This window comes from Solanum lycopersicum, chromosome 11 (genome assembly GCF_036512215.1).
Source record: "Solanum lycopersicum chromosome 11, SLM_r2.1".
Classification (NCBI taxonomy): Eukaryota; Viridiplantae; Streptophyta; class Magnoliopsida; order Solanales; family Solanaceae; genus Solanum; species Solanum lycopersicum.
This window is the reverse complement of record NC_090810.1, coordinates 9,577,842-9,638,789: the sequence shown is the minus strand read 5'-3', so window position 1 is coordinate 9,638,789 and position 60,948 is coordinate 9,577,842. Positions and strand designations below refer to the sequence as shown.

Here is a 60,948-nt window from a genome sequence, read left to right as displayed (position 1 = left end):
CAACCATAAACTCCAAATCACGAACCTTCCTATCTGCGTAACTCTTTTGCCTGCTTTGAGCCATGAGAAGTCTATCTTGGATCAACTTGACCTTGTCCAAAGACTCCCTCAACAAATCTGTACCCCATGGTCTAACCTCAAATGCATCAAACCAGCCAATTGGAGATCGACATTTCCTACCATACAGAGCCTCAAATGGTGCCATCTCGATGCTCCAATGATAACTATTATTGTAAGAAAATTCCGCTAATGGCAAGAACTGAACCCAGTAACCACCAAAGTCAATCACACATGCTCGCAACATGTCCTCAAGAACCTGAATAGTTCGCTCAAACTGACCATCAGTCTGAGGGTGGAAGGTTGTACTAAGATCCACCCGAGTACCCAACTCTTTCTACATAGACCACCAGAAATGAGATGTAAATTGGGTGCCACGATCTGAAATAATAGATATAGGAACCCCATGCAACCAAACTATCTCCCAAATATAGATCTTGGCTAACTTCTCTGAGTTATAGGTAGTCTGAACTGGTACAAAGTGCGCAGACTTAGTCAGTCGATCCACGATGACCCATATAGCATCAAACTTACCCAAGATACGTGGCAACCCTACCACAAAGTCCATAGCAATGCGCTCCCACTTCCACTCAGGTATGGCATCCTCTGAGTCATACCTCCAGGTTTTGGTGTTCATACTTCACTTGCTGACAATTCAAACATCGAGATACAAAATCTACTATGTCCCTCTTCATACGACACCACCAATAGTGTTGCTTCAAGTCACGATACATCTTAGTAGCCCCCGGATGAATAGAGTACCTCGAACTATGAGCCTCCTCCATAATTAATCTAGTCAAATCACTTGTACGAGGAACACAGATACGACCTTTAATTCTCAAAACTCCTTCACTATCAAGAATTGCAGCCTTGACTTCTCCTTTTAACACCTTGTCCCTAATCTTACATAAATCACCATCATTAAACTGTTGAGCCCGAATCTGCTCCAACAAGGATGACCTAGCCTCCATATAAGCCAACACCTTCCCAGATTCTGTAATATCAAGTCTCACAAAACTATTGGCCAAGGATTGGACATCCCTAGCTAAAGGACGCTCGCCAACCTGTAACATGGCTAAACTACCCATACTCACCGCCTTCCGACTCAAGGCATCTGCTACAACATTTGCCTTGCCTGGATGATAAAGAATAGTCATATCGTAGTCTTTGAGCAACTCCAACCATCTCCGCTGCCTCAAATTTAGATCCCTCTGATTGAATATATATTGGAGACTACGATGATCCGTGAACACCTCGCAATGCACGCCATAAAGGTAATGCCTCCAAATCTTCAATGCAAACACAATAGCCGCCAACTCTAAATCATGAATAGGATAATTCTTCTCATGAACCTTCAACTGTCTCGAAGTATAAGCTATAACTTTTCCCTTCTGCATTAATACACAACCAAGACCAATCCGAGAAGCATCACAATATACAACAAAACACTCTCCCTCCATGGGTAGGGTCAAAATCGGAGCAGTAGTTAATAAAGTCTTGAGCTTTTGGAAACTAACCTCACATTCATCAGACCACTGAAAAGTCACCTCCTTCTGTGTCAGTCTAGTTAATGGAGATGCAATGGATGAGAAACCCTCAACAAACCATCGATAATAACCTGCAAGGCCCAAGAAACTCCGAATCTCAGTAACTGAAGCAAGTCTGACCCAATCTCTAACCGCCTCAATCTTCTTAGGATCCACCATGATACCCTCCTTGGAGACTACATGTCCCAATAATGCTACCGAACTAAGCCAAAACTCACACTTTGAAAACTTTGCATAAAGCTTCTTCTCCTTTAGAATCCCAAGAACAATCCTCAAATGATGCTCATGTTCCTCCTTAGTACGTGAGTATATCAATATAGCATCTATGAAGACAATAACAAAGGAATCTAAATACAGTCTGAACACTCCATTAATCAAGTCTATAAAAGCTGCTGGGGCATTAGTCAATCCGAAAGACATCACCAAGAACTCGTAATGACCATAACGTGTTTGAAAAGCCGTCTTAGGGATATCCTCCGCCCTAACCTTCAGCTGATGATAGCCAGATCTCAAGTCAATTTTGGAGAAAACTGAAGCACCCTGTAACTGATCAAATAAATCATCAATACGAGGTGTCAGATACTTATTTCTGATGATTACCTTGTTCAACTGCCGATAGTCAATACATATACACATAGATCCATCTTTCTTCTTCACAAATAACACTAGATCAACCCAAGGAGATACACTTGGTCTAATAAAACCTTTGCTCAACAAATCCTGCAACTGCTCCTTCAACTCTTTCAATTCAGCCGGTGTCATACGATAAGAAGGAATGGAAATAGGTCGAGTGCCTGCTCCACATCAATACAAAAATCAATATCACGGTCTGGTGGAAGACCTGGCAAATCGATTGGGAATACCTCTGAAAATTCACTCACCACTGGAATAGACTCAAGCATAGGAGTCTCAACACCAGTATCTCAAATGTGTGCCAAGTAAGCTAAACATCCTCTCTGTACCAACTGATGAGCCTTAAGGAATGATATCACACCCTTAGAAAGGTGACTAAGAGAACCTCTCCATTCTGCTATAGGAATTCCAAGCATATCTAAAGTGATGGTCTTGGCATGACAATTTAAAATTGCGTGGTAAGAAGATAACCAGTCCATACCGAGAATCACATCAAAATCTATCATATTTAAGACCCTTAAATCTGCATGAGTGTTATACCCCATCAAGGTAACAGTACATAATCGATACACCCGATCTACAACTACGGAATCCCTGACAAGAGTAGAAACACTTATCGGCAAATCAAGAGACTCACATAATATATCCAGACTAGGAGCAAAATACGTAGACACATAAGAATAAATAGAGCCTGGATCAAATAATACAGTAGCTGGTCGATGACAAACCAGAACAATACCTGTGATAACAACATCTGAAGCCTCAGCTTCTGGCCTACCCGAAAAAGCATAACAGTGAGAACGACCTCCATCAGATTGTGAACCTCGACGACCTCCATCTCGAACAGAAGGAGAACCACCTCTACCTGAATGAATACCACCTCTACCATTTTGTGCACCACCCCTAGCTGGAGGTTGTGCAGCCTTGGAAGTCGAAGCCTGAGAACCCTGATGTAAGCCACCACGTCTGGTCCTGGGGCAGTCTCTCACAAAGTGTCCCATATCACCACACTTAAAGCAGCCCCTACGAGACGCAGGCTAATGAGAGGAACCTGAATGACCCGAATGCCCTCCACCAACTACAGGTCTCGAAGATAAACCCTATGAAGTATGCACCGAGCTCGAAGAGTTATGCCCAGCGTAACCAGCCTCAGATGCTGGTAAAGCAGCATGAATGGGTATGCTGGACTGAGGGCGACAACCTCTGTCCAAGTAACCCCGACTCCTAGGCGGAGCACCACCATAATCACCTGAATAACGAGCCCTCTTGCCCTCTCGCTGTTCAAATCCCTCACGCAGAATCATCTCCAACTCCTTAGCAGCATCTACCACTTTCTGGAATGGAACACCAGAAGCAGCAACCTGAGAAACTCCTAGACGGATCGGAATAATCAACCCCTTAATAAACCTCCTCACTCTCTCAGCCTCTATGGGAAGTATCATCGAAGCATGCCTAGCCAAGGCATGAAATTTACCCTCATACTCTGCATCTGACATACCATTTTGCTGCAAACCCCAAACTCGACCCTCTTACGCTCCCTCTCACTGCGTGGAACAAATTTGGATAGAAATACCTGAGTAAATTGAGTCCAGGATAGTGGATGGGATCCAGCTGGCCTACTACTAATATAATCCCTCCACCACTGCTTAGCAGAGCCGGTCATCTGAACGTTGTGTAGTCAACTCCATGAGACTCCACTAATCCAAGATTATGCAACCTCTCATGGCAACTAACTATAAACTCATATGCATCCTCAGCTAAGTCACCAATATAAGTAGGAGGATTCATTAGTCTGAACCTCCCAAACATCTTTTGCTCATCAATGGTCATAGAAGGCCTGTTCACCAAATGTGATGTCATATCTGGAAACTCCATACTATCCAAACGAGGAGCTACAGCGGCAGCTGGCTGAGTCCTGTGAGTCTGAGAATCTGGAGCAACTATCGGATCTAGAGTTTGACCTCCAACACGGGTTTGTGAGCCATCAGAAGTGACAGGCAAGGCTCCTGTCTGGGCCATCCCCTCTAGGATTCCTAACATACGAGCCAAGGAATCTTGAAGCACTGGGGGGAAAACAGTACTGGGTGGAGCCAGACCTGGCCCATCCCCCTCGACACGATCTTGCACATCCCTATGAATAACCTTTGCATCAGGAGGTACGGTCCTATCACGACCCTGAGTAGCTATTGGTACTTGACCATCCACAGGTGCTGCAATGCGGCCCCTACCCCGACCTCGAGCTCGTCCCCTACCTCTACCTCGGATAGTGTTCCCAGAAGCAGGAATATGATCCTGGACACCACTAGCCGATGTACGATTCCTCGCCATCTGAGAGAGAATGAGATATCAAGATTAGAATTTCTACAAGGTCAAGTGTGCACGATAGTGAATGAAAGGACAGAATATTTCCTATATGTCCTATAGCCTCTCGAAGATAGGCATGGACGTCTTCATACCGATCCTCAAGACTCTACTAGACATTGCTCTTGTACTCGGGAGACCGATGAACCTAGGGCTCTGATACCAAATTTGTCACGACCCAAATTTGCAAGTCGTGATGGCACCTATGTTCCCAACCAATAGGTAAGCCAACCCAACATATTAACCCAACTAAACCAACAAATGAGTAAAAAGACTAACACTTAGCAAGAATCTCCAAACATTGAGTCCATATAAGTACGAAATGCGGAAGATAAAAATATATCACCCCAAGAATTGGTGTCTTAAGTGCAAGAGCTTCTAAAATTCGATGCAAGTCTGAACTAAATCACTAATCTAACATAAGGGCTATCTTGTCTGAATACTAATAACAGAATAAATAAAAGATAGAGGGAGGTGTAGGCCACGGAACAGCCAAGCAGCTCACCACAACTCCAAGAACTTCAAGCTCGGACTTAATTTTCTCCACGAGATGTGCTCCAACTCGGAATCGAATCTGCACCACAAAGAGTTCAACAAGTGTAGTATGAGTACGAAACCATGTGTACCCAATATGTCTCATTGACCGACAACGAAGAAGTAGTGACAGGAGTTTTAAAAAAAATAAATTCTTAAATTATATAAGTATATATATATATATATTACACTCACTATTTAAGTTTCATCAATGAGGGTAATCAAACATCAATACTTTCCAAACATCAAAAAAAACACATAATCATCAAAAATAAATGATGTGATGAAATGCAATGCAATATGATACCATGAAATGAATCGTCTCAGAATACCCCGTACTCACTCAACCGTATATAAATGATACTCCTCGGAAATACATCGAGATCTCATGACCCATGGGGGACTCGCGAAGTCCATATACCGACACGGACGATCTCCACGTGTCTGTGCAGATGATCTCAACGCACCATCATAATATCAAACAATTTCTGCACGGACAGTCTCCACGTGTCCAAATTACAATCTTAACATCTTACCATCCCCAGCACGGACGATCTCCACGTGCCCATCTTATACTCAATCTCATGTCAATGCATGTACACAATATTAATTCAAAATAAGGGGATGATGATGCATCTCACTCAATCAATATCAACATAATACACAACCACCTCAATATTCACAACTATACGGGTGTAAAAAAAATAAAACACAATCACACAAAATTTCAAGTCAATAATATATCATCTAATGCCCATATGTTTTGGCAAAATCTCAAATTAAAATCCACATTCTATAGTAGTAACTTTCCGTTTATAAATATCGGTACTCGTACCAATGCCCGTCACACCATTGATACGAAACCTTTATCTTTCGCCTTACCTCTTTGTCTATTTCATTTTTAATCTTTAATTAGGAAAACGTCCTTCAACAAGTCTAAAAAGTCTTAACATACCTTAAATGCCGAACTTGTTTCACCAATCTTCAAGACTTTTCCTTTCCTTTTCGCAAAGCTTCGGAACGTTCCCAATCTACCAATTGTGCAATATTCGTAAGTAAGTGAGTTTGTAGACTCTAAAACCCACTCATATCTCTAATCAAGCTCCAAATCTTGATATAATTTATATGTCAAAATTATCATATTTGCTAAATTTCAAGTCAAGAATTTGAACCTTAATCTCTCAAAAAAAAAATCATAATTTTAATGGTATTCATACAACACTATTCAAATAATATTTAATTATCTACCTCAATATATTTAACTCAAATCTTTATTCGGTATTTGACTGAAGCAGGTCAATGTTATATCTGCACTACGGGCAGGCAACGTGACAATCTGTAAAACAAAAAAAGGACTACCAAATCCCAAAAATTTTATAACAAATGCCAATCATTGGCACTTGCCAAATGATTGGCTTATAAATCTGATTGTCAATGATTAGCTCATGATTTTCTCATGATTTCTCACCTCCATTGTTTCTTATATTAAATAACCTAAAGTGCACCTATTTGGCCTTAATTCCTTTCCTATAAAATTGAATAACGTCTTTAACATTAAGAAGGAATAATTTTAATGTCAGTTGCCAACATATACACCACTGAACAATATTCTTAGTTCTTAATTTCGACCAGACGAGAACATTCACTTCCCGCACATTGTTTTAATCCCTTGCACCAAAATTTATAATCAAGTTCATAAATCTTAGTGTTAACTATACGTGTCAAGTCTCGTATTCCTAAATTTTAAATATAGGTTAAGTCTAACCTTACCAAGATTCATAAATCTCATAGTATTCCATCCAATATAATACAATACAATAAAATATAATGCAATATCTCTAGATCTAAGTACCTAATATATTAATAACTAAATCTATACTATAATAAATCATTGATATAAATTGATAGGAGAAACCACTGGTTACAAACCAGTGGTGACCTCAGGGACGACCAAAACATGTTTCCCTTCCCATTGATAAAATCCCATAACCCAAATATTCTTCCTCAACTTCATTACGTACAACAACTACACTTCTAATAATAATAGGAACAAAAACAACATACTCCAACTAGCAACCACGAAGAAAAACTATATATATCGTTCCCTGCCAATTTTCCTATCAAAACCCTCATTATAATAAATAGACGAATAAGGGATCAACTTTCTATCTACCTTACATTCACTATGATCCATATAAAAATCAAGAAAATCTCCAAATTGCTTCTTACCTGAAGATTTTGCTGGTTTCCTCACGTTCTGTATTCACACCGCCCAGGTAGTTTTCTAACCCCCTTTTATTTTTTGTCTTTCTAATGTTGATTAAGTAAAATAAATAAACTAATCCCACTAACCTAAATCAATTAATGGGTCAAGTAAAAAGGTATTAAATGAATTATGGATATGACCCACTAACTATTAACTATATTAATTCTTCACTAAAATTTTTATCAGCTAAATACTCTTAGTCTTCGAATAGTTTTAAAAAAACCCCTTTAAATTTTCAAAAGAAGTCGAAATAGTCCTAGTTCTCAAAACGACCTAGCGGATCGTTACACTTTATTTGCTGTCCAGGTTTTGTTTGTCTGTTTGGTGGGCATCGCCCTTGGACAATTGGCACCCAAGTAACATTGACACCTGTTTTTTCAATGTGTCAATGTCATGTGCCTAATCATTTGTAAGTTCATCCATCACCCCTTCTCACCAACTTAATTCCCTCATTTTAAATACTCTATGCATCATCTTTTTAAAAAGAACGAATTTTCGCATATAGCTATTTAAAAATAATTTAATTATATTTTATATTTATATTTTTTAATTTATAATTTATAGCAACATATTAGAAGGAGAATGGAGGAGAGCAAGAGTGAGAAAGAGAGAGGAGAGATGCGAGCGAGAGAGGATAGAGTGTAGAGCGGCAAATCGTATATGTATATATGTCGAATTATATATGCATATCTGCTAAATAATTATATATATGTAACTGGTATACATATGTTTTGGTATATCTGACGAGCGAGATCAGGAGAGGGATCGGAGGAGGGAGGCGAGCGATATTTAGAGAGGGAGGAGAGAGGTTAGCGAGAGTGAAAAAATGAACTTGTATATGTATAGTTGTCAGATATTTGTACATATTTAATTAACTAGTATATATATATATATATATATATATATATATATGTATGTATATATATATATATATATATATATGTAATTATATATCTGACGAGCGAGATTAGGAGAGGGAGAAGCGAGATGAGCGAGATCGGGAGAAGGAGGAGAGAGGCGAGCGAGAGTGGACAGAGAATGCAAAAAAGCTAATTGTATCTGCATATATGTCATACAATCATAGTATATATAATTTGTATCTGTATATGCATAAGCAACATATTTACAACTAAAATTAAATTGTAAATCATAATTAATTTAAACTATAGCTATGTTAGCTAATTAATTAGTATATATTTACTTATTCACATAATTTTTCATTTAATCAACAAATTAAATTATATTAGAACTTTTTCATATTCTAAAAAATCATTTTTACATAAATAGGTTGAAATTCTCAAAATAACTAAGTTGGTTAGAAGTATGATTTTGGTGTTTAATGGCTTGAGCCTTGATGTAATGAAATTGAAGTATTAAAGTTTGAACTTTCACAAGAAAAGAAAGTACCCCCTAAATCAATTTATTTGTTCTATTTTCTTGCATTAGTTAGTTATTTTTTTTTTCAAAAAAAGAAGAAGTCTAGTTATTGATAACTTATTAATTTTAATTTTTTTTATAGCATATTTAAGTTGGAAAATTTTAAAATAACTTTTTGATACATTTAACATAAATACATTTACAGTCATGATTTTATTTCTTTTTCACTTTTTTAAATTTCCCAAGTCAAAGTTGAACAATGCATTTGAAAGAGAGGGACACATCCTCAAATATTTTCTCTGTTCGAATTTATTTGACTTATTTTTTTTTAGTCCGTTCAAAAAAGAGTAACATATTTTTATATTAATAACAAAACTTTAAAATGTTCATTATAATTTTAGTGATTTAATTTATAGCTACATACATTTTTATCATTCATTCCAAATCACAAATTTTATAAGTCTTCTTTTCATTTTTATACTCAATTATATAACTTATATAAAATGGAAAGGAAAAAATAACTTCTTTCCTTTTGTTCTTACTCGAAAAAAAGTTTGATTTCAGTGAGAATAACATTCTCACTAGTTACTGATCTGAACCACCGACTTTTTAACATACAGATATGCGATGGAAAACAATTAATTAACGATAGAAAAATAATTTATTGATTGACATTAACTTGGGCAGGGTTCACTTGCAATGGATTGTTATTAAAGAGTTTTCAACTTAAATACAACAATATATCTAGTAGAAAATTAACTAATTAGTCATCAATTTTTAAAAAATATAATATATAAATATGTCATTTAACTTGATTTTTAATATGTATTTATGTTCTTAAATTTTCAACTATTTTTGGCAAATCATATTTGGGTGAAGTTTTTAGTAAAGTTTCACCATGTGTTTGGCCCAAAGTTTTCCCAAAAATCTTTAACTATTTCAAAAATTATAATTTATATCTATATGTTTTAAAAATTACTAAAAATACTGATAAATTTATATTATTATTTTATAATGAATATGTTTTTATTAAATAATAACCTTATAATATAATTAATAGCAATCAACAATAACAAAACAACAATATATGCAAGACAATACAACGCATACTCAAACTTATTACAGATTCAATTATAATTACAACGGAAAATGCTCAAAAATATCCCTAAACTATTCGAAATAGCTCATATATACCCTTAAACTTTATTTTGGCTCAAAACTACCCTTCTCGTCATATTATTGGATCAAAAATACCCTTCTTATTAACGGAAGTTGTTAAATGTCATGTGGATGTCATATGAATGCCACATTGCATGCCAATAGAATTCCACTTCCACGTAGACAAAAATAGAAAGAGTCAAAGATACTCTTTAACTATCCGAAATAGCTCATATTTACCCTTAAACTATATTTCGGCTCAAAACTATCCTTCCCGTCAAACTATTGAATCAAAAGTATCATTCTTATCAACAGAAGTTGTAAAATGTCATGTGGATATCACATTGCATGCGAATAAGGTTCCACTGCCACATAGACTAAATTCCTAAATCCTAATTACTTCTCCCCTTATTTCATTATTTCAGAAATGATATATTCACCCGTTCTCCCTCATTTCGCGGCTAGATTTCATATTTTTTCTTCGTGGCTGGGTTTCAAAGTAGATACTCATGCTTGTATGCTAGTAAATTTTTTTTCTCATTTTACTATATTTACGATTTCAAAGCATGATAGTTAGAATTTTACAACTTTTCCCTAATTTCGCAGCTAAGACTTCGTAACTTTCTTCGGGGTTGAGTTTCAAAGTGGATATTTTTTGTTGTAGGTTAGTAAATATTTTTTCTTATTTTATTACGTTTACGATTTCAAAGTATGGTAGTTAGAATTTGACAATTTTCCCCTCATTTCGCGGCCAAGATTTCATAACTATTTTTAGAGCTGAGTTTCAAAGTGGATTTTCGTGGTTGTAAACACAATAAAATAAGAAAAAAATTTACTAACCTATAACCACGAATGTCCACTTTGAAACCCAGCGAAAAAGAAAACTGTAAAATCTTAGCTGCAAAATGAGGGAGAAGGGGTAAAATCGTTTCTGGAAGATAATGAAATAAGGGAAAAATGAGTAATTAATTTAGAAATTTAGTCAATGTAGAATATGTGGATTTTAACAACTTCAGCCAATAAGAAACTCACTTTTGACCCAATAGTTTGACGGAAAGGGTAGTTTTGAGCTGAAATATAGTTTAAGGGTAAATATGAGCTATTTCGAATAGTTTAAGGGTATTTTTGACCCTTTTCCTTTTTGTCTATGTGGCAGTGGAAATCTATTGGGGTGCCATGTGACATTCATATGGCATCCACATGACATTTAACAATTTCTGTTAATTAGAAGGACACTTTTGACCCAATAGTTTGACGAGAAGGATAGTTTTGAGCTAAAATATAGTTTTAGGATATTTTTGACCTTTTTCCGTAATTATAATCTATTAAACACAAATTATTATTTTTTCTCAATTTCATCAATCAAATCAGTACTCAAACCTCTTGGATGGAGGCAGTAACAAATATTAGTTGAAATTACTAAATAATGAGTATTTCTTTTTATAAAATATAAAAATTTGAGTAATTTTTGAATTTTTTTTAAAAAAATTCCAAATCAAAACTTGGCCTAAATACTACTAGTTTTTTCTTTTATTATTAGGAAACATGAGATACTTGACAAATATATTCCCCAACTTATATGACCAAATATCCCTTTTCAAGTTTTTCACAAATTTTCCCTAAATATTCTTTGGATACAGATACTTAAACTTGTATTGAATTGAACAAACATATACCTTATTTAAAAATTACATCCTGAATAAAAAACTTATGTCCTATCTTACATTCGATATGTATTATACCACATAGAATAAATATTTCTAAATATTCAAACTTATACCTACAAACTTAAATTACTATTGATGTCAGTTGATTAAAATTTTTATTTGTGAACAACAAGAGGACAAAAAGAAGAAAAAGTAGTTGTTTGGTCAGACAGGCATATGTATATATAGTTGTCATATTGGGAGATTCATCTGAACCAAAATTGTTATATGTCATCTCTATGGACAGCATATCTGTCTGATCTAAACACCCACAAGTTTGTCTGTTTTCAGCTTTTACATATATACTCTACTATTAATTCTTCTTTACAACCAGGATAAACTTGTGGTTGACTCATAACATATCACATTTCATTTGGTGAATTTTTGACCACACAAATAGAAAATACAACAACTAATGGAAAAAAAAGTTGTAAGCCAAGCATGGGAATACATATGGAGTAACACTTTGTGTTGTTTCGAGTTTAGTCTGGTTTTAATAAACTCTTGATTTAATAAAAAATAATATATAATAATAGAAGTACAAGAATAAAAGTATATAATAATGAAAATAGCAGACAGTAACAGAACAGTGCCACAACAAAAATAATACAAGTTTCTGAAATACAAGAAATAACATATAATATTAAAAATTGAAGGAGAAGAAACTACGAGATTACTATATCAAGTTTTCGAAATACAAGAAATATCATTCACATATAAACATACACCATGATACATCATCCAACTATATCACTCACGGTGATAACATACACCATGACACCTCATCCTAGGTAGCTTCAACACATTCATTTATAATTTGATTTTGAAAAGAATTAATATAAATATAAAAAATTAAGTTTTTGAAATTAGATATGTAATCAAATTTTGACAAGAAAGTTTTAGATGCATCATGGCTGCATAATACTTTCTCAGTCCAACAATAGTTGCTCATTATATTTCCTTCGTTCGGTATTATTTGTCATAGTTTTTATTTTTATAGTCAAATTATAAAATTTTTGATTAACATTTTAAGATGTACTTTCATCATATTAATATGTAAAAAATTGTAGTTTAAAGTACTTTTCATATAGTTTTAGAATATCTAATTTTTTTGTTTAAAATATTGAATTAATGTGATCTAATTAACCTTTGAAAATTAGTCAAACTGACTTTCGACAAGCGCAACATGACAAACAATTTCGGACAGAGGGAGTACTAGAAATGGTTATTCAATAATATTTCTTTAATCTAGAGAATCAAGAGATAATTTACCTTTTGTGTCTATTTTACCCTTATAATTAAATATTATTTATCATCTAATACATTTCTCGAAGCATTAAATTTAATAAAATCAAAGGATAATATAATAATATTACCCCTATTATTTATTGTTTCTCAACGAATATAACAAGTTAATAATCGATAACCAATTTCTCAAAAATACATGCTGAGGATCAGATTTTTCTGTAATATTTGTTACATAACTCATATTTAGCTCAGCCCAATATTTCATCTAAATATTAAAAGATTTCTAACAACTTAACGACTAGTTAATGTTGGATGTGTTATACAAATAAGAAGTTACAGGATATAATTTGATTAATATACCACCATTAAGAAGATGACAAGTTGACATCTTTTCCTACATGTCCTAATCACAAATGGATAATAGTTGGTTAATTTACTTTATCTTTTTGGACCACCCAACTATTAGTCTATTAACTTTCAAATAAGTTAACTCTAAACCTAATGGAAGTAAAAGCTCTAAGTGCATATTATATTAAACTTTAACATAAAATATAACAGATTCTCTTTTTTAAAAAAAAAAAAACAAAACGAACAAACAAAACCTTGTAAGTGAAGAAAGACACACCTTGTAAGTGAAGAAAGACACTTTAAAACCAATATTGAGAAGATAGTGGTAGATAACTTATACATATGCGAAATAAAGAAACTCAGTGTTCCATTAAGACATCAAATATTATTTCAAATTTAAGTTAAGATTCTATGTTAACACTTCCTCAAACAAAGACTAATTATCATATAATTTCAATCTCGGCTCTTAGAATGAGTAGTCATTCACCGTGTTTTAAAAGGCGGGCGTGAGACGAGACGTTTTATACCGTGCAAAATTAGATATAAGTTCCGAGACACAAGACGTAAGTCTTATGGATCTACGGACATAGTCTCATGTATATTTATTTTTATAATTTTATTACGAAAAAATATAAGTAGAATTTCCAATTATTTGCAAATAAAATTTATTAAATAACCAAAAAAAATATATAAATATATATTATTATTTTTATTTTAGAAAGGTTTTAATCACCAATAATGAAGAGAAAAATATTACAATTACTGCTTGAGAAATATCATTACACCAATAATTAAAATATAATTTAAAGCAAAAAAATAGTAAAAAAAAAATTGCCCAGACAGATGTTATTACGCTTAGAGCGTACGCCCCAAATGCTAGGACTTACGCCCTATGGACCTACGATTTACATTTGCACTCCGTTGTGTTTTTAATGCACCCTGCCCCGAGACTCAGTTGGGACTCGCCCCAAAAAATATTTTTGAAAACACCGGTCATCCATATAATATATTAAACAAAGTTATGAAAAAAAGTGACTAAACTCGAGATCACGAGGATCAAATTTGTTAAGAATATACTTAAGTGATAAAAGTATAGTTTCTCTGACAACTTAAACTCTTAGATGAGATAACTACATACTTCAATGAAATATCTAAACAGACAAAACTTGCAAATTTAAACTTTTAGATGATATGATTACACGCTTCAGCAAATTTAATTAAATAACTTAAAAGAAAATGAAGTTTCCAAAAGATAAAAATAATAAAAAGGTGGACCCAACCATCCAACCAATAGTTGCTAAGTACCATCCAACCCAATCTTAGAAAATCATTACAATCTTATATGATCTACCGACTTCTCTCATCTTTGTTTTTAAAAATAATTTATTCTTTTTCAACAAACTACTACAATAATAAATTATTCCATTCTTAAAAGGAATAAAGGGCATTTTTATCTTTACTTAGACTTTGATTAAATGAAGTAAGAAAGATAAGATATATTAAACTATTAATTGTTTCTCTTTTAAAAGTACATATACTTTAGTGGCAGCAGATATAAGGTTACCATCATTATGGAAAAAAATAAAAAAATAAAGCTGTAAAAAAGGACCTAAATATCTAGCTAGATATTTTGAAATGTGTATGCTTTTAAATCCTCCTACAAACTAATTAATTTCAACGATTTTTGACACTCCTAAATAACTTTTTTTAATAAATGAGTCTGAAAGATTAGTAGTCAACTATGCAAACTAACGGCAAGAATGATTTTTTGTTCAAGATTTAAGAGGAATCATCGCTCAATGATGTTTTTACGATAATATGATCGATCGATCAACTCTATTAAGAATCAAAAGTTATTGTTTCGTAGACCTAATGACTTAATCGTAATCTATAAATGAGTTAATAATTTGTAGCGAAATTATTGAACATGAGAGAGATATGAGTGTCAATTTGATACATGATATTATGACATAATTTACATAAATTTGATTTATGAATAATGACTTATGAAACAAATGTATAATTTTTTAACATAATGCACACAAAACGAATAATGACTTAGATCTTTTGCTAGCAAAAAATGTTATGCATGTTTCACACCCCAATAAGATTAGTATGGCTTAGCTGATCAGACTGAGATCGGAAATTGTGTGTTCATATGTTTAATTTACAACTATTAGACAAAAATTCACAGTGCTTTATGTGTTGGTTAGTATTAGGTAACTCTATTCTGAAAAATAAACATTTTTTCCCCTCCAAAGCTTGAAGGCTTGTTCAAATGCATTTTAATTAGTCCACAAATTAGAGTCAGTTGATGTGTTCTTTTTCATAATTATTAAAGAAAAAAGACTAATGGGTCAAGAATAGATTTGACCTTGTTAATTTAATTACTACTACAATCTATCATGCGTGTCAGAAGAGGCTATACACATAGGATCATGTCTTATATAATACTCTTCCCGTTTCATTTTATGTGATACTTTATGCATTTTGAGATTTAGACAAATTTATTTTAATTATAAACTTTTTATAAATTCTTTTGACATTTTGAATTATTAATTATTGTGACTTATAAATACTCTTTACGTAGTTTATAATATATAAATTTTATTTCAAAATTTAAAAATTTCATACACAAATATTCAATTAAAATTAAATAATTTCACTTTCAAAAAATTAAAAGTATCACATAAAATATAGAATCGATGGAATATATATATTATCATCAACTAACTGTTAACTTTATATTGAAGAGTGAAATTTCTAGACCCTTTATAGAAAAAGTGTCAATAGTTTATTCACTTTATATATTTTTATTAACCATATTTACATTACAAGTACAGTAGTATGTTACAAGATTGTTTGTGTGTGTCATTATCACCACTGCAGAATGCCAAACTTTTCCACACACACACACACACACACACACATATATATATATATATATATATATATATATATATATATATATATATATATTATTATTATTATTATTTATTTAATTGACATTATATATCATGAGATATTTAATTGATAAAACATGATCAATTATTATATTAGTTACGTCATTAAACGATTGACTATATATTTGACCAAAAAAAAATCGATGAGTGAACCGAACCCATCAATCATTTTTTTTAATAAAAATAATAGCAGACTATTTTATTCTGTTTATTCTTTTTTTTTTTAAATAAAATTAATTTTAAAATACGTTGTTCCTCGATTTTCCAAAATTATTATTTCTTATTTGTAAAAACAGACTTTAATTATTGATTTATCTAATTTCACCACAAAATATATATATTCCGTGCAAAAATAAACTAGTGATTGAGTCAATATTATACAAAAATCATTAAACAATAATTGAAATAAAGAGAAACCGAGGCATAGGGTTGGTTTCATTGATCAACTCAGTACGTCAATTTTTCTGAGTCCTTTTTTTTTATTTGTTTTTAATAGCATAATAAGATATATGATTTATAGCTATATAAATATTTAAAGCTTATTTTGGATCATAATTCTCAAAAGTTTTTGTTTCGATACTCTTGAAATTTGTATCCGAATAACTAAATATTTTTATATATAAATTGAGTCAGATAAAATAATTAATGCAATTCATAATTTTGTAGTAGCTAGCTGCTAGATAGTGTCCATTTTTGTGCAATTGAAAGTTTCATACTCGAGATATTCATTCAAAACACTACAATAATATAAATGAGTTAGCATGCAAACGTTATTGACTATTGAATTGTGATAAAATTAAAGTTGATGCATGTAAAGTCAAATTACTAAGTGATATTGCGCATGCAATGCGTGACTTTTGAAATTAATTAATTTTTTTAAAGATCTTATGAGAAAGTTGAAAATCTCAAAAGTATTATCTCTACGAGAGTATAGTTGAATTTATTTGAATTGTATGACACTTGAAATTAGAGTCGAACATATTGAATTTAATTGTATGTATCTGTATATAAAGGGCAAGCCTTAAAGCGTGGGAAGAGTGCTTGATGTAATTAAATTAAGGTTTTATTTTGAACAAATTGATTATAAAGTTTCTCTATTGATTAAGTTTCGTATAATTTTATACAAAGGTCTATGTGTCCTAAAGTTTATACAAAGGTCTATGTGTCCTAGAATATGAAGAGTTTCATGGTCCATTACCTATGGAATTAAAGATTTTCAAGCCTAGCTTCCGAGGTATGAAATGAAACTGGTCGTCATTTGGACTTTTCTACGAGAAGATATGATTATTTAATATTAGGATCTCCCCAATCCTGGATTTTGTGTTTTACGGGAAGACGATGATGAATTGCTTCAAATTTGCATTTCAAATCTATCAGCAATTTTTAATTTTTCAGAAAAAACAATAATGAACATATGCAATTTTCATTTTCAACAATGATTAACGATAAATAGAATTTTGATGATCGATATATGTGTGTATTTTTTGAGAAAGAAAGGATAATGAACTGACTATTTGAGAGTTTTGTATGTAAATGAAAAATATAGAGAGTAATTTTAGCTCTTTTACCAAAGTTAAAAAAGATCTAATTTCTTCCACAATTTATTCGAATTAATTGGTTTGTATTTATATTTTTAATCTGAAACATGCAAGAAATACACTAAAATAATGCACGACAATTCAAAGTATAATTAACTATTTTTTTGTGAATAACTAAAAATACTACTATAATAAAGCTAAGAAGACAAAAGGCTAATTTCTTTTTCCATGTGTTGTCTCATAAATTGTAGAAGACACAATAGCTTTAATTATTTTTTTTGTTTGATCATTTTGAACCAATTAAGGCATGAAACATATTTTCCCTATTCATTTCATAGGAATTTGGCGTGGAGTGTGAACTGTTTTATAGCCGCCAATTTGCATAATAAAGTACAACAACATAATCAAACAAACAAATAAAACATTAATCATGGTTAATAATGACAAAAAAATTTGGAACTTGTCGTGTATTGTAGGTCCTATACTTAACACAATATACATTAGAAAATAAAAACATTCTCTTAAAAAGAAAAACGATTTTTTGTAATCTTATAATTCTAAATTAAAATTACACCAAATGTATAAAAATATTCTTTAATTTTATGGTCTTAAACATGTCACACGTGAAAAGTTGAAGTTAAAGTGTTTAAAAAATAAATAAATAAAATTTTCAAATATAACCACTCAAAAATGACCTAATTACTCCCATAGCTATAGTTTAATAATTACAATTCGTAACTACATGTTATAAGGAGAAGAGAGGCGAGTGAGATTGGGAGAGAAGAGAGAGACGAGAGAGAGGGCGAAGAGTGGGAGAAAGATGAACTGTATATATATATATATATATATATATATATATATATATATATATATATATCAGTTAGATAAGTGGTATATTATACACATGTATTTGTATATATGACAAATGAGATTGGGAGAGGGAGGAGAGAGGCAAGCGAGAATGAGAGAGGAAAGAGAAAGGCGAGCAAGAGAGGGCAAAGAGTAGAGAAAGGTGAATTGTATATGTATATCAATTAGATAGTTATATATTTACATATGTATTTGTATATTATGACGAATTATACATATACAAACGTGATTAAATATACAAACTCGAAGTTAGCCCATATAATTAATGTGCAATGTTAGTCGCAAGTGATAATTATAGTAAACTATAGATGTGATAAGTAATTCAATAGTACAAATTTATTTAATTGCGTAGTTTTTTGAGGAGTCATTCTTTTTTAAATAGACTAAAACAACTTTTTTAAATAGACTAAAACAAAAAATATATATATATTTTTTTTTACACAGATAGAATTTTTTCTTTTTGTTTTTCAAAGGGGTTTTGTGTGGTGTGTGTGGGGCGGGGGCGGGGGGGCGGGGGGGGGGGGGGGGTTTGCTTTAGGTTATTAAACAAGTAATAGCGTAAATTAAGTAAGGGGTATTGTTAGGGCGGTTTGTGGGACTGCGGACGTTGTGGTGGCCTTCCCCACACACTAACATGCCCAAAACTCCAAACTTTTCAACTTTCTTAGTTGAAAGAATTACTGAGAACACTTTTTAAATTGACACGAATTATTTGTTATGTCAATAATTATTATTTTTAAAAATATTTTTTATTTAATTAATTAAATTTATATGCATAACAAGTGGTCTCAAACTAATGCAGCAGTATGAAACTCTTAATAAAATAACCGATTGAAGTGTTGAAAGTATTGGTGGAGCCACCTTATTGCTACAAAATTATATTATTTATACATGATCAAATTTACTTTTTAGGTATATATAGTAAATGTTGAACTTCTTTCGGCTACTTTGTGTGTCTATATCTTCATATTTTGAACCCTTATTGAAAAACTTTGCTCTGTCACTGGTTGAAAGCACCTCTAATTTGACGAGAACTTAGAGGTATATTTACTCATGTTACAAGATTGGAGGTGTATTTAAATTCAATTAGCCAAGTTAAGAGTTGTTTTTTAAACTATAAATATTCAAATTAAAATAATAAATCGTATTGAACTTATGATTATTTTTGATATTTCTCTCGTGTATAATACATATTTAAACCTATTATATCCACATCAAGAACAACTAGGATACACCCCCCCCCCCCCACAAACAAAATCCCTTCCTCCCACAACCAAAAAATACAAAGATATCCACAACCCTAAGAATATCAATAGTTTGAAAACAAAAATAATAAATCATATCGAATTTATGATTATTTTCAATATTTTTCTCTTATATAACACATACATTAAACCTATTATATCAACATTAAGAACAACTAGCATAACCCCCCCCCCCTCCTCCTCCCCCCGATCCCCAACCATAGGATTAACATTTAAAGCAAAATTTTAATTGTTTGGGTGAATTAATCAAGTTTTATCGAGTCATTAAATGTTGAGCCACATATATAATTTAGTCAATGGCAAACACCACATTATATATTTATTATAAGCCCTTTCTGGAAGAGTAATTTTGATTGTACTTGTAGATGATAGTAGCCTTATTCAACCGATAGATTGGGATTCTAACATTGCCCCTCAAAATAAAACGAAGAGAAAACATAGAATAGTATTTTAATATAGTAGTCGAATTGACACTCATTTGGAGACATATCCACTATAATAAAAACGATTTTATTTTTAATATAATAAATTGACAATTTTTTGTTGATATTATTAATTAATTAATGCTAAAAATAATTTTAATTTAATTAGGGGGTGGGGGGTGGGGTGGGGGGTGGGGGGGTTACTGAACTTGAAAATGACTTACAAGGTTCTAGAGAATTAAGGACTGCGGGAAAATACTTTTAGTAGGCTATCTTGATAATGAATACTACAACTAACTCTTATTGCACTTTTCTTGTTCCAATTTTTTTTAAATATTAGAGTAACCATTTTAGGACATTGTCATTTTCCAGAGCCATGAAGAAAACTTAAGCTATTCACTAATGCTATATATTTTTTTTATAATAGTTATTCACTATTACCTTGACACATAAATTAAGAAGAAATAAATAAAATAAATAATTTTATCAAATCACCTTTATCAAATATAGGTCATCTAAATATTAAAATAAATAATATTTAATAGTAAAAATAAAATAAATAGAACATAATAAATTACTCATTAATTTATAAACTAGATAGTATTTTTGAATATTCCAAAATTGTGAATTACTTTTCTGCACTTTTTCAGTACTAGTAATTTGTTTGTACTTTTAGAATCACCTTTTTATCACACTTTATAATTATGCTATTGGTTGTTGCTTGCATTGGAAGTGGGAAGAAGATAGACTATGAGTATGGTCATCTCAGCCCAAAGTAATATTTCCTTATATCATTATCTCATTAAATTCATCAATTCACTCTCCGAGAGATACTTTATTTATTCAACTTTTAAATAAATGAGTATTGCTAAATGATATAAAACCTTTTTTTTTTTGCACCCAGATGTTCGCCTTTCTAAGTCAAGTAATGGTGATCCACCGAAGACTGGAGCTTCGTAACATGTTGACGAAGGCCCCCGAACTGAGGGTTCGGTCAGTAGAAGGGACGGAGATAAATGACCAAATAACCCTTTATCTTCAATATTACTTATTTTTTCCATCCAAAAAGAAAATCACTCTTCATTTTTGCTTTCTTATTTACTCTCTCTTACTTTATTGTTTTTTATTCTTTACTCACTCATTAACTTTATTTTATTTTGTTGATTAATTTGTTGTTGACGATTTTATTTTCTTATTAGATTTATACAATTTTAACAAGATGAATCCAAATAGTCAAGTAAACAAAGTATTGAATGATGTTTTGAGGTTAGATAAGAATGACAGTTTGCTGTACCAAAATCAAGAGGATTCTAATGGTGCATACGATGGGCCTGAAACATATTTGCACAGTAATGATGAAGATATGATTAACATATTTTTTGAAGAAATGAATCAACCGGAGCAAGAAGTATCAATAAGTGTTAGTGATGTGGAGGAACGAATTTGAAGAAGAAAGCGATGAAAGAGAAGATTCAACCAACGATGATAATTTTCCAGACCAACAATATATAGAAGCCCTATTGTAGGTATGGTCTTTTCTAGTGTTGAATCCGCTTTTGCATTGAATAAAGAACATAGTCGTTTAAATGATTTTGGAGTTGTTAAAAAGTCTTAAAAAAAGAGAGGTTGTGAATACGCTAGGTATGTCTCATTTTCTTGTGATAAGAGTAGAAAATCCACTCCTAAAAATTCTAGTAAAAGAGTTGATTGCGAATACAGAGTTAATTATATTGTGCTGCCTGATGGTTCGTGTTGGGTCACTACAGTTACGATCGAGCACAACCACGACTTGCAACCATTTTTGTCACGTTTTTTTGTTTTCCACATGAAAATAAGTAAGGTATTAAAACAAAATCGTAAAGCCCATGACATCGCAGGAATTAAACCTGCCAAAAGCATTAGACTTTTGGAAGTACAAGCAGGTGGTCCTGATAGAATGGGATGCACCCCGAAAGATTATTGAAACTACATTTTCAACAATGTAGGTTGAGGACATTGTCATGCGATACTGCTGTAATACAAAATTCTTCATATCAATGCAGATGAAGGACGATGAATTTTTTTTATGTAATTGACACGGATAATGTTGTAGCCTTCTCATGTAGAGATGGGTTCATACACATTGCAAATATGTGTATCAGGAGTTTAGTGTTGTTGTTTGTTTCGATTCAACATACTTGTGAAACAATGGAGCATGCTGTTTGCATCTTTTGTGGGTGTGAATCAACATAAACAGTCTATTCTTTTGGGCTGCGCTTTGCTTACAAGTGAGGATATTGAGACGTACAAATTTGTTTTCTCGACTTGGCTGACAGCAATGAGCAATGCACCTCCAACCACTATGCTCAGCAATCAATGTGAGAGTATAAAGGCTGTAATTGCAGAGTTACTTTCAAACACCATCCATAGATACTGTATTTGACACATCATGAAAAAGCTTCCTGCAAAGCTTAAGTGTTTGGTACTTTAACATTGGCAAGTATGAATTTAATTCAATAATCTTTAACAACATCACTATCAACAAATTTGAGGCAAAATAAGCAACCTTCATTCAAAATTACGACCTTTAGGATAGACTATGGTTTCATAATCTATACTTGAAAAAGGAAAAACGGGCCCCTGTTTTCATGAAGCACTACGTTTGGGCTGACATGATGTCCACCCAGAGAAGTGAGTCAATGCATGCATTTTTTGATAGTTATATATCCGGACAAAACTCTCTGAATAAGTTCATCGAGCAGTATAAGATAGCCTTGCAGTTTAAATATGAGAAGGAACTTCAAGAAGAAACTGAGTCACAGAAAAAACATGCATGGCGTTGTAGTGGTTTTGAGTGGGATTCGCAGCTTCAAATCCGTTATACTCGACCTATTTACGTTGCCTTTGTAACAGAGCATATGAATTGACTGTATCACCGTGAAATTGAAAAATACCATGACTTCAATACCATGGAGGGAGTTGAGAAGTATACTGTAACAGATTATTCCACTAGTAGTGATTTTCGTGGAAATTGACTTGTTTACACTGTGGAATATCGCCATGCAATCAATATCTGGATTGCAATTGCAAGAATTTGCAAAGTGAAGGTGTTGTCTGCTGCCACATTCTAAAGACTATGTCTCATTTTAAAATTAAATTGCTTCATGACAAATATATTTTACGTTGGTGGAGAAGAGACGTAATTCGTCCACACATAAGTAAATTTTTTCAAGGAGGCTATCCAACAATGACGGAAGAGTACAAGAAGTACAGTTCCTTGAAGAGTTGGTTTGATAGGAATTGTGATGTTGTGTTGGACAACAACGCTAAATATCTGGATTTCAAAAATATTTTGAAAGGTCGTTTGAATGCATATTGTAATTGGAATGACGAAATTGATAGTACCTAGCATTGGTGATCCAGGATCAGACGAAGATGCAACATTCATTAGGAATCCGAGGGAAGTCCGAACATGTGGAAGGTCACCGACTAATAGATTTAGGAGAAGTGATGGAAGGTGGACTAGAAAATATTATCATGCATATCAAGAGTGTAAGTCTAGTCAAGGTCGGGTGGCCGGGAAGTCAGAGCATGGTGGAGGTAGCAGGACTGATAGAGGTGGTCGAGGTGTTTGTATAAATACGTAGAATAATCATTTACTTTGTAATTCCATATTATTTTAATAGATTTTTCAAAGTAATTTCTAGTCATTAGGGAATTGAATATTGGAAATTTTTATTATAGTATCAAATTGACTAACACATGTAATCTTCCGTATCAGCTGACGAAATTCATTTAAACTCTACTCAACCTTGATCCGGATCAAGTTTTGTATTATTCATTGGGTCGTCCAATCGTTAGGTCTCTTTGTGGTTTAGTCACAGGCCCAATAACTCAACTATACTTTATGATATCCGCGTTCACCACAAGTCCCCACCACTTTGCGTCCTAACATGTTATAACAAGAAAATTACCCTGAAGTTAATGATATGAAGAGTATATGTTGTTATTTTGAATCATTTGACAATGATCTCCTTGATAAAATTGTACAAAAGGTGAATTCCAAGTCATTTGAAGATTCAATAAATTTCAGTCTGAGGTATGTAAATTTGTAATATAAATCAATTGTTTACATTCATGTCTAACAATCTAAGTATTTTTTCAGCTGCAAGTTATTTAATGAATTAGGAAGTGAACGTTGCATTTATAAGAAACTTTCCCTGGACGATGTTCCACATAAGTTATTACTGCGGCGAACATCAACAAAGTTCAAAATATATGATTCTTTCATGAACATGTGGATCGAATGTGAAAATATAAAAGTCATGTATATAAAAGGAGTGGTAATATCATTAATTAAAATATTTTCTGATGTATTCGATTCATTAAATTTCGTCTAAACTAATGGATATGTTTTTGTATTTTAAAAGATATTTTCAGCTATGAAGATTCATATGGCGCAATGCCATTACTAGAGAAAGCATCAAGAACAGGTCACATCGCTGCATCATACGCGATTGTCATATTCTCAATATTCTTAGGCGATGAATATAGGTATCAGTGCATATGGTCCAATGATCATATGGTTTAATGATCCAATGGTTCAATAAGATTGAAGAAAGATTCAAGTGGTTTCGAATCAATTTGCAACAAAATTGATGATAATGAAGATTCTTGTGCTACTACAAATAAAAAATATTTCAAATATCTTTTCAATAATATGTTGTTTCTCCATCCTTTAAAACAAAACCAATTTTCAACAAATTCATCCCATGCAAACTTTTAATGCTCGGGCTTCAATTTTAATTCATGCATCATACTTTTAATACATGAGCTTCTTTTTTAACTCATGCATCTTACTTTTAACGCATGAGCTCCACTTTCAACTCATGCATATTATTTTTAATGCGTGAGCTTCACTTTTCAACCCTGATCATAAATTTTAATACATGGCTTCAATTTTTAAGTTTATATCAATTTTTAAATCACGTTAACCAGCAATAATACATGAAGATTATATGAAGAAAGGGTTTAAGATTATACTACTAGAAAATTCAATCCCAAATGGAGAGATTTGTTAAGGTTTTGCTATGATTTTCTTACCTTATTTGAATTTTATTTTTTCTTAAAAGAAAATACAAAATATTACCATAAATGTTTTTACTTTTCCTGAAGGAAAATATAATATTCTTTCATATTTTGTTATTCCTTCGTTGGAGAAATTTAAAACTTTATAAATTGAAGACCTCTTTTTTCATATCAATAACAATGGAATCCACAATGTAGTAATTTAGAGACTTTTATTGATGGGGAAATTTTACTTTCTACAGTTTTAATGTTTTTCTTTATAATAATTTTGATATAAGATTTTTAGTATATGTTTTTGTTATCTCATTTATAAACCATATGATTTGCAAATTTTAAGTTTCTGCATGACGCCCTTATCATCCCTTCATAACCCAAAAAGTTGTATCAAATCATATGATTCAACTATCTTATAGTTCAACAAGTGGTATGAGAGTATATTGTCCAACGATCATATGATTCAATGATCCAATGGTTCAACAAGATTAAGAAAGGTTCAAACGGTTTCAAATCAATTAGCATCAAAATTGATGATAAAGAAGATTTTTGTGTTACTACATATGGAGAAAAATTTCAAATATGTTTTCAATAATATCCTGCTGCTCCATCCTTTAAAATATAATCAATTGTAAACATTTTCAACCTCTACAAACTTTTAATGCTCGGGCTCTACTTTTAACTCACGCGTCTTACTTTTAACCTATGAGCACTACTTTTAACTCACGCATCTTACTTTTAACGCATAAGCTCCACTTTCAACTTATGCATCTTACTTTTAACGTATGAGCTTCACTTATTAACCCTGATCATAACTTTTAACGAGTATGAGCTTCACATTTAAACCCTGATCATAACTTTTAACGAGTATGATCTTCACTTTTAATTCAAGCATCTTACTTTTTCAACCATGATCATCATTTTTAATGTATGAGCTTCACTTTTAACTCATGCATATTATTTTTAGCGCACGAACTTCACTTTTCAAAAACTGATCATAACTTTTAATACATGGCTCCAATTAATAACCCATATAAATTTTTTAAATAATGGTAAGCAACAGTGATAAATGAAGATTGTATGAAAAAGTGGTTGAAGATTATTATGCCAGAAAATTCAAGCAAAAAGAGAAGATTTGTTAGGGTTTTGTGCTGATTTTTTTATCTTATTTGAAGTTTGTTTTTTATTAAAAGAAAAGATAAAACATAATCATAAATATTTTTACTTTTCTAAAGGAAAATATAATAGTCTTCCAAATTTGATTTAGTTTTTCCTTAGAGGAGAAACTTGAAATTTTATAATATTGAAAACCCCTCTTCTCATATCAATAACAATGAAATGCACAATGTAGTCATTTAAAGACTTTTGTTTATAGGGAGTTTAATCTCTATAGTTTTAATGTTTTTCTTTATAATGGTTTTGATATAATAATATCTTGATTTTTAGGATAAATATTTTGTTATCTGATTTATTAACTATATGATTTGTAACTTTTAAACTTCCACAGGATGCCCTTATCATCCCTTCATAATTCAACAACTGGTATGAGAGCACATGTTTCAACGATGCTATGACTCAACAAGTGGTAGCAGTGCACATAGTCCAATGATCATATGGTTTAACGATCCAATGGTTCAACAAGATTGAAGAAAGATTCAAGCGATTTCGAATCAATTTGCAACAAAATTGATGATAATGAAGATTTTTGTGCTACTGCAAGTGAAAAAATATTTCAAATATGTTTTCAATAATATCTTGTTGCTCCATCCTTTAAAACGAAATCAATTTTACACAATTTCAATCCCTGCTAACTTTTAATGTCCGGGATCCAATTTTAACTCATTCATCTTACTTTTTATGCATAAGCTTCACTTTTAACTCATGCATCTTACTTTTAACGCATGAGCTCCACTTTCAACTCATGCATATTATTTTTAACGCATGAGCTTCACTTTTCAACCCTGATCATAACTCTTAATACAAGGCTTCAATTTTTAAACTTATATCAATTTTTAAATCATGTTAAGTAGCAATGATACATGAAGATTATATGAAGAAAGGTTTAAGATTATACTACCAGAAAATTCAAGCCCAAATGGAGAGATTTGTTAAGATTTTGCTATGATTTTCTTACCTTATTTGAATTTTATTTTTTCCTAAAAGAAAATACAAAACATTACCACATTGTTTTTACTTTTCATGAAGGAAAATATAATATTCTTTCATATTTGGTGTATTCCTTTGGAGGAGAAACTTGGAACTCTATAAATTGAAGACCCCTTTTCTCATATCAATAACAATGGAATCCACAATGCAATCATTTAGAAACTTTTTTCTATGGAAAATTTTATTCTCTACAGTTTAAATATTTTTTTTATATTAATTTTTATATAATAATATTTTTTATTATCAGTTTTTGTTATCTAATTTATCAACTATATAATTTGCAAATTATAAGTTTCAGCATGATGCCCTAATCAATATTTTTATAATCTAACAAGTGGTATCAGAGGACACGGTTCAATGATCCTATGAATCAATTAATTCTACTTAGAGTTTCTGTGAGAAACATTGCCGTCAACTGTTCTGGCACCAACACATGCATTATGCAATAACAGCAAAACAAAAAGGAAAATTAAACAACTAGGATCTCATCCAACGTCCTTGTATTGTGTCAATAAACCTACAACTGCAGGTTTCTTTGGCAACCCATCTTCTTCTGGGACCAGCCACCACCAAAAGTTCCCTCTCCCTCTCGAGCTGCGAGAGTTAGTTCAGAAACCCTATCGACACTAATAGTGAAATTTTAATGATTTTGCAACAACCTTCTCATATATCCCGAATGTTATGGCGAGGGGAGGATCATCCATTAATAATATCATCTCCACCCACCTATTCCCTTTTCCTGCAATTAACCGTTTCATAAGCTCGGTTACCTAATTCTCCATCTTCTCACAAGAGTACCGTTTCAAGTAATATAATTTTTTCACAACCTCCGGAGAGGTTGGGAATGAAAATGTCCTTCTTTTTTATTCCGAAGTTTGATAGTTGTCCATTTTTAAAGAAAGCTACTATAAATTGCTAGTTTGAATGTTAGTAGTATGAGTGAGGAATACATTACCGGGAGTTTCTATTTATAGTAAAAATATTGAATCGAAATGTGAAGGGTTTGGATAAAAAAGAAACGTGAGACTATATTTTAAGATTTTTCAAGTAATTTTTTCACTCATCTTTTAAATCAATTTAATCACTAATATTGTAAATCGAAAATAAAAGAGAAAGGAACCCAAATTAGTGACTGGATTTTTTCTGTCATCTAATTAAATCTACTTGGGGTTACCCTACCGCTTCATTTTAAAGATAAATCAATTTAAATATAAGAAAATAAAAAGTTAAATTTTTTTAAAAATAAAGAGATAGATCTAACCTAGACTCGAACTCGTACTTAAATGTCAATTTTTAAATATTTGACCAATCGCGCTGCAATAACAGTCATTCAAAATAACGAAACAAAATTTATTTATTTTTCATGTATGTTTTACTTAAAAAATAATAATTTAATATTAGTTTTAAATTTGTCACAAGATAATTTGTCTTCAAAAGTTTGTTAGTCGAGTATACTAACGACTTGTCACAAAATATTAGTTTCATGACAAGACTTGATTTGATGAGTTGAATTTTTTTTCACTTTTTCTTTTGTAATACAAATCCATTAATTAACCATAATTTTAAGAAGTTGAGAAAATTAGATCTTACGATTGTTTGAAAATCATTTTTCATACGAATATACATGTTAAGTTTATGTTGATAAAATTTTCAACAAAGAAAATGGAGACATCTAACTAAACAAAATTTCTTTAATATTCATCTATTTTTTTTACTAAACACATTTTTAATATCACTTCTGTTTTTTCACAAGATAATTGGTCTCCAAAATAATGTGTGAATGAGATCATGTAATTGTTAGCTTTTAATTAAAATTACTTGAGTAAACCTGCCACTTGTTGAAAAGAGTTGATTCGATATGAGTTGAATTTTCTTTTGCTCTTCCATTTCTAAGCCAAATCCATACATTAATTAACAACTTTTTTTTTAAAAGATAAATAAAATTTACAAAAATTTATAATCATCAAAATATTTTATGATATAAATTTTTTCAGAATTTCAATTTTTTTTTATTGAAATTAAATTATTGCAATATTTAATATTTGTAGTAAAAATTTACTAGTATAACAAACGCAAAGTGACGGAGTAGTATTACTTTACTCCTATTCTACTCTAATAGAACTATTTGAGTACACCTACAAGTTATTGAAACAATATGATTTCATACGTTGAATTTTCACTCTTTTTTTAAAAACTAGTCCATATAATATTTGTTTGTAAAAATAAAATAAAGAAATATTGCAAAACCTAGACTCGGTGTCGTGATCTTGGAGACTATATGTTTATGGTTTAACAATCTGCACTGTAATAACATTCGTCCATACTAACGATAGGAAATGTATTTACTAGCTTTCATATTTGTTGCTTAATCAATAAGAGGTTTAGCAATATTAAGATCTAAAATATTGTGACCTAGTCTCGATATCGTGACCTACTGACTAAACGTTTAAACTTTTAACCATTCGCGCTACTATAACATTTGTTCATAATTACGAAAGTAAATCAATTTATTCTATCTATTTCCTATTATTTTTCTAATCAACAAAAAATTCAGCCAAATAAAGAACTAAAATGTGAGTTATCTTAAAGATCATTAAACTATAGGAAATTATCTAGTTATTTGGGTACATAACACTACTCAAATATTCAAGTTAATGTACACGCCTTTAACTTGGAAAAGACAAACAAATAAATATTTAATACAAGTAGTAGCGACTTTGGAAAGTGTTTCAAAATTTTATTTACACGCCATTAACTTGGGGAAGACAAACACTCAAGTCTTTGCTTCCCAATTCTCGTTTAACGTGTAATAGACGACTAGCATTAATTGTTTAGATTTGATTGATTTAATCAACTTATACCATTTTACATCTCTTTTAAAATCAAAGTAACGGAAATTGAATATTGTTTATTTAACTTTTGTATTATACTCCTATTAGTTAACATTTTATTTGACATAAACTCTATGATATGAAGAAACATAATGTAAAAGTAATTAAAAGGCAAGAGTATATAGATATTAATTTAAAAAAAATTCCGAACATAAAAACTTAGAAAATTAAAAGAAAATCAATTCATAAAACGAAAAATTAAAGCTTGGTAAATTTTGTCAGGGTTTTTACTTTTCCTAAAGGAAAATATAATATTCTTCCATAGTTAGTTTATTTGTTTCTTAGAGGAGAAACTTGGAACTTTATAAATTGAAGACCTCTCTTCTCATATCAATGACAATAAAATTCACAATGTAATCATTTCGAGAATTTTGTTTATGGGAGAGTTTACTTTCTACAGTTTAAATGTTTTTCTTTGTAATTAAAAGTTTTGTTATCTGGTTTTTCAATCATATGATTTGTAAATTATAAGTTTCGGAATGATACCCTAATCATCCCTTCATAACCCAACAAGTGGTATCAGAGCACATGGTACGTGATCATATGACATAACAAGCGGTATCAAAGCACATGGTACGATGATCATATGTCATAACAAGTGGTATCAGAGCACATTGTCCAACGATCATATGGTTCAACAAGATTGAAGAAAGGTTCAAGTGATTTCAATTTAATTTGCAATAAAATTGATGATAATGAAGATTTTTGTACTACTATATGTGAAGAAAAATTTCAGATATGTTTTTCAATAATATCCTACTGCTCCATCCTTTAAAACAAAATCAATTTTCAACAATTTAAACCCTTCCAAACTTTTAATGCATGAGCTCCACTTTTAACTCATGCATCTTGTTTTTAACGCATGAGCTCCACTTTTAACTCATGCATCTTGTTTTTAATGCATGTGTTGTACTTTCAACTCATGCATATTATTTTTAACGCACGTACTTTACTTTTCAATCATGATCATAACTTTTCATACTTACAATTTTTAATCTATATCAATTTTTAAATAATGATAAACAACAGTGATACATGAAGATTATATGAAGAAAGGGGTTAAAAATTATTGTGCTAAAATATTCAAGCCAAAAGAGGAGATTTGTTAGGAATTTTCTCTGATTTTCTTACCTTATTTGAAGTTTATTTTTTCCTAAAATAAAATATGAAATATAACTATAAATGTGTTTACTTTTTCTGAAGGAAAAAATATAATATTCTTCCATATTTGATTTATTCCTTTCTTAGGGAAGAAACTTGAAACTCTATAAATTGAAGACACCTCTTTCATATCAATAACAATAGAATTCACAATGTTGTTATTTAGAGACTTGTATTTATGAGGAGATTTTACTCTTTACAATTTTAATTTTTTTATAATAGTTTTTATATAATAATATTTTGATTTCTAGGACAAATTTTTTGTTATAAGATTTATCAACTATATGATTTGCAAATTTTAAGTTTCTGCATGACGCCCTAATCATCTCTTCATAACCCAACAAGTGGTATCAGAGCACATGATTCAACGATGCTATGACTCAACAAGTGGTATCAGTGCACATGGTCTAACAATCATATGGTCCAATGACCTAATGGTTCAACAAGATTGAAGAAAGGTTCAAACGATTTGTAATTAATTTTCAACAAAATTGATGATAATGAAGATTTTTGTGCCACTACAAGTGAAGAAAAATTTCAAATTTGTTTTCAATAATATAATGCTGCTCCATCCTTTAAAATAAAATTAATTTTTCAACAATTTCAACCCTTGCAAACTTTTAATGCCGGGCGTTACTTTTAACTCATGCATCTTACTTTTAACGCATGAGCTCCACTTTTAACTCATGCATATTATTTTTAACGCATGGGCTTGACTTTTCAACCTTGATCATAACTTTTAACACAAGATTTCAATTTTTAATCCATATCAATTTTTAAATCATGTTAAACAATAATGATCATGAAGATTGTATGAAGAAAGGAGTTTAAGATTATTATGCCAGAAAATTGAAGCCAAAAGGGGAGATTTGTTAGGGTTTTGCCCTGATTTTCCTACCTTATTTGAAATTTATTTTTCCTAAAAGAAAAGACAAAACATTATCATAAATGTTTTTACTTTTCCTGAAGGAAAATATAATATTCTTCCATAATTGGTTTATGTCTTCCTTAGAGAAGAAACTTGAAACTCTATAAATTGAATACCCCTCTTCTCATATCAATAACAATAGAAACCACAATGTAGTCATTTAGAGTAGGGATTGGTTCGGTTTCAATTTTTTTCTATTTTTTTAATTTTCGATTCTTGTAAAATGTGTATCGAATACCGAATCAAAATATTTTGATTCGGTTTGATTTTTATTAATTTGGTTCTTTTTTTATTTCGATTTTTTAATGGGCCTGCTTAGTGGACTTTTTAAAATTTTAAACATTACAATTTTTTTGTTTGATTTTTCAACTTAATGAGCTAAAAATTAGTTGCATCAAAGAAGTGTATTGTGATTACATCAAAGAAGTGCATTACTACCAAATATCAATATGTCAATATGTCTTTAGGCATTAACACCACAAATTTTAAATTCACAATGTCACTAAAACAACAAGTTTTTAATTAACAATGTCACTAAAACAAAAGTGCATTATAGTTAATGTCGTCACAAATACAACATAATAACAATCTAACAAGTAACAATAATGTCTTCCATGAGAGTTGAGACCACTTTAAAGTTTCAACTTTCTAGTGCCAACATAATAAATAATAATGAGCAACAAACAATGTATTTTAAACTTCTTGTCTTCTTCCATGAGATCACTTTCAATTTAAATGTCAAAAATAACAACCAACAATAATGAGTTTTCTTGACTTTCTTGCATGAGACCACTTTCAACTTTCAAGTGTCATGTGCTAAGAAAAGTACTAATAAAACTTAGCACTTTACGTCATTCTTCATTGTCTTGACTCTTGGACCTCTTGCTCAAATTTTCAAGTCTCTAAACTGTTACTTTGAATATTTAACAATTTTTGAATACCAGGTGCAACAGTCCGGGGCTTATACACTACACCGATAGGTCAAATGTTGTTTTAGTCCACTTGTTCCATTTCTAGTTGTATTGGCAGCATAGTTTTGTTTACAATGTAAACACTTTGTTTTAACTAATACACCATTTTCAAAAATCTTTTCAAAGTGTTGCCAAACAGGAGATTTATGATCCATTTCTTTTCATTTTTTTGTTATTTCTGTGCCAATTGACGGATTATTACTATTAATAGGTCTATTATCCGTAGAATCAGTCATACTTATTTAACTTTGATCAGCCACACCCACATTTCATTGAAAAACGGCCGAAAAATTGACGAAAAACGGACCGAAAAAATGAAATAAGAAAAACTAAAAAGGAAGAATGGTCTAATGAAAGTATGGAACTATAGAACTTGGAAGAAAGAAGAAAATGAATTATTTTCAGATTAGGGTGTCTAGGTCTAGCTTTCTAGGTCACTAGGTGCGGGGAGGAGGGGTTCTATAAAGTATAAAGTAAAAATACAAAAGACTAAAAGTTGAAAAAGTAGCTTTTAGTTTACAGTTTTTTTTCTTTTTTTTTTCAAAAAATTATTTAATATAAACAATTAATATAATATAAATATATATTATAATATACTCTCTCCATTTCATTTGACTTGGCACGGTGTTTAAGAAAAAGAAGAAGACTTTTGACATGTGGTTATGAATTAAAGTAATGTCAAATGTACAAAATTACCCTTTAATTTTGTGGTCTTAAACATTTCACGTGGAAAGTTATTACCAAAAAAAAAATAAATAGAGGTCATTCTTTTTGAAACATACTAAAAAGGAAAGGTCATTCTTTTTGAAACGGTGGGAGTAATTTATATTGGTCTAATTCGAAATATCAAAAAGCAAAAAATTATGTACCAAAAACCAAATCGAAATACCAAAAAATATAACAATATACATCGAATACCAAATAGAAAATCAAAATACCGAACTGAAGTATCAAAAAAATTTAATTCGATTTAGTATTTCGATTTTCTGGTGTTTATGTCCACCCCTAATTTAGAGACTTTTATGAGAAAATTTTATTCTCTACAATTTTAATGTTTTTCTTTATAATAGTTTTAATATAATAATATTTTAATTTTTAGTGTAAGTTTTTGTTATCTGATGTATCAACCATATGATTTGCAAATTATAAGTTTTCACATGATGCCCTAATCATCCCTTCATAACCTGACAAGTGTTATCAGAGCATATGATTCAACGATTCTATGGATCAACAAATTCTACTTAGAGCTTTTGGGATAAACATTGCTGTCAACTGTTCTGGTACCACCACATGCATATGGAGTATCGAAGGCTTCAACACGATCATCACCTGCATATTTATTCAAGGCCTCGACATGACGAATCATTTCTTCAATATGCCCTTTCAATTTCCACATTTCACGGTGAATCTCTAAAATTTGCTGAACGAGCTTCAACGATTTAGTTTTAAATTTGATAAGTTCATCGGTGACCTCTATTTGTCTTCCAGTAGTAGAATCGACATTTTCTATTTCTGATTTAGACATATTAGAGTTGTACTTTGTTCTATGATATAAAATATTCTGATTTTTGGGTAGAAGATGACTGTTTTTTTATAGCCGGTCAGTGTAATATCTTCATTGGTTATTCCAAGAGTTATCTTGGTTAGATAAACAACTTCGTTATTTGTTAGAGAATTCTTGAAGATTTCAATATATTTCTTGGTTAGAATAAAAAAATAATATAATATTGTAAAAATAACATTAATATTATCATATCATATGTTTCGTTCAAAAAAGCAAGCTACGTCAACATAAAATATAATAGTAAACTAGGTTGTAAAATTAAAACTAAATAACTTAAAAGTAGACAAACTTTCATACTCCATTATTTTCCAACACCTCCGTCAACATACTCACCACCAACAATATTATCCCCATTTATTTTAGTAGCTAAAACATGAATATGACATGATAACCTCCAAATTTTATCCTTAAGATATGCAATTTCCTCTTCGAAGCGACTCAACTTATGACTAAGGAATTAAATATCCCAAAGTATTTCTTCCTATTCTGTAAAACTAAGATTCTCGCTTCTTTTAGTTGAGGATGACATAATAGTGAAAATTAATTATTTTTACAGAATATTGATGGATTGAGTTTAGTATAAAGCGACATGCTCAATTTATAACCTACAATTTTTTTTCCTTGGTTGAAGATTCGTCTCTTAAGTATCCCCAGACGTTAATACTAATAACGGAAAATAAAATGGAGTTAAGTGTAATGAAGTGTCATATATTTGGCGAGAATATGGCCAGAAAATAAATGAATTTTTTTCATTTTCTTAGTAAAAGTTATTATAGATAAAAGAATATTTTTTAAAAAAGTGAAATTACATAGAAAAAAATCTCATTCTTGCCAAATTTTCTGGCAAAAAAAATGTATCCTTAAATAATATACAGTAATTCCGATCGAAATGATTAATAAAGCATTATAATTAAAAAAAATAATATAATAATTTAGACATTAATATCGTTGCATCAAAAAGGGAGAACTAAACATTACAAGCACCCCCCCCCCCCAACTGAATATTATCGACCTCATCACCTTCATTATTATCGGCACCACCATGTTTGTTATTTTCCAATGCATTATGAACATGAGTAGAAAAATTATGGAAATAACAAGATAATTTCCTTAGTTCACGCTTGAGTGCTTCCATTGCACGATTGAGGTCTCTTACTTCGTCCTTTAGAAGTTCAATCTCCTAAACTGTATGAAATCGTCTTCGATGATTATCATGTGTGTTACTATTGACTGAACAGTCATGGTAGAGATATAAGATAGAAAGAGTTATGGTAGAAGTGTAAGTTGTTGAAAGAAAATTATTAATTTGTTGTTAATATAGGTGCAACTATTTAAAGTCCATCAAGTTGACCAAACGTTTCATTAGTCGGAACGATCACATTAGTTCAACAAAGTGTATAGGAAAAGTCTTTCAGAGTTTTCCATGCAATGCGCAAATGAAAGCAGAACATAAAAGACTTAGAAAAAATCACAACAAATCTCGTCCATTAAAAATCAATTTTTCAATCAATAATATTCACAGTGGACATATCGAGGAAATCATTAACATGATGTTCATCTTCTTCTTTGCTACAAATTACGTCGACCATGTCGTCTCAGTACTATAAATTACAACATCCCCCCACAACCAATCCAGCCTCACGAATAAATGACCTCCAACCACCAGGAACCTCCTCCGGTTCCTCGATTCGTAGCTTCCTACATATAAGTAGTGGCTTAATCCAAATGTCCTGTCCATTCCAATAAATGTTAGCATCGTCTTTGTTAATTTCTTGGAAAAGTATTGAGCTACTGATGGCCGAATTCACTACATAAAATAAAGATAACAAGACATTAATTCACATATATGAAATAAAACAAACAAATAAAAAATACAACGAAATGTTTTATAATTCCATCACGCATGATATATGATCTACTAAATCACATTTTGAACTATAATTGGAGAGGAGAACCGACTTGGATGTACTTTGACTTTTTATCAATGAGCGAAAATATTACTATATAAGTTAGAGTCATGTGTCGTATATTTAAAGGAGTGTTTAAAATTTCATAGTTCCCACCTAAGAAAATTGAATTAATTTCCCACCAAAAGTTGTAACTCTTCGTTTACTATTCACTGAACGGATTCTGTACTGAATTATAAACTTGAATAATAATGATTTTATTTTTCATTCGAGTAAATGAACCAAAATCTGTGATAGTAATGAGATCATTTAATTATTTTTTAATTTTTCTAAGTTTATTTATCCCTGTTATATATACCTATTTATTTTGGAAAATACTTGATTTGATGAGTTGAAGATAAGTTCATTTGTATATATATATTTATTATATTACTATGTAAGCAAATAGAATATAAGTTCAGTTACAAATATTCGTTATACGAATAGATTGAACAATTTTATGTTTATAACAATATAAAAAAAATTAAATGCAAGTACCACATACTGGATTTGAACTCGTGACCTAATGATTAAATGTTTTAGCTATAACCATTCCCGTAACAACATCGTTCGTTGATTATCAGTACATGAATTTTATTTATATATTCTCAGTACATGAATTTTATTTATATATTCATAATTCATACCTTATTTGATTCAATCAATTTTTTTAAAAAAAAATTACACCGTTAGTAATTTATAATTAGTAACTATACTGATCTCTAAAAATGCGTGAACTAGATTATCGAAGCTGCTTACCCTAATATGTTACCCTTATTAAAACCACTTGATAACCTACCATTTGTTGAAGGGGTAACTCTCTTTGGGAATTGTTTTTAAACTATCTATACAATCTATTGACTTGGGAAGAAAAATAGTCAAGTGTCTGCTTCAAAGATCTCATTTGACGTTCCATATACGGCTAACATTAATTGTTTATATTTTATTGATTTTACAATCTCTTAGTAAAATCAACTTATGAAATTGAATAGAAATTTATCGTATATCTTATAAATTATTATTAATTATTATTTTTAAAAATGTATTATAAGAGTTTCGATATTATAAAACTTTATAAAGAAACATAAATTAACCTTTAATATAAAGACAAGAGTAGATTGAAATTAATTAAAAAATAAGACAATACATAATAACTTAGTAAATAATACGGAAATGTAGTTCTAAACGTTAATCAAGGCGTATTAAATTCTACTTAATATTACTAGGAGAGCCATTGTTGTTTTCTGTACCGGCACCATCATTTGCATCTTTTGTTTTCAAGGCCTCAACACGACGAATCAAATCTCCAACGTGGACTTTCAATTCCATATTTGTCGGTAAAGCCCTAAAATTTCCCCAACAATCTTCAACTAATCAGTTTTAAGTCTTAAAAGCTCTTCGAGGTTGTCTAATCTCCATCCCTCATCACTGCGGTGGTCACTTTCTTTCTCTCGTATAGACATATTATGGTGTAGAGTGTGTGTTTTATGAGATAGAATTGTTATGGATTATGCGTAAAAGATTACTGCTTTTTATAGAAAAGTTGGTTAGTTAGTAAGAAATGCATTGGTTAAACCAAGAGGTTTCTTGGTTAGACCAATAGCTTTATTTGTATCAGTATAGTAATAAATAAAATAAAAAATTTCAAATCTTCAATATTTTTTAAACTAAAGTTACACAAACATAAAATAAAATATTAAAGGTTTAATATTCTCTCACCGTAATATTTACACTTATTCTTTATCCCTAATTAAATTAAGTTAAACAATAGTATAGTTTATTTAGCTTTTCTAAGTTTATCTTTTAAGATTAACACTGTCCCATTTTTACACTAACAGTTGACCAACATAAACAAGATGAAGAATTAATTTTAAACATGGGAATTACCAAAATATTTTAATTAATCAACAACTAGCAAGGTTTGTTCATCTATGAATTCCATAAGAAGTTTCTCATGGATTTCTTTAGAAACAAATATTTCTACATAGTTCTTTTTACCAAGACAAATAACAAAAAATAAAACATTTTCCTCAACCAATCCAGCAGAAACAACAAAATGGTACTAACCGTCTGATGACCTCCGCTGATTGATTAAATAAGAGGCATCTACATGTAAATGATATATCTCCACATTCACTACCAGGATGTATAAAAGTATGGAGTTACTTATTGTGGTAGCCACTGTTGGGCTATTGCCTATGTACCAGCCAAAGGCCCATGGCCTAATCCTACTTGGAAAAGGAATGAAATTATTCTCTTTATTTGGTTTCCAATTCTATTAGGAAAAGGATTGGAATAGTAATCCTATTTGTAGTTGGTTTTGACTTTATAAGGAAAAGCACAACTCTATAAATAGAGGATGATTTTGAGAGAATAATTAAATTGCTCATTCGTATTGTCTTTGAAAGACATTAGAACATAAGAGAGGTTTTTGAGAGAGCTTTCAACAAGAGAAAAAGAGAGAAAGAAAAGGGTTCTTTTGCTGTAGTCTTTTCTCCAACCAGTCACGTTCAGATCGTGTTTTCCAATTAACTAACCGTTGGATCGAGCTGAAATTTGGAATGAGTGTCCCTGACATCTTGGTGGTTAATTTGAACGGTGGAGATCGGATTCAGAGGTCAGAAAGATCCTGTTTTAGGTCCCGAACAGAATTTGGGTTTGGGTGGTGTTTCTTTATATTTATCTTTTGTTGGTGTAGCTGTTGTTTGTTCTCTCTTGGAACTTGTTGTGTAGCCATTAGAAGAATGTTTGTAACCCTCTTATTGTTATAGTGAAGCAATTCGGATCTTGTCGATTTCGTGGTGTTCACCTTCGGTTTGAAGGGTTTTTCCACATTAAATTTGATGTTCTTTATTGTTAGATTTTCGGTTTCATCTTTTCGTCACAACAACTGGTATCAGAGTTAAGGAGATTCAATACGATCACTGAAGATGGATAGTTCGAAGCTTGGAATCGAGAAGTTTGATGGATCCGATTTTAGTTTCTGGAAGATGCAGATCGAAGATTATCTGTACTAGAAAGATCTTCACGAACCGTTGACCGAGGTGAAGCCGGAATCCATGACGGAGGAGAAGTGGAAACTCAAGGATCGTCAGGCTCTAGCGTTCAACATCGTGAAGGAGAAGATTACGTCCGGTCTGTTGAAGGCACTATCAAACATGTATGAAAAACCATCGGCTATGAATAAGGTATATTTGATGCGTAGATTGTTCAATTTACAAATGTCTGTGAATATATTTGTTCTGATCATATAAATGAGTTCAATATGATTGTGAGTCAACTTAATTCTGTGGATATTAATCTTGAAGATGAAATTAAGGCGTTGATTTTGATGTCATCTCTGCCCGAGTCTTGGGATACTGTTGTTGTTGCGATTAGAAGTTCTTGTGGATCTGTGAAACTGAAAATTGATGAAATCTTTGATGTTGTTCTTAGCGAAAGTATTCGCAAATGAGAAGTGGGAGATTTATCGGGCAGTGCTCTCAGCGTTGATCGAAGGGGGAGAAGTAAGACAAAAGGCCAAAATCAACACGGTCGATCAAAATCAAAGAATCGAAGAAAATCCCTGAACAGATCAAACGTGACTTGTTGGAACTGTGGAGAAAAAGGGCACTTTTGGACGAACTGTACAAAGCCAAAGAAGTAACAGAATCAAAAATTGAGAGATGACAATGATTCTGTAAATTCAGCAGAGGACATTGGGGATGCTCTAAACCTTAGTGTGTACAGCCTGGTTGAATCATGAATTTTGGATTCTGGTGCATCTTTCCATTCGTCTCCACGCAAGGAGTTGTTCCAAAATTTCAAATCTGGAAATTTTGGAAAAGTATATCTTGCTGACAATAAAGCCTTAGAGATTGAAGGAAAGGGGGATGTTTGCATAAAGACCACCTTGGGAAACCAGTGAACATTGGAGGATGTCGGATATATTCCTGGGATAAAAAAAATTTGATCTCTGTTGGTCAGTTGGATAACACGGGATATGCAACAGAGTTTGGGAAAGGTTCGTGGAAGATCGTGAAAGGTGCTATGGTAGTAGCTCGTGGCACCAAATCTGGAACCTTGTACACCACTGCAGGGTGTATAAACATGGCCGCTGTTGCTGAAGGTGCTTCCAGTTCATGTCTGTGGCACAACTGACTTGGACACATGAGTACTAAAGGAATGAAGATGCTGGTTGCAGAAGGAGCATTAGAGGGTCTGAAGTCTGTTGATATGGGTCTTTGCGAGAGCTGTGTTATGGGCAAACAGAAATGAGTAAGCTTCACAAAGACTCCTAGAGAGCCAAAGAAAGTGCGGTTGGAAATGGTCCATACAGATGATTGGGGACCATCTCCAGTATCATCACTTGGAGGATCCAGATTCTATGGTACCTTCATTGATGATTTCAGCAGAAAGGTATGGGTTTACTTCTTGAAGCATAAGTCAGATGTGTTTGCAATTTTCAAGAAGTGGAAAGCTGAAGTTGAGAATCAGACCGGTTTGAAAGTCAAATGCCTAAGGTTTGACAATGGAGGAGAGTATGACAAATCAGAGTTCAAGGCATTCTGTACAGCTGAGGGAATCATATTGATGAGAACAGTTCCTGGTAAGGCAAGACAAAATGGAATTGTTGAGAGGATGAACAGAATATTAAATGAGCGTGCAAGGAGTATTAGGATACACTGTGGGCTGCCCAAAACACTTTGGGCGGATGCTGTGAGCACAGCTGCATACTTGATCAACAGGGGACCACCAGTTCCTTTAGGGTTCAAGATTCCAGAGGAGGTGTGGACAAGAAAAGAACTCAAGTACTCACACTTGAGGACTTTTGGTTGCACTGCTTATATTCATGTTGATTCAAAAAAAAGAGACAAGCTTGATACCAAGGCTGTGAAGTGTTACTTCATAAGCTATGGTTATAATTTGTTTTGTTACAGGATTTGGGATGAAAAAGAACAGAAAGATCCTGAGACATTGTGACGTGACATTTGATGAGTATGTCCTGTACAAGGAGAGAGAGCAGAAGGTTCTAGAGATTACAAAGCAAGTGGGAGTTGAGGTTGAGTTGGAGAAGAGTAACCCCAGAGATGTCAAGCGGATACTCAACAAACTCCTACTGAACAATCTGAAGTGGAGCAAGTTACACCTGAGCAGGTGTTAAGGAGATCATCCAGATCCATCAGGTCACCAGATAGGTATTCACCTTCATTACACTATCTATTGCTGATTAATGAGGGGGAACCAGAGTCTTTTGATGAGGCCCTACAAGTGGAGGATTCGATCAAGTGGGAGAAATCCATGGATGATGAGTATATTCTATTGACTAATATGGGAGAACCTGAAGGTTATGATGAAGTCATGTTAGATTGAGACTGAAGTGCCATTTTGTCTAGATTATTACATATTGAGTACTTTTCTTTAAAATGTTCTTTACTGTTATATTAAGTTAAGATAAGTCTTCCATTGAGTTGAGTAGGCCAAACAAAGGGTTCGCTCGAGGCTAATAATGGTCACCGAGTGTCAGTCCTGTCCAGGGTGTAGGATCGGGGCGTGACAAACTTTAAATCAGAGCAAAAAGTTCAAGAGTCCTAAGGAGTCTATGAAGCTGTGTCTGTAGAATCTTGGTCATCGGTGCGAAATGCCCCACATCTATGATTAGGAGGATACAATATTTAGAAACTTCTCACTTATTTCATACTTATTTCATGTATTGTAGTTTATATCTTAAAGTCTCTCTCTAATTCATGCTAGCTCGTGTTTCAGATAACAATGCTTCCATAAAGAGCAGTCAGCTAGGAGAAATGTACAAGCTCAGGAACAAGAATTACCCAATACTCCGGAAGTACAACCTCAAGGGAAAGTTACTAATGCTGAGTTCCGTGAGGCTATCCGGATTTTGAGTCATGTTGTGACCAACCAGTTAGGCAACAAAAAGGAGCTCATCAATGGGGGTTGAATCCCCCAAGCTTCACTGGTTCGAGCACTATCGAGGATCTGGAAAACATGGTGGCATAGTTGAAGAAGGTGTTCAATGTGATGCAGGTGGTTCGAACTAAGAGTAAGAGTGTGGCTAGGAATTGCTTTGATCAATGGAAGGATGGCACGGAGGAGTATGCACCACATCTAAGTTGGGCTTGCTTTCAAGAAGCCTTCTTGGGACATTTCTTCCCCCCTGAAGGAAGCAAAGGTACATGAGTTCCTTACCCTGAAACAGGACTCCTTGAGTGTTCATGAGTATGGGTTAAAGTTCACCCAACTGTCTCGTTGTGCTCCGGAGATGGTTAAAGATATGAGAAACATGATAAGTTTGTTTGTTGCTGGTTTGGGTCGTGCTTCAAGTAAAGAAGGTAGGGATGCAATGTTGATTGGCAACATGGACATATCCAGGTTAATGATCTATATGCAGCAAGTTAAAGAGGAAAAGTTGAGGGACAGGGATGTGTACAGAAATAAGAAATCCAAGATCGGGAATGAATCTGGGCAACAAAAATATGGTTAGAGTCGACCATAATTTCAAAAACAAAAAGGGCATGCACCATCATCTACTAGTACACATGTTCCAAGAAATAGATGTGAGTATAATGGTCAAAATTCGCAGAACTACAAGGCTAGACAAGCCTAATCCCAAGGTAGTGTCACACAAAGTGGTAGTTAGGCTCCTGCTTGTGGTAGATAGGTAGAAACCACACCGGTAAGTGTCCTGATGACCAGCCAAGATGCTTTAAGTGTTCAAGAAAGACACTACATGACAAATTGTCGTAAGAGTATGCAGGGAGGTGGAAATCCGAGCAGTAGGGCCTAATCTTCATCATTTGCTCCACCAGATAGGGCTTCACCTACAGGAGCCACTTCTGGTATTGGTGGAGGGGCAAACCATCTCTATGCAATCACTATCCGCCAAGGGTAAAAGAACTCTCCAGATGTTGTCACGATTATGATCAAAGTCTTTACTTTTGATTTTTATACTTTGTTAGACCCATGAGCAAGTTTATCTCTTGTAACTCCTTTTGTTGAAAATCAGTTTGAGATTCTCCCTTAAAATCTTAGTGAACCCTTCTGCGTGTCTACACCAGTTGTGGAGTCTATTATAGTAAAAAGAGTCTATCATAATTATCCTATTTCCATCAATCACAAGAACACCATGGCTGATCTAATAGAGTTAGACATTGTAGATTTTGATGTCATTCTAGGTATGGAATGGCTTCATGCTTGTTACACATCAATATATTGTAGAACTCGAGTTGTCAAGTTCAAGATTCCTAATGAGTCAGTCATAGAGTTGACTAGTATTTCAGCAGTGCCTATGGGTCGTTTCATTTTGTACATAAGGGCGAGAAAGTTAGTCTCAAAGGGGTGTATCTATCACTTAGTCTGAGTTAATGACTCAAGTGTTGAGATACCTTTCCTTAAATCAGTTCCTATAGTGAGAGAGTTTCCAGTAGTTTTTCCTGATGACCTACTCGGATTCCCTCCTAAAATAGAGATATACTTTGGCATAAATATCATTCCAGATACTCATCCTATCTTTATTTTGACATACAAAATGGCACTAGTAGACTTAAAAGAGTTGAAAGAACAACTTTAAGATATGTTAGATAAAGATTTTTTTCGACCAAGTGTCTCACCTTGGGGTGCTCCAGCCTTATTTGTAAGATAGAAATATGGTTCAATTAGGATGTGCATAGATTACTTCCAATTGACTAAGGTCACCATCAAGAAAAAGTATCATCTTCTAAGATAGATGATCTTTTCGACCAGATTGAGGGTTCTACATGCTTCTTAAAAATCGATCTCAGATCAGGCTACCATTAGTTAAAAGTTAGGGAATGTGATATTCCAAAGACAGCTTTTAAAACCAGAAAAGGGAACTATGAGTTTCTGGTTATGTCTTTTGGTTTGACAAATGCACCTGTAACATTCATGGATCTTATGAACAGATTTTTTAAACCTTATTTAGATTTGTTTGTCATCGATTTTATTGATGACATACTAATTTATTCAAGGAATGAAGAAGATCATGCTAGTCACCTCAGGATAGTTCTTCAGACTTTGAGAGATAAAGAGCTATATGCCAAGTTATACAAGTGTGAGTTTTGGATTAATTTTGTGTCATTCTCGATTCACATTATTTTTGGTGATGGGATTACAGTTGACACCCAGAAGATAGAAGTAGTTCAGACTTGGCCTAGACCGATATTTCCAATAAACATTTGTTTCTTGGGTTCGACTTGATATTATAAAAGATTTGTTGAAGGGTTTTCCTCTATCTCTTTTGACCAAGCTAACTCAGAAGACAGTCAAGTTTCAATGGTTTGAAGCTTGTGAGAAAATCTTTCAGGAGTTGAAAAAAAAATTGACTACTGCTTTGGTTTTGACCTTACTAGAGGCTACTCAAGCTTTTGTGGTATACTGTGATGCATCAAGAGTTGTCTTGGGCTGTGTGTTGATGCATAATGGTAAGGTTATAGCTTATGACTCTAGAAAGTTCAAGTTTTATGAGAAGAACTATACAACTTATGACTTGGAATTGGTTTGAGTAGCTTTTTCTTTGAAGATATGGCATCACTACTTGTATGGTGTTCATGTTGACATATTCACTTTAACAAGAGCCTCAAATATGTGTTCACTCAGAAGGAGCTAAATCTCAGACATAAGAGGTGGTTAGGATTACTCAAGGATTATGACATGAGTATTCTTTACCACCAATGGAAGGCCAATGTGATTTCTATAAGCAGGTTTTTCATGGGTAGTACCGTCCATGTTGGAGAATAAAAGAGGGAGTTAGAGAAAGATGTGCTCAGACTTACACGTCTGGCAGACAAACTTATGGATTCCACAAAAGGATGAATAGTGCTGACCAATGGGTCTAAGTCATCATTAGTTTTAGAGGTGAAAGATAAGTAACATTAAGACCCCATTTTCTTGATTTGAAGGCGAGTTTCCATAACCAAGAGTATTGGCTTTTGAACAAGGGGGATATGGTGTGCTGAAGTACCAAGGTAGATTGTATGTACATAGAGTGGATGGACTCCACCAGAGGATCGTGGAGGAGGCTCATAGCTTCAGATATTCCATTCATTCGGGTTCAACCAAGATGTACAACGATTTGAGAGAGGTATATTAATGGGAGGGCATAAATAAATATGTTGCTGAGTTGTCGCCAAGTGCTCAAATTGTCAGCAAGTGAAAGTATAACACCAAAGGCCTGGAAGTTTGTCTCAAAATGTAGAACTTTTGGAATGGAAGTGGGAGATGATCAATAGGACTTTATCATAGGCTTGTCAAGATCTCGTAGAAAACATGATTCTATTTGGGTGATTGTTTATAGGATGACAAAGTCATCACACTTCTGGCCTTTAAAGACAACCTATTCGGGTAAGGATTACGCTAAGTTGTACCTTAAAGAAGTCATAAGAATTCATGGAGCCGACCTCCATTATTTCAGATAGATGTGCACAATTTACTTCGCAGTTCTGGAAATCTTTCCAAAAAGGTTTGGGTTCAAAGGTGAACTTAAGTACTGTTTTCATCCACAAACGGATGGACAAGCAGAACATACTATGCAGACTTTAGAGGATATGTTGAGAACTTGTATGATCAATTTCAAAGGGGTTTAGGATGATCACATCCTCGCATTGATTTTGCCTACAACAAAAGTTACCATTTGAGCATCCAAATGGCTCCATATGAAGCTCTTTATGGGAGAAGATACAGATCTCCTATTGGATGGTTCGAAATTTGTGAAGAAGGGTTTGTAGGACCAGATCTAGTTTAACAAGCTACGGAGAAGGTGAAGGTGATTTACGAAAGATTGAAGACGGCACAGAGTTGCCAAAAGTCTTACACAGATGTTAGGATAAGGCCGTTAGAGTTTGCGGTGGATGATTGGGTGTACCTGAAAGTTTCACCAATGGAAGGAATTATGAGGTTTTGTAAGAAAGGGAAACTTATTCCACGACATATTGGACCTTACTGAGTCTCCAAGAGGGTTAGTAATGTAGCATATGAGTTTGAGCTACCTCAAGTAAAGGTTCATCCGGTGTTTCATGTGTATATGTTGAAGAAATGCTTGGGTGATCCTTAATTGATTGTACCGACTGAGGATGTTGGGATTCAGGATTGACTTCACCTATGAAGAGGTTCCGGTTCAAATTTTGCATTGTCAAGTTCGCAATTTAGAGGACAAAGGAAGTTGTATTAGTCAAAGTCCTCGGGAGGAATGTGTTTGTTGAAAAAAAAAACTTGGGAAGCTAAAGAGGATATGAAGAAGAGATATCCATATCTCTTTGAATTTAGAGAAAATGTAGATCAAGGTACTAAATTCTCTTCTTAGCGTTTTATAATGACTATGTGTAGGCATGTTGCTATTTTTTGTTGTTGGTTGAATGGTGAAATGATGTTACTCCCTTAGCTTAGTCAAATGATTCTCATTCGATGAAAAGTGTTCCCGAGGGGGAGATTGTCACATCTGGATTTACCCCTAGATGTAACCAACATCGTCATCCTCTTTGTGGACTAAAACTAGCCTCTTAGTTTACATCATTACATTCGTAGGTCAAATATAGCAGAAATTTTAGAACTTTTTTTACTTCTATTTGGAGGTTTACATAGATCTCTACATACACATAGTGTGTGTGTGTATATATATATATATATATATATATATATATATATATATATATATATATAGTTTTAAGGATTGTCTCCTATCATAACTATCTAATAAGATTAGGAATTTGGGCATATCCCTATATCAAAGTAAAGAAGCCACATATAGGCTTTATACAATTCATACTCAAAAGAAAAGATATAGAATATAAGAGTCTTAACACGAAAAATAGCATAGGCTCGATATTGGCATCGCCCTTGGACAATGAGGACCTACCCTTACTCGGATGATCAAGATCCAAGCCTTTTTCAAATCGCCTTCCAAAACATTTCGACGATCGCAACGTAAAATATTTGGGGAAAAGGAAGATATGGGGTTTGTACCCCACTTGTACTAATTACGAGACCATATGCACACATACTTTGAAATCATGCTAAATAAAAAGGACATTTCATAAAATATACACTTTTCCTTAGAACCCTTATGCACATTCAACAAGACTATAACAATCAATATTCATAGTCATTAAGTCATAAGCATGTACATTACAAGAACTGCAACATTAAGTCTAGTTAGTCAACTATACATATCATATAAGTAGATGCGTACTTAATATAACTCTATCATCAGGTCATATTTAATAACAAGTATGAATAAGAGTACATTTCAACATAACCAAAGCAAGACAATTACCCATGAACCCTTATCAAGTCAACAAGTGCAATGACCAAGCAAAGCCCTATAACCTTACTCACTCAATTAACCCAACAAGACTCATCACTAACATCCTACTTCACATAACATAGCATTAAGGTATACATATCATCTAAATTTAACAATATAAACCAACACATCTTCATAAGTGAACTAATCAACATATAGTATCAAGAATGTGCAAGTTCATCATATACATGTCATATAGCACTATAAACATAATCATATATAAGAAAATCCTCGTACGACTCCCCTCAAGTCAAACTAGTACAATGCTTAGGTAGAGTCCCATACCGTTACCTAGACTAAGCTAGACCCCTTAGGTTATCATAGTTAGAGTTCACTACTTTAATTCATTTTACCTTTATGGAAACATCTTTATCTAACCGAGATATACCACATGAGCTAGTGTGGAATCCGGTGTCATAAGACTCTATACCAAAAGAAGGCCGACTACTTGCCAAGGTAGTACCAAACATGAAACATAGCAAGTACGTGGATCCACTAGCTAGTATTCCTGTGGAGGCGACATAGTTCAAGAACTAGGAGATATATTTGGGACCCTCTTAATGCTACATGCATTGTAGTCTCCAATATCAAGAGTACTTTAGTTCTCCTACCTTCCCTAAATAAGAAAGACACTCCTCACTCTAGTTCACTCGGTGCTAATCAGAGTCCCTTTTGAAATATCTTTAAGCCTTTAATTATAACTCATAGCTTAGTTTAGGTCATAGAGTCTAACTCTTGTATAACATAATCATCATCATAGATCAATAGGAATTACATGAGTATTTTCATTTCATTAAAATTCATATAAGTGAGGTTAGAACATTAGCATTTCATATAATAATAAGGCACATTGATAATTATCACCATCCTTATAACATTTATATTTTAATGAACCTCACAATCATAATCAAGACATTTGAATTCAACATCATACCACCCTATCAATCCTAATACAAGGAACCGTCCAATACAATATCATGACTTAATCACAATTAACCATAATTTGAAGTAAATGATAGAGATTATAAGACTTACTAAGTCTTCTTCATAGTTCATCATCAAGGTCTTACCATAAAACCTCATTCAACCCCATTTTGGGTATCCATCATCATATATCAATAACCAACATGACAACAAGACTATAATAAACACTATAGCATAATTTAATACTATATCATAGCTTAAAATAAGATACTTAGGTCAATTCACTTTCTAACCTAGATCATCTTCTCAAGACTAGCATGAAAGACTACTGTTCAATCCAATTTGTTAATAATTAATGTTAAAATATCATCTAATGTTATTTCAATCAATAACTAAGTTAATTGGACAAAATTCAACTTAATTTACATCAAAATCAAACCTAGGGTTAAGAGTTGAAGGTCATCTTCTACAACCAAGATCAAATCACCAATATATATCATAATTGAATTAAAATAAATGTTAATATATCCATATTATCCAAAATAAATCATTAACAAACCAATTTATAACATCAATTTCGTATTGGATGAAAACCCACTTGAAAACATAACTTTGGAAATCAATTTTGAAGGAACCCTTTGAGGAAAGAGGTCTCAAAGGTGAATAAGATTTCATACCTTATTAGTTGATGGATAATAGATGGTTAATTGGTCCCTTTACATCCCTTAAATCCCTCCCCTAGCTTTTCTTCAATGGTGCCTTCCAATAGGGAGAGAAAGAAAGGAGAAGGAAGAGGATTTGTTTTGAAAGTTATGTTTAGTCTAATGAGGGTTGGGGTATTTATATGGGGATTAATTAAATTAATTAGGCTTCCTTATCCCCTAAATAACAACCTAACCCCTTAATTAACTAATTGAAACTTAATTAAAATGTGCAGCGAAATTGCAATGCCATTGACAACACCACGATCGATGAACCGTGGGTCAGTCGACGGTCATTGTGCCTTTCCGTCGTGCACATCCATAATTTTGTTTAGAGATTTATGCAGGAGAGGTCTCCAACGAATCGACTTAGTGTTGATAGACGGTTGGAAATGATTCCCTGTTGATCCACACACAGACTGACGATACCATCTCGTGCGTGCACACTGGCCAAGCAGTGTTTCACTCCACTTTCAAGGGTCCTCTTCAAGGGACCTTGGTCAGTCCTTGGGGAGTATTAACCGGAAGTTTTGAATATGAATCAACTTAAACACATGTTATACACCCTTCCACCAATTTTCATAGATTTCCAACTCCTAAAAGCTAGTCAATAAGGCTTAGGAACGCTAGTACCTCCTAGAACTAGTTTCTGGACGCCATGGACGTTCTTGGACGTTTTGGTTTCTAAACTTCATAAATGACTTATAAAAATTAAATAGGCCTTAAAACAGTGTCTAGACTTTATGACACCTATGTTAGGCTTTAACGCACGTCTTAGATTTTTGAAGTGTTACAGAGATATTGTAACATCTCATAACTTGAAATAACGAAGAATAACCTAATAAAGCAAGTGTAATAATTTTTGGAAATAAATAGGGAAATTTGGAAAATTTTCTTAGTGTAAAAGTGAGTTTTTGGTCATTTTCAAATGGTTATAACTCCAAGCTCAGGATGTTTTTGGGTGAGTTCTTTATATGGTTGGAAATCCCTTAGAAATGTCTTTCTAACGGAGCTGAGTTGGTGCATTTTCGATGTCTTATGAGAATGCTTTTCAGAAGTTGGGTTATTGGGCAGAGAAAAATCCAATCCAGATTTTAGTAAGGGTAAAGTAGTTTTTTCACCCTCGTATGTCCTAATTCGTTTTAGGTGTTTATTAGGGGTAAAACCAAGTCCTAATTTAGTTTTAGAAAAGTTGAGAATGGTTAGGACTTGGGAGAAAAAAGAAGAGAAGATGGAGGTCAATAATTCTTTAAGAACGCTAAGGTTTCGCTAGTGATATTCGTCGGGGGTGATCCCTATTGATTATGTGAGATCTCTCTGTGTTGGATTTGTTCACCCACACACAAACATGTTTTTTTCAGCAAGTTTTGTATTGATTGAATAATGAATCTTGAATTACTTGATGAATAATTGTTGAATCCTTGTAGGTAGAGTTGTGATGTACCGTTAGTGTTTTGGTTCGTGTTTTCAGACTATTTTACGAGTATAAATTGTTTTTTATTAAGTATATTACTGATTCTAAGTGTTTTGGGGGAAGATCCATGGAGGTTTGGGAGGTTTATAAGTTAAAATCAGAGATGAAAATTTGGAAAACCTTTCTGACAGGCACTGGGGTTCTGCGCCTACCAGAGCCCCTAAGGACAGACTCTGTCTGTCAGGATCTTGAGTACCATGCCATATAGAGTTCCTGAGGACATCCTCTGTCCGTCAAGCTCTGGCTCCCCGAGCCTCTCAGAGCGCCAGGGTCACCTAGAGTTTCCATTTCTCCCCTATCTTTTTGTACTACTTTCTAAGTGATGTATCTATTATTCTTAGTTGATTCAAACACTATAAAGTACATCTAAACATCATAAAATCTTCCATAAATATGAGATCATGATCCTAGAATCCAAAATCCAATTCAAGGAAAGTTAAGATCAAAGTCAAAGTATTTAAGAGTTAAGTCTAAAAGTTAAGAAACAAGTCAAAGTAAGTTCCCAAAGCATTCAAGAGTATTAAACAGACATGTTAACTTTGTTTTATGGTTCAAACGATGAGTTGAGCAAAGAGTTGAGTTAACTTCTCAAAAGCGATAAGGGAACTATGTATTCCCTAAGAGATATGTTTCAAGTTAAGAAAAGAGCAAGAAGTTGAGTCCACTTCTCAAGAGTTATAAGGGAACTAAGTAGTCCCTAAAAGTTTAAACAAAAAATTTCAAACTTTTGAGAAAGAAAGGAAGCTAGACTTCCACAGAGCCTATGGCTAGTTTTAGTAAAAGAGAAAGGAAACTATGATTTCCAAGAAATCTTTTGAAGCTAAGATTGAGTAATTATCTCAAACTAGAGAAGAATTTCTTCTACAAACATATGGCCTAAGTATTTTGGGAGTAGTATTGAGTATTGATATGGTGAGCCAGTTCATATTAACTCAAGTCTCCATAAACCATGTAGCCAGCATAGAGAGATAAGGATCATATTTATTAGATGATTCCTTAGTGCTTTAAGCATAGACTTGTGGATCCACTTAGTAGTTCACATTCTATACTGATGACAAGGTAAAGATCGGTCGTCTTGCAACATTAGGTAACACATTGTACCATAACTCAGGCTCATAGTGATGGTTGTCGATTAGAGAATCTCCAACAAAAATTAAATTACTTCCATATATAAGAAAAACTGAGCTTATTATTGTTTTGTCTTTATTGAACTAAGTGTTAACACTGTTTTACGAGTTTCATTATGTTACATATGTCTTTACTAATTTATATTGAGTTATGACTTCTTGAGTTGAGCAGAGCCCAGGTAAGTTCATTCTTACTCCTTTTCAAGCTTATAATTTGTGCCATAGCATTCCAACTCGCATACTCGTACATTTAATGTACTGATGTCAGTTGACCTGCATCATTTTATGATGCAGACACAGTAACCAGAATCAGCATGCAACGCTTCGTTGATCCAGTTTGAGCTCCAAACTTGGTGGTGAGCCTCTTTGCATTACTAAGGATCCATTTATTATTTTCTAGTTAGTTCAATAGAACGTTATGGGGTTTGTCCCAACATTTCTCTCAATCAATTTAGAGGCTTCATAGACAGATAGTAAATTAGATTGTTCAGTTTGATGTCTCTTTTATCTTTCATTTAGATGCTTTAACTTTTAAGACTCAAGTGCTATTTTGGCTAGATTCTTACATATTGAGTATTTTCCCTTAAAATGTTTTTTATTGTTATATTAAGTTAATTTAAGTCTTCCACTGAGTTGAGTAAGTAAGGCCAAGGGTTCGCTCGAGGTCAGCAATGGTCCCCGAGTGTCAATCCTTCCCAGGGTGTAGGCTCGGGGCGTGATATTAGAAATACCAATTTATGCACATAATTTAGCACCAACAATATTTCCAAAGGAGGAGGATAAATTACAATCCTACGATAGGCGAAACAACAAATCTATCATCAACCTCATAATCAGAAGCACATCCGTAATAGTGTTGATTTTTTTGTTCTACATCAATGTAAGTAGGGCATCCGCTGACCCAAACAGGGCTTCCATGTTTAGCAGAGCAACAACGGTCTGGTAGTTGCATAAAAAAAATTGGATTACGAACTCAAACATTGTCAATAAAGTTAATTAAATTGTCCCTCTATTCTTTTAGTTGGATTCTCTAAGAGAGATTTTCTTTCATTTGGACAATGAACTTGACCGCATCACGTCTGTAGCTGGAGCCAATAAAAATAGAAATAATGGTAAGCAACAATCTATGAAACCAAGAATAATCATTTTTGGAAATAAATAGCGAAATCTGGAAAATTTCCTAAGTGTAAAAGAGAGTTTTTGGTAACTTTCAATCAGTAACTTAAGAACGTACTATATTGTTTTATTAAGTTAAGCTAAGTCTTCAGTTGAGTTGAGTAAGCCATCACAAGGGTTCACTCGAGGTCATCAATGGTCACCGAGTGTCAGTCCCACCCAGGGTGTAGGCTTGGGGCGTGACACATATGTTGCGCCATTGTGTCCTTTTTTTTTAAGTTCCAAAGTTTTTGCAATGCAAGGATCGGGTAATTATTTTTAAAGAAATCCATCTGTCAAAAGATGCTCAAAAACATTATTTTAAGGATCTTTAAGTTCAACGGAAAAAACGTGGAGAAAATAGTAAGCTGAAAAAAATATTAAAAGAATTAGTATCGTTCCAATTTCATACATGGCTTCTTTATTTCCAGCATCCATGCAACCTGGTCATAAACAAAATCTTTTCTTGTATTTGTTCCTTGACTTAACAGACCAAGAGAACATAGAGAAGTCCTGGAATATCAACTTCTGGAGAACGCTATATTCACTACCCAAATTGTTCAATAGAGTTGAACTAAAAAAATAACATTTAGGAAAATATCGATGAAATCAAAACTTAACATTATTAAATTTGTTATAAGTACCTCATTTCGAGATCTATTAGGTCTTTCAATGACCTAGAATAAACTCTTTCAACTATATCTATCAGTATGTCATGTTCGATCATTTCTAAGGAAACACAAATCTTCTTCATAATTTTAGATTTAGGAAATTTTTGGGATTTTTTAGGAGAAGTGAGTCGTAGAGTGATTTTTAATAGAATTGTGTGACTTGTAATTTTAGGTCTTCAATAAGGCTAGTCATGGAAGATTCCAGATTTGATGATGCATGTAGGGTGAGCTATGTCGTTTGAGATACATTTACTAATTTTTTTTTTTTTGATAAAAAACAATAACATGATGATATTAGATATATGGTAAGAAATAAACAAGGAATCTATTTTTGTAAGATACATTTACTAAGTAATGCTTAATGTGTCTAGAATGCCTACGATTAGACCGGGTTCACACGGGTTGATACGCGTAGAACCAGACATTTGAACTCTTACAATATCCAAGCCAACTAACTTGGGGAGTTAGTTGAGCTAAGAAAGGTTGGGTACATCTATGTAGGGCTCCCGAATATGAATATTTACCAGGATGAGTCTTTACCAAACTTAAAAAGGGAAAATCTTAAGTTTGGAGGGTCTAGGGGTAAAATGGTTTGTTTCCAGCATAAGGGTAGTATCGTAATTACCCTAAATATATAATCAATTATTTAATTAATAAGGTGGAGGGGTATTTTAGTGAGAGAGGGCCGAAAATTGGCTCTTAGAGTGAAGTCTTGCTCCACTCAGGTTCGAACCTAGGTGGAGGCAATGAATTACAATTGTTTTAATTTCAGTTCGTAAATTAATGTAATTAATTAATATTTATTATTATTAGCTGATTTAAAATAAAAGGGAAATCAGATTTTTTATCATTTAATAAAACCTTATTTGACTAAGTCCTAAACTAGACTCTTAAGCCTAATAAAACTCTAACTCTCTCACGTCTATCTCCTCAACATTCACGATCATTCTCTTTTCCCATTCACGTTTCTCTCTGCCAAATAACATTCAAGAACAGAAAATTTATCAAGGTTCTTCACACTTGAAGAACTCACACGAAAATATAAGAAAAACAAATGTTAATCAATTACATAAAAAAGAGAAGGTTTTTCGTCGAGTGGGGTGTTGGACTTCCGGTGTTAGACGCGTGTTTGGAGAAGTTTTTGGGCAGAAATTCAAGGTTTGAATGTCAAAAAGGTATGGGTTCTCTTCTCTCTTGGTCCCTTTCCCAAGAGATCCCTAAGGTTAAGACGAATCTATTCTGAAAACTAGGGTTGTTCCCCGTTGCATGTCCCTGTCACTAACTCCCAATGATTCATAGGTTGGGTATGTTTGGTTGTAGATATTAGGCGTATGTTGTGTTTTCGTGATGAATTTGTTCATGTATGTGTGTTTGAAATAGCATGAAGGATCACCTATGTAATTCAAAACTATGTGCATGTGTGTGCAATGTGAACCATGACTATGTGCCTCGGGTTTAAGGCTCTAAAACGTGATATTAGTTCATTGTATTTCATTTACACATGTTTATGTAAATCAGGATGTTCATAAATGATGTAAAGATGCTTATTTGAGTGAAATTCTTTATCGAATGAAATCTTTAAAATGCACCTAAAGAACTCACTAAAAACTACTTAAAACATCTAAACATTTAATGTTAAAGAAGTGAGAAAATAGGCTGCAAAAATTTCCAGCATTTTTAATGAGTTTCGGCCAAGCTAGGGGAAATTTCATGCTATGAAAAGATGAATTAAAACATGTGAGATCACTGGGGATTGAACCCCTGACCTCACCATGTTAAAAACCATGAAAATAAAGAAGTAAAAAGGAATGTGGTGAAGGGATTCTAACCATGGATTTGGGGTGGAAAATGATGTATGAAAATAAGAAATGAGAGGAGTGGGATTTGAACCCACAACCTCTTGGTCATGCTTAAGGAAAAATGAAAAGAAAATAAATGTGAGGCGTGGGGATCGAACCCACGACCTCTATGCGGAAAATGAGAGTTAAATGAAAATTAAAGTGAGGTTGTGGGGGTTCGATCCCACAACCTCATGGTCAACTTGAAGAATCCATGGAAAAAGAAATTAAAATAAAAAGGGGTTGTGGAGGTTCGATCCCACAACACCTTGGCCAAGAAAGACAAAATGTAACGAAAAGAAACTAAAAGAAAATTTAGGCGTTGGGGCTTGATCTTGGGTTCCCAAGCTGTGTGAACCAAAATAAAACAAATGAAAAATGTAAGTGTTTTCCACGGGATTCGAAACCGGGATCCCTTGTCTGAATTCCGTATTGATACATAAGTCATACGTGAATTAAATATTAAAGAATAATGTTGCATACTTAGATCGAAATCGAGATCTTGGCATACATACAAGATGCATAAGTCTTGTACCACATAATATTAGGAATATATGAATCACTTAAACGAACTATGAACGAATCCTCATGGCTTGTATGTATAGATAGACCCATAAGTCTAGCATACGTTTAAAAATAAGTGAATCTAAGATGTATGTAACGAAATGATGTAACCCTAGAAGGGTTAAGTAAGAGTGTAAAACACACTAAATGGCCAAGTGCATTGTCACACGATGAAATGAACAATGAAATGATGAAATAAACAATGAAATGATGAAATGAACAACGAAATGATAAAACCCTAGAAGGGTTAAGTAAGAGTGGAAAAAACACTAAATGTCCAATTGCATTAACATATGATGAAACGATTATTCACATAAAAAGGTGTGAGTAATTATGAAGAGCAAATGTGCTAATGTTAATGAATGAGGTGACAACATGATATGAGGCTACTGTAAAAGATGAGAGCAGTCTCAAATGAGCCTAAGTAAATGTTACCAAAACATATTCACCTATGAGAGTGTAAATTTAACGAAGAGACTAGTTGTCATGATCAAAATCTAGACCCCAGACAAGATTGACGTTGTTGACCTCTCAGAGGTCGCAAACAAGCCTACATACGTCATCCTTACTTCATCTAGGTTATTTTTGCAGAAAATTTGAGCTTTATGTTTCATAACATGCATGCAAAACATTCTACTTAAATTCATATACATTCACCATCAAGCATCTAACATTAAGAACATCAAATTAAAGAAATAGTTCACTACTGCATTAAGTGTATACTTGCCAAAATGGAATCAATACAATATGTGAAATAAAACGGGAAAGAAACGCTAGTGGAACAAAATCTACTAGCTCAATCCTATAACTAAGCAAGAATATAATGGGCAAGCGTCATTGAATGCATGTGGGCCTACCAAGTCCGGATGAATACTCCACGTCTGTATAGCTTCATCGTTGATCTGTAAGCTCTAAGGTCCACCTGTGCCTGCACCTAAAAATGTAGAGTTGTATGGGATTAGTACACACTTGTACTAAGTATGGGTATATGCAAACACACACCAAGGACATGCTTGAGTAAGAATAGCTATTTCCTAACAACATGATTTATAGAAAGTCAAGCCAGTGGACTTGCCAAATTGGTATTAGGAAAGTCAGGGGACTTGCCAAATTTGAATTAGGAAAGTCAGGGGACTTGCCAAATTAGATTAGGAAATTTATTCCATGAGAGTAACATGCTTCATCATACGTATCATATTGCACACAGCACATGACATACTACATATAACTCATAACATATTTCATATCATTTGTTCATATGCCATGAGACCTTGGAATCATGGACTTGACATTAAGACTTCACAAAATGAGGGCTCAACATATGGGACCTCGACTAGGGAGCCTTCTTTAGCAAATACAGAGTTTGCTTCATTCATTCATACGTACTTCATTTCATTCATTCATATACTAGTGTAACTACTAATCATACCTAGGATATAGTTTAAGACTCTCATCGGTTTGCTGTGCAATGACCATGAATAATCTAGTGTCATTACTTAAGTTTAGCTCACCTATTGATTATCCTATCCTAACACCTTTGGTATCATTCATTTCATTATGTGCATCATACTCATTCTTCCTTTGGGACCTTTAACTTTAACCGACATAGATCATGTGAGCATCATGAAATCCAGTGTATGCCCCACACCGAAAAGAGATGGAATCACCGGCCAAAGTGACCCAAAACATGCTAGCATACATAGGGAATTGAACCCTTCTAGAACCCTATATTGGCAGTATAGGTTCAAAGATTAGGAGATATAAGGAGACCCATACCCGGCATTTCGAACAGTCTCATCTCATGAGAGTTACGTGAACATCTTCCTTTTTCGAAAGAAGGCATCACCGCTCATATCTAGCCTATCGGTGCTCAGTATAAAGTTTTATTACATTCAACTCATACGCATGGAAGCTAGCTTCTAGTATGAGGACATCATAGCTCAATACATGAATTCTCATCTCATCATTAGTATTAAGTATACATTAATCTCAATACTTTATTTAGAGTGTTCATAGAGACTGGTCTCTTCTTAAGCTTTACTTTCTCATAGATTAGTACGTTTTGGTAACATTTACTTAGGCTCATTTGAGATTGCTCTCATCTTTCACATTAGCCTCTTATCATGTTGTCACCACATTCATTAGCTTTAGCATATTTGCTCACCCCTTTTTACGTGATTGTTCATTTCATCATATGCCAATGCACTTTGCCATTTAGTGTGTTTCACACTCTTACTTGACCCTTGTAGGGTTTCATAATTTTGTTACATACATCTTAGGTTCATTTATATTACACGTATGCTAGACTTATGGGTCTATAAATACAATCCATGAGGCTTCAATCATAGTTCATTTAAGTGATTCATATCTTCCTAAGATTATGTGGTACAAGACTTATGCATCTTGTAAGTATGCCAAGATCTCGATTTCGATCTATGTAGGCAATATTACTTTTGAATATTTATTCACATATGACTTATGTATCAATACGGAATTTTGGCAAGGAATACGATTTTGAATCCCTTGGACAAAACTTACATTTTTATTCATTTTAGTTTGATCCACACGGCTTGGGAACCCAAAATTGAGCCCCAACGCCTTCTTTCCATTGTCCCTTAATTTCTTTCTTTAGATTTCGTTCGTTTGGGGCTGAGAGGATGGGGGTCGAACCCCCACAACCTTATGTCCTTCTATTTTCTTTTTTTTAAAATTCTCTCCTTCTTGGCCGAGCGGGTAGGCGATCGAACCCCCACAGCCCACTTTAATTTTCTCCTTAAATTCCTATTATTCTTCCTTGAGGCCGTGGGTTCGATTCCCACACGCCTCAACCTTTTATTTTTCTTGTAATTCCTCCTCCAATCTGACTGAGAGGTGGTGGGTTCGAATACCACTCCTCCCATTTCTTATTTTTGATATTTCATTTTCGATCAAGGTCAGGGGTTCGAATCCCACATGCCACATTCTTTTTAACTCACATTATTTCAATGATTTTTAACATGATGAGGTCACGGGTTCGATCCTCAGTGGCCTCACTTGTTTTTCTTCATTTTACATAGCTTATTAAACAACTTCACTTGGCTAAAATTATCCAACAAGGTGCTGGAAATTTGAGTTACATTTTCACTTTCTTTTCATCAATATTTTGAGTTAATTCTTAGAGCAGTTCGTGAATCATTTAGCTAATAGTTTTTTCACTCAAATCAGCCACATTATACTTCATGTGAACATCAAAATTTATACAAGTTTGTAAACGTGAAATACAACAAGAAAACATGTTATTCCATGCTCCAATCCATGTCCAAGAGCCACGGCAACACACCCTTTGCACACATACTTATCACATTGTCTTGGAATAACATACTTTAATAATCATATAAATCAGAACTCACATACATGAACATGATCATCAAGAAAACACATTACATCCCAAATTTCTACCAGCAAATATATCCAACCTACGAATCAATGGGAGCTAGTGACAGGGACATGCAGTGGGTAACAACTCTAGTTTTCATAATAGGATTAATCTGAGTCCTAAGGGTCTCTTGGGAAAGGGACCAAGAGTAAGAAAACACATACCTTTTTATCCTTGGCAACCAGCCACAATCACACGTCCTAACCCACGCCCAAACCTCTCTTTCGAGCCTTGATTCATGTTTACAAGTGAAGTTCTTTACGTTTAATGCTTAGGCATACGGATTTTTCTTTTTGTTTTTATGGATGCAGCCAAGAAAACGTTTAGAACAGTAGGCTTATTTTATTTTATTTTTTTAAAGGTAAGTTAAAGCTGAAAAACTTTTGAGGAGTAATATAAAGAATTAAGAATGGGCATGAAGCACACTCCTAGTGGGAGTCATGTGTCCCTTTGGTTGGAATTGTTGTTGACTTATTCAACACAATTAAAATGGTAAAACTAGATTATAAAATATATGTTAAGTTATAATAATGCCCCTCCTTATTTTAATTAATTTTAGTCAGTTAATATGTGCCTCATTATGCCTCAAACTCGGCTCAAACCCGAGTGTGGAGGTAAGGTCAATCTCGGGTTTGACCGTCGAGGTTTGACTTATTTTGAATAATTAATAACTTTATTTTATCAATTAAATATAAGGCTAGGGTAATTACTATACTACCACTAGCCCCAAAATTACCTTTATACACCTAGAACCCTTAAAACCTAGGACCAACCCTCTAAGTCC

The 60,948-nt window shown here is 33.0% G+C and overlaps 1 protein-coding gene across 1 annotated transcript; it reads left to right on the top strand.

Annotated features, from left to right (window-relative positions):
• The first annotated feature begins 21,512 nt into the window (after nt 1-21,512).
• Nucleotides 21,513-23,199, top strand: LOC138339200 (protein FAR-RED IMPAIRED RESPONSE 1-like). Its single transcript, XM_069290783.1, has 3 exons — nt 21,513-21,713; nt 22,530-22,667; nt 22,900-23,199. Exons 1-3 carry the CDS (start codon nt 21,513-21,515, stop codon nt 23,197-23,199), a joined length of 639 nt encoding a protein of 212 aa, XP_069146884.1.
• The last annotated feature ends 37,749 nt before the right edge of the window (nt 23,200-60,948 follow it).

Bases quoted from the DNA above. Each gene is read 5' to 3' on its own strand.
- LOC138339200 (XM_069290783.1), top strand. From the start codon at position 21,513: ATGAATCCAAATAGTCAAGTAAACAAAGTATTGAATGATGTTTTGAGG. The intron at 21,714-22,529 runs GTTAGTGATGTG...CAACATAAACAG, and splicing joins AGCAAGAAGTATCAATAAGT to TCTATTCTTTTGGGCTGCGC. The intron at 22,668-22,899 runs GTAATTGCAGAG...TACTTGAAAAAG, and splicing joins AATGTGAGAGTATAAAGGCT to GAAAAACGGGCCCCTGTTTT.